Genomic DNA, 70,880 nt, shown 5'->3' on the forward strand with positions numbered 1-70,880 from the left:
AAAAGAATACAAATATATGTTTTATAGTCAGATACACCAGATAGGTGCAGTGAAATGTGTTGTTTTACAGGATCAGCCATAGTAGTACGTCGCCGGAGCAAATTAGGATTAAGTGCCTTGCTCAAGGGCACATCGACAGATTTTTCACCTTGTCGAATTGGGTATTCGAAACAGCAGCCTTTCGGTTACTGGCCCAATGCTCTAACCGCTAGGCTACCTGCTGCCCTTTTTATGTTCCAATGTGTGTGTGTGGGGATAATGAGCGCTTAACTGTCCAAGGACTAATATTATTTTAGTTGAGACGTTATGTAAATGAGTACTTCTGCATTAGTGTTTTTTTTGTTTTGTTTTTGTAATTATTAATTAATTAATTATAATTCACGTTTTCATAAACTGGGCCAAATAAAAAACACCAAATAAGGATGGGTCATTTGGCTTTAATCAGAGTGACTGGTTAGTTAGTGTAGCCTTCAATTGGGTATTAGTTGTACCTGCATTGTTTTTAGCAAGAAAAGTTGAAAACATTTGACAGTTCTCTCTCTCTTTCCAGGTTATTGAGGCTTTAGTTGGCTACCACACTTATCATGTTCCTCTGTCTATATTCTGACACCATGTTCGAACATGACATTTATTAAACATGTGTAGCTTAATAAATGAACCAAACTAACTACATTATGACCTACTCACTTAATTGAGACTTAATGGACTGCACTGATTTGTCACGCTACAGGGGTGTATTCATTAGTCAGAGTCCGTTGCAAAACGTTTCGTCTTTTGCAAAAAATGTTTTGCAACGGAAACCATTAACCATTTACTGTACGAAGCAAACGGTAACGAAATGGGGAGGGAAATTTGTCCAATAGAAATTTGTTTTCATTGCAATTGGAGTAAATGGTTGGAGTAAACGGTTTCTAATTGGAGTAAATGGTTGGAGTAAACGGTTTCTAATTGGAGTAAATGGTTGGAGTAAACGGTTTCTAATTGGAGTAAATGGTTGGAGTAAACGGTTTCTAATTGGAGTAAACGACTTCTGTTGCGAAACCGTTAATAATAAGGAACCAAACGGCGAAAACAGAATCAAACGGGGAGGGATCTACCTGAATTTATCAACTACAAACTCTAGTATATTCACTATGGAAGCTGTTTAGCGTTTAAGAACCAAACTGAAGCAAATAAATAATAATTCAGGTATGTTCCTCCCTGTTAAGTTCAGTTTGCTTCCTTTTAAGAAATGTTTTGTAACTTAATCGGCAGAATGAAGACACCCATTTAGTTTAGAATTGTTTTACATTATTGTTTTGTATTTTTTTGGGGGGGGGGGTTCGAGTACTCATCCTTTTTATACTTTATTATTATTATTATTAACAAATCAATACAAAAAGTACATTGGGGAACACAAGTCTATATAAAGAACATTTGGGCTAGGGTGTACAATATCACATTACACAAAGACCTTCTATGGGGTATACACACATTTTATAATTCAAACAGCTTTTTTTGTTGGTAGAGTATTTAAAATATAGATAATTTTTTTTGTAAGATAAAAAAAAAAAAAAATGTTTGTAAAGGTACATTTGTGTATATGAAATTTGACTGAAAGAATAATTATAAATGAATTACTTAAAATTGTTTCAACTTAAAAAAGAATCCAAGCAGTACATCTCTCCACAATAGTTTAAAATCTTCATAAATGTGTTCAGTTAGAAATCTACTGATATCTTGCCACAGATTCCTTACATGAATACAAAGCAAAAAAAGATGCAACACTGTTTCTCGGTGGTCATTACAAAAGGTACAATTTGAATGGATGTTTTTCTTAAATTTCTTCATATAGTAGTTGGCATGATAATATTTATGAATAATACATTTTTTAAAAACGTCCTAATTTTATTAATAAGTAGGTATGTGTGTGGTAACATCCAAACTTTTTCTCAAAGAAGATTTTATCAATAAAACCATTCCAACAAGGCTCGTAGAGCTCTACTGTTGTTGGATGGACTGATGAGTCAACAGATTTAATGAAAAATAAAGCAACACCAGATGGAATGGCATCTAAAACAATCTTTAGATGTTACAGGGATCTTGTAAAGTGATAAAAAATGCCTTATAATTAAGTAAAAGACCCTCTTCATTTACAAGTAGGCTCCCAGTAGTTTTGTATATTGAACACAAAATGCTGGACCATGACGTCATCAAATAGGGACATCGAGCCTTCTAGTCGAAGATTGTCATTTAGATTGACAAGATAGTCAAGTGACCGCTCTAAAAATGGAATTACATGTCCTCAAAGATGGAAGGCAGACGTGAGGAGGTGACATCAGGTGGGACCCTTCTAGCCAATGACAAGGCAGAACAACATGCCATAGAGATAGATAGAGGACTCATATTTGTAATTGTGCCATTATTAGCGTCTGTGGCAGCATGGGCAGCGCCATTGGGGCTATCTCAATTTTTTAAGTAGTGTTTTTTCTTCTTTTACATTGGCTGATTGCTCACAACTTATTGGAATCCCCTCCCAGTTGTCTACCTTAAAATGGCGGAATCCAACTATGGCAATGGCTATGCTATCTATGATGAGTCCTCTATCTATCTCTATGACAACAGGCACAACTGCAATATAAAGTCGTTTCCGAAATGCCACGTAGGTCTACTTATATCAGTGCATTCAACCTAACAATTTCGAAACTTCTATTCGATAAAATAAGCCTCAGGTAGTAAATTAGCAAATACATTTTTTTTTACATACAATTCCATACAAAAATTCCTCACTTCGTGGATTTATTTCGTGGAAAGATTTTAGGTGGAGTAAAATCTCTCGCTCCGCCTTTTCCTCTCTGTTCTAGCGCAGAGCTCGGTGCTTCTAGCAAGTGTAAACAAAAGGAAATTGACATCTTGCAGTCTTGCATATCTTGGAAAGGCAATCGGCGGATCAAGGTTTTTACTTGTTGAGTAAATCGCTAGCTATATTTACATACTAGTGTGTTATTTGAGTATTCAATTTTTGTGTATATCCTCGCGCATTTTAACTTGAGCTTCAGATTGAGCAGAAGAAGTGGAAGTCAAAACATGGTGGAGACACGCACAGGTGAATATTTTATTTATTTAACCTTTATTTAATTAGACAAGTCATCCAAGGACCCTAACGATATAACCCTCGAACATATGCAATGACTTATAGCTAGCAGTTGTATTCTTTTAACATGTTTTCTGGCAGTACGGTTAGAGTCCTTGGATGACAGCTCCGATGATGAACCCCTAATTGCATTAGTAAAGAAGAAGCCGCAGCACATTGAACACAATGGGACTCAGGGTGAAAAAGACCAGAACCGACAACCTGAACCTGAGTCAAAGAATAGCACTAGAAAAGATTCTGGTGAGCAAACACTACAGTGAAATTAAAACCTTTAAACACCTATTAAATATATTTATAATTATATATTTATGATTATATATTGTTTATCATCATATTCACTGTTTATGTGATTAGGGTTGGATGACACCTCAGATGATGAGCCCTTGACGAAGTTGCTGAATAAACTTTCCAGAGCTAAAAAAGCCACCGTACAAGCAAAGAGGCCAGGGACTACTGATATCAAAAGAGGAACAGGTAATGGCATCAAGAAGACAAACAACAAATTCACAGGTGGGAACCCCTCTCAAGCTCCTCAACATGTAGGCTATGCCCTGAATATTGTACAACACACACACAAACCCACACACTACTATTCTGAATGGAAGGAGGTATCAATTGATTTAGTCTTTGTCATAATTGTAGGTTCAACCCAGAATGAGGACTCCTATGATAGCTCAGACGATGAGCCCTTGATAAAGATGATTAGAAAGATCCCTAAACAGACATCATTGCCATTCAAAAAGAGACCTTTCAACACAGCCAGAGAGATGAACGATGTGAAGAAGCGCAGAAATAGCTCACAGAACACTAATAAAATAAGCACAGGTGAGACTAGTTCCTCAAATCTTGTAATTAGAATATAAATACAGAAATGAGCTAAATGGATTCAGCGGGACTAAACTTGCTTTCCTCTTCACATTTGTTCTTCTATGTAACTAGATTCATCATCAGGTGACAGCTCAGATGACGTGCCCCTGATTAACATGGTCGACAAACTCAAGACACAAATGCGAACGAAGACACCCACCACTACAGCCAGAAAAACACCTGGCATTAAAAAGCCCAGAAAAGTTTTTAAAAAACACAACAGGAGTATAGGTGAGAATACATATCGCCTCTTGGCTCCATGCTTTCACCGTGACATAACATTTTTGGAAACTTGTATCCTTGTTTCTAATTCAAATGTTTTGTTTTCTGATTGCATGATCAGAGACCTCAGATGACAGCTCTGATGATGAGCCATTAATAAATCTGACCAAGAAGTTTCCATCTAAAGGGACTGAAAGGACAATACTGAAGAGGTGTGTCACTAAGGAATCAAACAGCAACAACTGTAATAAAATTGAAGGGAAAATGAGCAGAGGTAACTAATTCTGCAAAGCACTTTTTCAATTGTATTGCACAATATCCTGGCAGATCAGGTTGGGTCGCTGAATTTGGGTCGTTGAATTTCTCTAATATTTTTTGCTTCATCCTGTTTTAATTGTCAGAGGAAGAGGTGAGTTCTGATTCTGATGATAAGCCCTTGATAAATCTCGTCAAGAAGCCTCTTAAAGTTGTAAAGAAGACCATGACACCATTAAAGAAGAGGAGCGTATCAGGAAAGACTGTGGTAGCCAGAAAGAAGACGAGACCAGACATTAGGAACAAAGCAGTCATCAGACGGAGCACCAAAGTTGTTCAAAGAACACGTGAAGGTGAGAATTCTCTTTCAGCACAATCCAAAATACACCCTAGAATAAAATAGGTTGTCTTGTTTTATGCAATAGTTGATCATTTCTATTGCTTTATCAGGGTCTTTGGATGACAGCTCAGACGATGAGCCCTTGAGTAAAAAGATGGTGAGAAATCCACAAATGAAGAGCCTAATGGTGATTCTGGAGAGATGTGACACAAAAGAAGTCTTGGAAGATAACTATAGAGCCAACGTGGGAAACACTGGTAAAAGAAGTGCAGGTAAGAATTCCTCTTATCGTATATTTCCGTTCTCATATGGAATACCTTTGACATAGTCTACAGCTGCACTGTTTGATAGATAACATTGAAATGGGCTATTCTCTACCTATTATGCAGAGCACCTATAGTTGTTTATTTATTTGCCAGGGGATAAGGAGAACTCCGATGATGAACTCTTGATAAAGATGGTCACGAATCCCCCTCATTCTTCACCAGAAACTATGGCAGAGAAGGAAAATAAGTCACAAACTGCCCTTACGATGAACCTTTGATAAAGATGGTTGGAAACCCAAAGTCATGTTCAAGGGATATTATAGATACTGGAATAGTGACTTTGTTTTGGGAAAACGTTGAGTAACAAATTTGCCGGGAAGATGGCACAATTGTTACTGACACAACAACCCCATTTTTTATTGCATGAGTTTACAGTGTTATGGTGAAAAGAAATATGTGAATTGTCTAAATATTTTGGTGATCTGGAATCACTATTTTCATGTTAGAATTTTTTAGTGTTTTAAATTTTGTAACTTTTTCTATAATTTTTTAAATATTTTTTTTACCACTTGGATGCTGGTGGTTTCATGTCTATAGCATATTTATAACCATGCAAAATTTGACTCACTCAATAGGTCAAATTTTTAATTGTTGCCAATACTGTCTCCAGCATAATGAATTATAGAGTACATTTGTGTGATCGAATGCAATACCTTCCTCCCCCCTATTCCTTTTGACTGGAATGGGCCAGCACTGGAAGCAGTACTATACATTGTAAATGTTCAGTCCAAGTATAAGGGCGCTGCCATTCAATTGTGAGATTACATTTTTTTTTTTGTATTATTATTCATGAATTGATTTGTTTTCAACAATTTTATTAAAAGAACAGAAGTTTCCCATTTTGTCTTGTTTCAATGGGCAGAAAGTATGCTTTAAAGACCACCGACAGACACAGCACCAAATGTATTTGTTTGTTGTTGTTGCAAACACTGAGTTCTTGAGTTTGACTGTCATCATTAAGGCATTTTTGAATTGCTAAACACGAGGTATTAACAGATTCAGTACAAAAATATACACTTTGTTACAAAAAAAAACTATGAATGTATCATACAATAATCTATTCAGACAGAATAGTTTTAGGTCCTGCTGGCCGGTTTTGTCTTTTTAGGAAAATGTGTGATGTCAGTCATTCCCAATGGAACACGCCTTCACTTCTATGGGAGATAATCGGCAAAGAAGTCCAGTCTTCATTGAGACAGCATCTGTAAAACGAGGGGCACATTGTGTGTCAGTTGAAACAATGTTAAAAGGAACTGGGGACTGGAAACCCTCCAGTGTCAATTTTAGCATGTCAATCTTGGTGGGGCGAACTCCAAACAAATTAGTGGGATGCCTGCCAGCAATGCCACAACACAACACTAAACAATACATTAATTGCACTATAACGGTGACAAACGGTGCCCACAATCTGTTAGGGCCTACATAAAGCTGTCTCAACAGCAGAGTCCCAACAGCAGTCCCAAAACCTTACCACTGCTACCCCAGGTTATCAGTGGAGCCTTGTCTGGCAGTGAAACAGTTCATTTAGCCTCATTTACTGCTTAAAAAAAACATGGGCGATATTGCTGACTTGCTTAAACAAATGTGGTTTCTACTGACAGTTGAAATGGCATAAGGGGAAGACGAGCGGATAAGAGGCAATCCGTCATTTCAAGACATTAATGAGCGAGCTAGGACATGGACCAAATTATTAGTGTGAGATACATGGGTTACTAACAGCTTACTACACAACATACACTTACTTTCTTAGCTACAGTATACAGTGCCTTTTGGAAAGTATTCAGACCCCTTGACCCTTTTCCACATTTTGTTACATTACAGCCTTATTCTAAAATGTATTAAATATATATTTTTTAATTCATCAATCTACACACAATATCCCACAATGACAAAGAAAAATAGGTTTTTAGAACATTTTGCTAATTTATAAAAAATCAAAACAATGGAAATACCTTATTCAGACCCTTTGCAATGAGAATCGAAATTGAGCTCAGGTGCATCCTGTTTCCATCGATCATCAAATCAAATCAAATGTATTTATATAACCCTTCTTACATCAGCTGATATCTCAAAGTGCTGTAAGGAAACCCAGCCTGAAACCCCAAACAGCAAGCAATGCAGGTGTAGAAGCACGGTGGCTAGGAAAAACTCCCTAGAAAGGTAGGGATGTTCAAATGTTCATAAATGACCAGCATGGTCAAATAATTATAATCACAGTAGTTGTCGAGGGTGCAACAGGTCAGCACCTCAGGAGTAAATGTCAGTTGGCTTTTCATAGCCGATCATTGAGAGTATCTCTACCGCTCCTCCTGTCTCTAGAGAGTTGAAAACAGCAGGTCTGGGACAGGTAGCATGTCCAGCGAACAGGTCAGGGTTCCATAGCCACAGGCAAAACAGTTGAAACTGGAGCAGCAGCACGGCCAGGTGGACTGGGGACAGCAAGGAGTCATCATGCCAGATGGTCCTAGGGCTCAGGTCCTCGGAGAGAGAGAGAGAGAGAGAGAGAGAGAGAGAGAGAGAGAGAGAAAGAAAGAGAGGATTAGAGAGAGCGTACTTAAATTCACACAGGACACCGGATAAGACAGGAGAAATAATCCAGATATAACAGACTGACCCTAGCCCCCCGGGACATAAACTACTGCAGCATAAATACTGGAGGCTGAGACAGGTCAGGAGACACTGTGGCCCCATCCGATGATTCCCCCAGACAGGGCCAAACAGGCAGGATATAACCCCACCCACCTTGCCAAAGCACAGCCCTCACACCACTATAGGGATATCTTCAACCACCAACTTACCATCCTGAGACGAGGCCGAGTATAGCCCACAAAGATCTCCGCCACGGCACAACCCAAGGGGAGGGCGCCAACCCAGACAGGAAGACCACGTCAGTGACTCAACCCACTCAAGTGACACACCGCTCCTAGGGATGGCATGGAAGAGCACCAGTAAGCCAGTAACTCAGCCCCTGTAATAGGGTTAGAGGCAGAGAATCCCCGTTGGGATTGGGAACCGGCCAGGCAGAGAGAGCAAGGGCGGTTTGTTGCTCCAGTGCCTTTCCGTTCACATTCACACTCCTGGGCCAGACTCAATCATAGGACCTACTGAAGAGATGAGTCTTCAATAAAGACTTAAAGTTTGAGACAGAGTCTGCGTCTCTCACATGGGTAGGCAGACCATTTCATAAAAATGGAGCTCTATAGGTAAAAGCCCTGCCTCCAGCTGTTTGTATAGAAATTCTAGGGACAATTAGGAGGCCTGCGTCTTGTGACCGTAGCATACGTGTAGGTATGTACGGCAGGACCAAATCGGAAAGATAGGAGCAAGCCCATGGAATGCTTTGTTGGTTAGCAGTAAAACCTTGAAATCAGCCCTTGCCTTAACAGGAAGCCAGTGTAGGGAGGCTAGCACGGGAGTAATATGATCAAATTTATTGGTTCTAGTCAGGATTATAGCAGCCGTGTTTAGCACTAACTGATGTTTATTTAGTACTTTATCCGGATAGCCGGAAAGTAGAGCATTGGAGTAGTCTAACCTAGAAGTGACAAAAGCATGGATACATTTTTCTGCATCATTTTTGGACAGAAAATGTCAGATTTTTGCAGTGTTATGTAGATGTAAAAAAACTGTCCTTGAAATAGTCTTGATATGTTCGTCAAAAGAGAGATCAGGGTCCAGAGTAACGCAGAGGTCCTTCACAGTTTTATTTGAGACGACTGAACAACCATCAAGATTAATTGTCAGATTCAACTGAAGATCTCTTTGTTTCTTGGGACCTAGAACAAGCATCTCTGTTTTGTCAGAGTTTAAAAGTAGAAACTTTGTAGCCATCCACTTCCTTATGTCTGAAACACAGGCTTCCAGCGAGGGCAATTTTGGGGCTTCACCATGTTTCATCTAAATGTACAGCTGTGTGTCATCTGCATAGCAGTGAAAGTTTACATTATGTTTTCGAATGACATCCCCAAGAGGTAAAATATATATTGAAAACAATAGTGGTCCTAAAACGGAACCTTGAGGAACACCAAAATGTACAGTTGATTTGTCAGAGGACAAACCATCTACAGAGACAAACTGATATCTTTCCGACAGATAAGATCTAAACCAGGCCAGAACTTGTCCGTGTAGACCAATTTGGGTTTCCAATCGCTGCTTAATGGGTAGAACCAGTTGAGCATTCCTACAGCATTTCCCTCCTTCCTACACTGAAATTACCCTTGCCTAACGATTGCAGCTGGGGTTGCAGCACAGCTATCCTCGCCGTAAGGCGATCGTTCTCCTGTATATTATGAGTACAGCGACTGCAATTAGAAGGCATCATGTTAATGTTACTACTTAGCTTCGGCTGGTGGAGGTCCTGACGAACCACGTCCAGATAAAGTGTCCTTGTGATGTTTCTTCAACTTGATTGTAGTCCACCTATGGTAAATTCAATTGATTGGGCATGATTTGGAAAGGCACACACCTGTCTGTATAAGGTCCTACAGTTGACAGTGCATGTCAGAGCAAAAACCGAGCCATGAGGTCTAAGGAATTGTCTGTAGAGCTCCGAGACAGGATTGTGTCGAGGCACAGATCTGGGGAAGGGTACCAAAAAAATTCTGCAGCATTGAATGTTCACTCTGACAGAGCTCTAGAGGTACTCTGTGGAGATGGGAGAATCTTCCAGAAGGACAACCATCTCTGCAGCACTCCACCAATCACGCCTTTATGGTAGAGTGGCCAAACAGAAGCCAATCCTCAGTTATAGGCACATGACAGCCCACTTGGCACCTAAAGACTCAGACCTTGAGAAACAAGATTCTCCGGTCTAATGAAACCAAGATTGAACTCTTTGTCCTGAATGCCAAGCATCATGTCTGGAGGAAACCTGGCACCATCCCTATTGTGAAGCATGGCAGTGGCAGCATCATGCTGTGGGGATATTTTTCAGCGGCAGGGACTGGAAGACCAGTCAGGATTGAGGCAAAGATGAACGGAGCAAAGTACAAAGAGATCCTTGATGAAAACCTGCTCCAGAGCGCTCAGGTATTCAGACTGGGGCGATGGTTCACCTTCCAACAGTACAACGACCCTAAGCACAAAGCCAAGACAATACAGGAGTGGCTTCAGGACAAGTATCTGAATATCCTTGAGTGGCCCATCCAGAGCCCGGACTTGAACCCGATCAAACATCTCTGGAGAGATGAAAATAGCTGTGCAGCAATGCTCCCCATCCAACCTGAAAGAGCTTGAGAGGATCTGCAGAGAAGAATGGGAGATACTCCTCAAATAGAGGTGTGCCAAGTGTGTAGCATCATACCCAAGAAGACTCAATGCTGTAAAAGCTGACACAGGTTGTTCAACAAAGTACTGAGTAAAGGGTCTGAATACTTATGCAAATGTGACATTTCTGGGTTTTTTGTTATTAAAGTTCTATTCATTTTTTCCTTTTTCCTACAAACAAACAAATATTTTTTTTGTTTAAATAAAACATTGTACAGCATAAAACATTGAGCTTGACATCCAGACATATTCTCCAACATATTGCACACATACAAGCTACAGTACAGCACTAAATGGGTTCACAAGCTACAGTACAGCACTAAATGGGTTCACAAGCTACAGTACAGCACTAAATGGGTTCACAAGCTACAGTACAGAACTAAATGGGTTCACAAGCTACAGTACAGAACTAAATGGGTTCACAAGCTACAGTACAGAACTAAATGGGTTCACAAGCTACAGTACAGCACTAAATGGGTTCACAAGCTACAGTACAGCACTAAATGGGTTCACAAGCTACAGTACAGAACTAAATGGGTTCACAAGCTACAGTACAGCACTAAATGGGTTCACAAGCTACAGTACAGAACTAAATGGGTTCACAAGCTACAGTACAGCACTAAATGGGTTCACAAGCTACAGTACAGCACTAAATGGGTTCACAAGCTACAGTACAGAACTAAATGGGTTCACAAGCTACAGTACAGCACTAAATGGGTTCACAAGCTACAGTACAGAACTAAATGGGTTCACAAGCTACAGTACAGAACTAAATGGGTTCACAAACCTAAGTCATCACCTCCCAGTCTTTAGAAACACCATGACAAATAAAACGCATCCAGCTTCTAGAAATGTCATTTATACCAGGGATTCTAGCAAGCATTTGTTCATAAGATGCTATCTCCAACATTGATTGTTGCACATTGAACATTGATTGACTGTTTCAGAGTAGGAGTGGCATGACCCTTCCAAATTCTAAGGATTATTCTAGCTGCTGTAACCATACCAACAGTGATCAGTGCAAATTCCTCATTTGTTACATTAGGTAACTGTTCTAACTTTTCCAATCTTTCCTCCAGATATTTCAAAACATCCTTCCAGAAAGGTAGCACTAATGTACATTCTCATATTGCGTGTAAAAATGTCCCAGTGTCTTTTTGGCATTTCCAACACAGAGAACTGTTGGTCAGCCACATCTGATGAAGCCTTGTTAGGCTTCAATAAAACCTATGTAGTATCTTATATTGAGTAAGTTTCCCTCTTGCTTCCCTTATGTTCCTCCCTGAGCTGGACAAGATCTTCAACCAGGTATCATCCTCAATTTCACACTTATTAAAGTCAATTTTGTCAAGGTCGTCCTCCTCTTCATCTGAAGAGGAGAGGCGAGAAGGATCGGAGGACCAAAATACGGCGTGGTATGTGTTCATGATGAATATTTAATAAAAGAAAGCACTGAACACTGAATACAAACTATACAAAAACAATAAACAAATAATGACCGTGAAGCTATAAATGAGACCTGTGCTGACACAAGCAACTAACATAGACAATCACCCACAAACAAACAGTGAAACCCAGGCTACCTAAGTATGATTCTCAATCAGAGACAACTAATGACACCTGCCTCTGATTGAGAACCATACTAGGCTGAAACATACAAATCCCCAAATCATAGAAAAACAAACATAGACTGCCCACCCCAACTCACGCCCTGACCATACTAAATAAATACAAAAACAAAGGAAATAAAGGTCAGAACGTGACAAATTTGCCATATTGTTCTGAGGTTTTTGCAGTCTTTACTCCTCTGCAGATGACTGAATATTGAGTACAAAATGGCTGCTTTATGTTTGGGTAATTACAAATACTCAGCTATTGGGTTCTTTCCTGGATGTTGTTGATAGCTGGTCAACAAACATTCTCTTAATTGTAAATATTTCCAGAAATGTCCCTTGTCTCCCACATCATATTTTTGTACCAAATCTGAGTATGACATTAAAACATCTCCATTATACAGATCACCTATAGTATTAATTCCATTCATTAGCCACTGTTTCCAGTACGCAGACTTATTTTCTATCCGTAGCCTAGGATTGTGCCACAATGATGAGTATCCTTTTTTTAGATGTGAAATTCCACATATCTTGTGTAATGTTCTTCACACCTCTTGAGTGTAACAAAATTGGGTTGGGAGATTCAACAGACCTCTCCCCTCTAAGACTACGTGACAGAGTATCAACAGACCTCTCCCCTCTAAGACTATGTGACAGAGTATCAACAGACCTCTCCCCTGTAAGACTGCGTAACAGAGTATCAACAGACCTCTCCCCTGTAAGACTATGTGACAGAGTATCAACAGACCTCTCCCCTCTAAGACTACGTGACAGAGTATCAACAGACCTCTCCCCTGTAAGACTACGTGACAGAGTATCAACAGACCTCTCCCCTCTAAGACTACGTGACAGAGTATCAACAGACCTCTCCCCTGTACGACTACGTGACAGAGTATCAACAGACCTCTCCCCTGTACGACTATGTGACAGAGTATCAACAGACCTCTCCCCTCTAAGACTACGTGACAGAGTATCAACAGACCTCTCCCCTGTATAACTATGTGACAGAGTATCAACAGACCTCTCCCCTGTACGACTATGTGACAGAGTATCAACAGACCTCTCCCCTGTACGACTGTGTGACAGAGTATCAACAGACCCATCCCCTGTACGACTACGTGACAGAGTATCAACAGACCTCTCCCCTGTACGACTATGTGACAGAGTATCAACAGACCTCTCCCCTGTACGACTACGTGACAGAGTATCAACAGACCTCTCCCCTCTAAGACTACGTGACAGAGTATCAACAGACCTCTCCCCTGTAAGACTGTAACAGAGTATCAACAGACCTCTCCCCTGTACGACTACGTAACAGAGTATCAACAGACCTCTCCCCTGTACGACTACGTAACAGAGTATCAACAGACCTCTCCCCTGTATGACTACGTAACAGAGTATCAACAGACCTCTCCCCTGTAAGACTACGTGACAGAGTATCAACAGACCTCTCCCCTGTAAGACTGTAACAGAGTATCAACAGACCTCTCCCCTACGACTACGTAACAGAGTATCAACAGACCTCTCCCCTGTAAGACTGTAACAGAGTATCAACAGACCTCTCCCCTGTACGACTACGTAACAGAGTATCAACAGACCTCTCCCCTGTAAGACTACGTAACAGAGTATCAACAGACCTCTCCCCTGTACGACTACGTAACAGAGTATCAACAGACCTCTCCCCTGTAAGACTACGTGACAGAGTATCAACAGACCTCTCCCCTGTAAGACTACGTAACAGAGTATCAACAGACCTCTCCCCTGTAAGACTACGTAACAGAGTATCAACAGACCTCTCCCCTGTAAGACTGTAACAGAGTATCAACAGACCTCTCCCCTGTACGACTACGTAACAGAGTATCAACAGACCTCTCCCCTGTAAGACTGTAACAGAGTATCAACAGACCTCTCCCCTGTAAGACTGTAACAGAGTATCAACAGACCTCTCCCCTGTAAGACTGTAACAGAGTATCAACAGACCTCTCCCCTGTACGACTACGTAACAGAGTATCAACAGACCTCTCCCCTGTAAGACTGTAACAGAGTATCAACAGACCTCTCCCTGTAAGACTGTAACAGAGTATCAACAGACCTCTCCCCTCTAAGACTACGTGACAGAGTATCAACAGACCTCTCCCCTCTAAGACTACGTAACAGAGTATCAACAGACCTCTCCCCTGTACGACTACGTAACAGAGTATCAACAGACCTCTCCCCTCTAAGACTACGTGACAGAGTATCAACAGACCTCTCCCCTGTAAGACTGTAACAGAGTATCAACAGACCTCTCCCCTGTACGACTACGTAACAGAGTATCAACAGACCTCTCCCCTGTAAGACTGTAACAGAGTATCAACAGACCTCTCCCCTGTACGACTACGTGACAGAGTATCAACAGACCTCTCCCCTCTAAGACTACGTGACAGAGTATCAACAGACCTCTCCCTGTAAGACTGTAACAGAGTATCAACAGACCTCTCCCCTGTACGACTACGTAACAGAGTATCAACAGACCTCTCCCCTGTAAGACTGTAACAGAGTATCAACAGACCTCTCCCTGTACGACTACGTAACAGAGTATCAACAGACCTCTCCCCTGTAAGACTGTAACAGAGTATCAACAGACCTCTCCCCTGTAAGACTGTAACAGAGTATCAACAGACCTCTCCCCTGTAAGACTACGTGACAGAGTATCAACAGACCTCTCCCCTCTAAGACTACGTAACAGAGTATCAACAGACCTCTCCCCTGTAAGACTACGTAACAGAGTATCAACAGACCTCTCCCCTGTAAGACTGTAACAGAGTATCAACAGACCTCTCCCCTGTACGACTACGTAACAGAGTATCAACAGGGGTGGAAGGATAACTTAGTTCCCGTTCTATTGTTATCCAATCCAAGCCAGCATCCATTTTGCCCCAATGCTTTCCCAATTCAGCCATTTCAAATGATAAATGTAACATCTGGTAAAGCCAAGCCTCCTACATCCTTTGGTGAGCACATATTCATATTAAATCCTGGATCTGTTCTTATCATTGTCGCAAGAGGCTCTAAATGGTAAACAGGATAGGGGAGAGGGAGCAACCCTGCCTTGTGCCTCTGGAACAGGGTTTCTTCCATTCCTCTCCTCGCCCCTACCTGGGCTTGAACCAGGGACCCTCTGCACACATCAACAACTGCCTCCCACTGCCTCCCACGAAGCATCGTTACCTATCACGCCACTGAAATGATTTGTCATGAGTCCTCAGTTCCTCAAAAGGTTCTACAGCTACACCATCGAGAGCACCTGACTGGTTGCATCACTGCCTGGTACGGCATCTGCTCGGCCTCCGACCACAAGGCACTACAGAGGGTAGTGAAAACAGCCCAGTACATCACTGGGGCCAAGCTTCCTGCCATCCAGGACCTCTATACCAGGCGGTGTCAGAGGAAGGCCGTGAAAATTGTCAAAGACTCCAGCCACCCTAGTCATAGACTGTTCTCTCTGCCATCACACGGCAAGTTGAACTGGAGCGCCAAGTCTAGATCCAAGAGGCTTCTAAACAGCTTCTACCCCCAAGTCATAAGACTTTTGAACATCTAGTCAAATGGCTACCCAGACTATTGCCCCCGCCCCTCTCCACACCACTGCCACTCTCTGTTGTCATCTATGCATAGTCACTTAAATTAACTCTAACAACATGTACATACTACCTCAACTAACCGGTGCCCCTGCACATTGACTCTGTACCGGCACCCCCCTGCATATATTGTGATTTTTTTTACTGCTCCTCTTTATTTACTTGTTACTTTTATCTCTTATTCTAATCTGTATTTTTTTGAAACTGCACTGTCGGTTAGGGGCTTGTAAGTAAGCATTTCACTGTAAGGTCTACACCTGTTGCATTGGGTGCATGTGACAAATAAAACAATTATTTGATTTAATAAACACTTTAGAATTCATCAATAAATACAAGGGAACCAGTTCCATTGGCAGCCATACATGCCCACCCCATCACACTACCTCCACCATGCTTCACAGATGAGGAGGTATGCTCTGATGATGAGCAGTACCTTCCCTTCTCCATCACACTACCTCCACCATGCTTCACAGATGAGGTGGAATGCTTCGGATCATAAGCAGTTCCTTCCCTTCTCCAGACACTTCTCTTCCCATCATTCTGGTTCAAGTTGGTCTGTCATAATATAATAGAGACAGTAGATGTAGCTGGTCTGTCAAAGAAAAATTGAGACAGTAGATCTAGGTGGTCTGACATAATATAATAGAGACAGGAGATGTAGCTGGTCTGTCATAATATAATTGAGACAGTAGCTCTAGCTGGTCTGTCATAATATCATTGAGACAGTAGATCTAGCTGGTCTGTCATAATAAAATTGAGGCAGTAGAAAAAGCTGGTCTGTCATAATTTAAAAGAGACAGTAGATCTAGCACGTCTATCATAATATATTTGAGACTGTAGATGTAGCTGGTCTATCATAAAATAATTGAGACAGTAGATCTAGTTGGTCTGTCATAATATAATAGAGACAGTAGTTCTAGCTGGTCTGTCATAATATAATTGAGACAGTAGATCTAGCTGGTCTTTCATAATATAATAGAGACAGTAGATCTAGTTGGTCTGTCATGATATAATAGAGACAGTAGTTCTAGCTGGTCTGTCATAATATAATTGAGACAGTAGATCTAGCTGGTCTGTCAAGACATAATTGAGACAGTAGATCTAGCTGGTCTGTCATAATATAATTGAGACAGTAGATCTAGCTGGTCTGTCGTAATATAATTGAGGCAGTAGATATAGCTCGTCTGTCATAATTTAAAAGAGACAGTAGATCTAGCAGGTCTGTCATAAGATATTTGAGACAGTAGATCTAGCTGGTCTATCATAAAATAATTGAGACAGGTAGATCTAGCTGGTCTGTAATAATATAATAGAGATAATAGATGTAGCTGGTCTGTCAAAAAAAATAGAGACAGCAGATTTAGGTGGTCTGATAAAATATAGTAGAGACAGTAGATCTAGCTGGTCTGTCATAATATAATAGAGACAATATATGTAGCTGTTCAGTCCCAAAAAAATTGAGGCAGTAGATCTAGCTGGTCTGTCATACTATAAAAGAGACAGTAGATCTAGGTGGTCTATCAAAAAAAAATTGAGACAGTAGATTTAGGTGGTCTGTCATAATATAATAGAGACAGTAGATCTAGCTGGTCTGTCATAATGTAAATGAGACAGTAGATCTAGCTGGTCTGTCATAATATATTTGAGACAGTAGATGTAGCTGGTCTGTCATAATATAATAGAGACAGTAGATCTAGCTGGTCTGTCATAATATAATAGAGACAGTAGATCTAGCTGGTCTTTCATAAAATAATTGAGACAGTAGATCTAGCTGGTCTGTCATAATATAAAAAAGACAGTGAACCTAGCTGCTCTGAAATAATATAATAAAGATAGTAGATCTAGCTGGTCTGTCATAATATAATAGAGACAATAGTTCTAGCTGTTCTGTCATAATATAATAGAGACAGTAGATGTAGCCCGTCTGTCATAATATGTTTGAGACAGCAGATCTATCTGGTCTGTCATAATATAATAGAGACAGTAGATCTAGCTGGTCTGTCATAATATAAATGAGACAGTAGATCTAGCTGGTCTGTCATAATATAATAGAGACAGTAGATGTAGCTGGTCTGTCATACTATAAAAGAGACAGTAGATCTAGGTGTTCTGTCAAAATATTATTGAGACAGTAGATCTAGCTGGTCTGTCATAATATAAAAAAGACAGTGAACCTAGCTGCTCTGAAATAATATAATAAAGATAGTAGATCTAGCTGGTCTGTCATAATATAATAGAGACAATAGTTCTAGCTGTTCTGTCATAATATAATAGAGACAGTAGATGTAGCCGGTCTGTCATAATATATTTGAGACAGCAGATCTATCTGGTCTGTCATAATATAATAGAGACAGTAGATCTAGCTGGTCTGTCATAATATAATTGAGACAGTAGATATTGCTGGTCTGTCATAATATAATTGAGGCAGTAGATATAGCTGGTCTGTCATATTTTAAATGAGACAGTAAATCTAGCAGGTCTATCATAATATATTTGAGACTGTGATGTAGCTGGTCTATTATAAAATAATGGAGACAGTAGATTGAGCTGGTCTGTCATAATACAATAGAGACAGTAGATCTAGCTGACCTGTCATACAAGTATTGAGACAGTAGATCTAGCTGGTCTGACATAATATAATAGAGACTGTAGATGTAGCTGGTCTGTCATAATAGAGTAGAGACATTAGATCTAGCTGGTCTGTCACAATATAATAGAGACTGTAGATCTAGCTGTTCTTTCATAATATAATTGAGACAGTAGATCTAGCTGGTCTGTCATAATATAATAGAGACAGTAGATCTAGCTGGTCTGTCATAAAATAATCGAGACAGTAGATGTAGCTGGTCTGTCATAAAATAATTGAGACAGTAGATCTAGTTGGTCTGTCAGAATAAAAATGAGACAGTAGATCTTGCAGTTCTTTCATAATATATTAGAGTCTGTAGATGTAGCTGGTGTATCATAATATAGCAGAGACAGTAAATCTAGCTGGTCTGTCAATACATACTGGAGACATTAAATCTAGCTGGTCTTTCGTAATTTAATTGAGACAGTAGATCTAGCTGGTAGTCGTAATATAATTGAGATAGTAGATTTAACTGGTCTCTCATAATATATTTGAGGCAGTAGATATAGCCCCTCTGTCATAATATAAATGAAACAGTAAATCTAGCAGTTCTATCATAATATATTAGAGTCTGTAGATGTAGCTGGTCTATCATAATATAGTAGAGACAGTAAATCTAGCTGGTCTGTCATAATATAATAGAGACAGTAGATCTAGCTGGTCTGTCATAAAATAATCGAGACAGTAGATGTAGCTGGTCTGCCATAAAATAATTGAGACAGTAGATGTAGCTGGTCTGTTATATTTTAATAGAGACAGTAGATCTAGCTGGTCTGTCATAATATAAATGAGACAGTAGATCTAGCAGGTCTGTCATAATATAGTTGAGACTGTAGATCTAGCTGGTCTGTCATAATATACTAGAGACAGTAAATCTAGCTGGTCTGTCATAATATAATATAGACAGCAGTTCTAGCTGGTCTGTCATTATATAATAGAGTCAATAGTTCTAGCTTCTCTGTCATAATATAAAAGAGGCAGTAGATCTAGCTGATCTGTCATAATATAATAGAGACAGTAGATCTAGCTGGTCTGATATAATATAATTGAGACAGTAGATCTAGCTGGTCTGTCATAATATAATAGAGACAGTAGATCTAGCTGGTCTGTCATAATATAATAGAGACAGTAGATCTAGCTGGTCTGTCATAATATAATAATAGAGACAGTAGATGTAGCTGGTCTGTCATAAAATAATTGAGACAGTAGATCTAGTTGGTCTGTCAGAATAAAAATGAGACAGTAGATCTTGCAGTTCTTTCATAATATATTAGAGTCTGTAGATGTAGCTGGTGTATCATAATATAGCAGAGACAGTAAATCTAGCTGGTCTGTCAATACATACTGGAGACATTAAATCTAGCTGGTCTTTCGTAATTTAATTGAGACAGTAGATCTAGCTGGTAGTCGTAATATAATTGAGATAGTAGATTTAACTGGTCTCTCATAATATATTTGAGGCAGTAGATATAGCCCCTCTGTAATAATATATTTGAAACAGTAGATCTAGCAGGTCTATCATAATATATTAGAGACTGTAGATCTAGCTGGTCTGTCATAATATACTAGAGATCGTAAATCTAGCTTGTCTTTGGTAATATAATAGAGACAGTAGATGTAGCTGGTCTGTCATAATATAAAAGAGGCAGTAGATCTAGCTGGTCTGTCATAATATAATAGAGACAGTAGATCTAGCTGATCTTTCGTATTTTAATTGAGGCAGTAGATATAGCTGTTCTGTCATAATATAATAGAGACAGTTGATCAAGCTGGTCTTTCGTATTTTAATTGAGGCAGTAGATTTAGCTGTTCTGTCATAATATAAATATCAATTTCTGCCCATTGGATGTTAATCCAGAACTATACAGGCGTTTTTAGATGTTTTTCGGCAAACTCCAATATGGTCTTCCTGTTTTTGAGGCTTCCCAATGTTTTACATCTTGTAAAAATATAAACTGTATGTATTTAGTTTGACACAGAGACACCTACCTCCTGGGGGGCATTCTTGATCTGGACAACTGTTGTAAATGGGTTTTTATTCACCAGGGAAAGAATGATTCTGTCATCCACCACAGTTGCTTTCCGTGGTCTTCCGGGCCTTTTGGTGTTCCTGAGCTCACCAGTGCGTTCTTTCTTTTTAAGAATGTACCAAATAGTTGATTTAGCCACACCTAATATTTTAGCTATCAGTCTGATGGGTTTGTTTTGATTTGTCAGCCTAATGACAGCTTGCTTCATTGGCAGTGACAGCTCTTTCTGACTTCATATTGAGGGTTAACAACAACAGATTCCAAATGCAAATGATACACTTGAAATTCATCTCTAGACCTTTTATCTGCTTACTTGTAAATGAACTAATGAGGGAATAACACACCTGACCATGGAACAGCTGAGCAGACAGTTGTCCAATTACTTTTGGTCCCTTAAAAAGGGGTGGGGGGGAGACATATAAAAAGTGCTGTAATTCCTACACCATCCACCCAATTTGGATGTAAGTACCCTCAAATTAAAGCTGAAAGTCTGCACCTTCAGTGCATCGTCATTGTTTAATTTCAACTGCAATATGCTGTGGGAGACAGCTAAAATAATACTAACTTGGTCAATGTCCAAATATTTATGGACCTGACTGTATATATAGACCTGAGGCATACAATGTATTAGCATAGCCTATGTGTATGTTATGTTTGTCTATGACATGCTGTGGATGTGGTTTTTGAGTGTCTTATTGCCACATATTTCATTATAGTGATTGTGTTCCCCATACTCTATATAATATACATGTTTATAGATGTGTGCTGTTATGATAAATGAGTGCGGAGGTGTGGAGTCAGGCGCAGAGAGCAAAAGATGTGGGAAAAAACACGCTTTAATGTCCCGGAAACATAACATGAACCAAAAGAAGAAAAACAAATGATCAGAAATATAAACGGACAGCGTGAAACCCAAATACAAACAAAATACACTCAAACAACAAAACAGACTAACAAGCACGCACGAAACAGAAGCGGGCTGAACAAACTATATATAACCCTACCCTAACAACCAAACAAGAAACAGGTGATACCAATCAGACAAAACCAAAGGAACACAGAACAACGGATCGGCGATAGCTAGTAGACCGGTGACGACGACCGCCGAGCGCCACCCGAACAAGAAGGGGAGTCACCTTCGGTAATATTCGTGACATGTGCTGTGTTTTTATGTACAGTATTTCATGCATCAGTAAAAGTATTGATGCAGGGCTCACCCCCTTGCGAAAATAAATGTTAAATAAAATAAGTAATAGTAAACTTAACTTCTAACTGATTTAAAAAAAATCCCCAATAGTGGTAGAGACTTTGACTCAGATGACCTCTGGGAGCCAACAACAAAGAGACCACATTCAAGTCCTCCATCCCCTTACTCATTCAAAGGTAGGAACTGGTTCCTCCAGTCTGACCGCAGCTGCTGTCTCTGACTCCACACCCACCCCCGCCCAGCCATCGAGGTGTGAAGAGGCCAGCCCAGAAGTGGAGGAGGGCCAGTGCACCAGCGACATCTACCACTGAGGGAGAGGACCGTTGGCACACTGTGCTTGAGGATGTGGAGCCACTTCCACCAACATTTAGACCTAAAAGGCAGTCAGGACCTCAGCTGGACATGACTTGAAATTAAAGCCCCCTTCATCTTTGTGTGTAAACTTAAATTGTTTATTACCATAGCATGTTTGTATGTTCTCTCTAGCTATGTACTTGAAAATGTTGCAATTGACCAATTCGGCCACTTGAAGGCCACTTGGGTACATTTGGGCAAACTCGTGAGGGACACCTGGTAGACTTCATACCAAATATTATGTAGCTCTCTCATTCTTAAATGTATCCGTCTGAAACTATGCACACACACAATTGCCCTGTTGTGGACAACATCTAAATTATCTGCACCTTCCTGTTTCAATGTATGGTTTTTCTGTTGCATTTCAAAGATGATGCAACAAAAATACAAATAGAAAACGCATGTTTTTCCTGTTGGTTTTATCTTTTACCAGATCTGATGTGTTATATTCTCCTACATTCATTTCACATCTTCACAAACATCAAAGTGTTTCCTTTCAAATAGTATCAGGAAAATGCATATCCTTGCTTCAGGTCCTGAGCTACAGGCAGTTAGATTTAGGTATGACATTTTAGGCAGAAATTGAGATGAAGGATCCTATCCAGAAGTTTCTTCAGTCTTTCAGGAGCTCATCCATTGTTGGTTTCCTGGTCTTAAGAGGTGGCTCTTTATCTGAACTGTCATCAGCGATTCCATCATCAACTCCGGATCTGTAAACATTAAAACCAATAGACAACGAAAGTACTATAGGCCTATACGAATTCCATCATTGCTATGAAACAAATATACTCCAAGAGATATGTAATCTGGTGTCATTATCTTCATCATAATAATCCTGCATCATACCACCCTACCTTCCTCTTCTTCTTCTATGGCATATTGACTTGATTCGAACTCAGCATCCACTTCCGCCATCTTTTTCCTCTTGGGTGTCTATTTTGTCAGGAGGCTGCCATTTTCTCTCCTCATTGTTTCAAGATTAAACATTTCGGGACCGTTTCTATCCTCTCCAGCAAATAATACAACACTGACACCTACTGGTGAAATGACTAAACAAACACATCCATACACTGCTATATCAAGATGTAAAAAAAAAAAAAAACGGAACCTTTATTTAACTAGGCAAGTCAGTTAAGAACAAATTACTATTTACAATGACGGCCTACTATTCCCTCTACTAGAATGCAGCCCTAGGACAAGTGGACTGGAACTGGAACAAAGTCTTGTTGTTGTCTGGCAAATATTGTTTTTCTAATGAGGTGAATATCATACAAACTCATTCATAGAATCTACCCTGTAAAAATCTTTATTATACACAGAATCAAAATAGCTATTGATAACAAATGTGTATTTTGTGGTTGTGACCCAAAGACTCTTGACCACTTATTTTGGGACTGTTCTTATGTCAGAAGATCTTAAAAGTGTTTGTGAGAAGATTTTATTTTAAAAGAAATGACTATGAATGTTAATCTAAGAGACTCTGATATTGTGTTTTATTTTGATCCAAATGATATGGACCCTGATTTAACTTTCATTGTTAATCTTTTTAAAAGTTTTCATGGCAGATTCTTTAAGCATAAAGTGGGCAGAGAAAATCCCCTCTTCGCATTGTTTAAGAATTGAAATATTATTTTGAAATGAGCAGGAAGTGTAAAAACAAAAAAAGCAATATGTACCATAAAACATTTTGCCAAATTGAAAATGTATCTCGATATGTAATACCCGTCTGTTAGGTTTATGTACTCTTGTTTGTATATTTCTGGTCTTGTATTTGTTTTAATAACAAGAAAAATATGAATAAAATAAAATGTAAATAAACTGATATACAGTGTCAGTCTGGTACTTTATTTTGCGTAACCCATAAACATGCAGATTTGAGATATAAGATGGAAAAAGGCAGTACATGATAGGATTCTATTGGTCATGCAAATACCATTTTAGATTCAATAAGTGCTTTACACAGTTTACCATATTGTTCAGCTAAAGAATGGTGAAGTTCAGACTGCCCTATACACATTTTGGAATTCAACAACAGTGATTTTCTGTCCTAATTTAAATTTTTCCCCCTTCCTCATTTGACCTATTACACATCATTAATAAATATCAGTTTGAAGCATAATCCCAGATACATCATAGATTGCTAGACTGTGTTTCCAACAACGTGGCCTCTGCTCTCCTGTGTTTCTGTAGTGTGACCTGCAGCTGCCAGTATCTGAGCTATCGTTCTTGCGCTTGTCCATGTTCAGGGACTGTGCACAATGGAGGTCATTTTTAAAGATGTTTTTAAAGCCGGCCTCCATGTCCAGCTGGGCGAGAGCCTGTTCCCTGCCAGCACGTCCATCTCCATTTCCAGCCTCTTCTCCCAGGACACCAGGATGCTGTAGAAAGCCTCCTGCCTCTTCACCAGATCCTCCTTCACCTCCCTCAGAGCAGCCACAGCCCCTCGGTGCCACTCTCTCTCCCTCTCCAGAGCCATGTGGAAGAGGGCCCTAGCGCCGGCTCTTCTCCCCAGTTAGGGATTCCTGCTCCTGGCTAAGCCTACTGCATTCCTCCATCAGCTGCTGGCTCTGGGAGGCTATGGCCTGGCGGTAGCCCTGCACGCGGTTCTTCTTCTTCTCCAGGTGGACGCCTTCCATCGGTTCTCTCTCAGTGTCTCCTTGTACTTCAGCTCAATGTCATCAAGGATAGCCTGAAAGCACTTGTCGGACCTCCCTCTGTGACTCCCTGGAACAGATCAACTCTGAAAGATGGACACATTTAGCTTGTTGTCTGTTACCCATGCCTTACAAGTTATGGAATGTTGCCACTTGTTCAGACCTTATCTTACCAAATGAGAGTAAGGAACATTTGTCATCTGACATGCCAATCTTGGATTGCAGGAAGTGCATTGAGATAGTTAATGCATTTAATAAGACATCAACAGCACAGTACATATTCATTGGCCTAAAATGGATGTCTGTAAACTGAGCACAGTGGCCTTCTCATAGCAAAGTAAGGTTGAGTCAGCAACGGTACACGTAATTAACTTATATCTAGTCAACAGACAAGCTGCTCTGTGCTCCCGCAGAGGTCCTTGAGCATGCAGCTTGTGTATATGTAATACAGTACGGAAGGCAGGTAGGTCAATCATGGGCATTAGTAGGGCGTAATTCCACTTGTTCCCATTGCCGCTACTCCGGCCTGAGACTTCCTTAATATTCGAGATCGCACACCAGCTGTTACTGACAAATAGACCCAGACCACCGCCCCTTGTCTTACCTGGGGTAGCTGTTGTGTCTGGGAAAACCCAGCCGACTGTATATTATCCATGTCGTCGTTCAGGCACAACTCTGTGATATTACAGTTTTTAATGTCCCGTTATTAGGATAGTCTTGAACGGAGCTCTTCCAGTTTATTCTCCAGTGATTGCACGTCGTCCTATTGGACGGATGGTACAGGGGGATAACACAGTCACCGACAAATTCTCACAAGGCATCCGGATCTGCAGCCTCTGAGTCTGTCTCCTCTTCATGCGAATGACAGGGATTTGGGCCTCGTCCGGGAGCAGCAGTATTTCCTTAGCGTCAGGTTGTTCGTCTGGCCTGCAGAGGTAGCATACAGAAAATTCAATGAGCGTTATCATCTCCGACTAATGTGAATGGGCAGCTCACCATAATAGAGTTAACTGCTCTGGTAACGTTATAAGAACACAATCATGAAACAATTTATTAACGTACAAATGGGGTAATTTCTGCAAAATGACCACATCATTCAGAATTGAGGGGGCATATCTTTACTGAAGATACACTACACAGTTGACAGATGTGGTTGACTGCCAAGCTATAACTGTCATAGCAAGGATATCGATCACACAAACACAATTTTGCAAAGGAAGGTTTTGCCTCATTATCTTGACAACTAGCTTTGTTTTGGAAATGCTAATCTGTCTCAATATATTATGCATTCAATTCCATTCAAAGCAATTTAGTAAAACATATTTACCAAAAGGATAGCATGGATTAAATAACCTTGCAGATAGATACCTTTATGTTCAAGAATGTCTCTTCAATCGAACCTCAATCGTCTCTCTTATGAAAATAAACATTCCGTAATTTCCCACCTAGAATCCGCAGAGGGGAGTTAAAATGTTGTTAATTTAGATATCGTCAATATAATGACGGAAATCGAATTATTTTTGTTGTAAAATATGAAATCCTTTACATATAAATTACTTGACTATATAATGAATTCTGTATTTCATCAATGAGGATTATTTATTTTTCCCTTGACGAAATGAAACCCTCTCTTCAGATGGTATACTCCGGCACCGGCATAAACTGGGACCCAAGACGTGTCAGAGGGGTTTGGTAACGTTGATTTTATCAGACGAAACGAGTAACCATCATGGCTGCGGTGTGTACTGCCTCCCGTGTCCTCGCCAAAAAGGTGCTGTCAGCCAAGGCGGTAAGTATTTGGAAACAAACTTTTGCTGTAGAATATCACTATGACCTACTTTATATGTTGACTTCGTGAATGTGTTCATATGAGCTGGTATTCGCAGCATCAGCCGGTAATGATGGTTCACCATTGCTGTGGTTTCGTAACGTAGCTAACGTTAGCTACTGTAGCTATTATTTTCTATACGATACGCAGAGGGAGCTAGCTTCGTTTCTGTCGCAGTTTCAATGTTGTCATTCTACGTTTCCATAGCAAATCGATTCTGACGAATAACTTGATTTAATATACTTTTCATTTTGCTTAATTATTGCGGTTGGGTTGATTCTTACGGTAGCCATAAACATCAGTGCATTGAAGGTCAAGCAAGGCAAGTTACTTAAGAATCTGTGGCTAGTTCCCAGTGGGCGAATTCGTTTTGCATGGCCCGGTGCCACTAGTAGGCGGTGTTTTGATATTTGCGACAATTCCATTGGCCCTAGGGAGAAATCTCCACTCACCGGGGCACCGGGCCATGCAAAACGAACTGTTGGCTGAGTTTGTGTTGTCAGTCAGTCACTGATTTATTTATTTTAATCACAAATAATGTCTCGACTGTTTTGAATGCATGCTGTGTTTTTAAGACGGGATTTGAGATTGGTTGCGGAAGAAAAAGCAAATAAGTGTTTTGTTTAGGTGGGAGGAAGTGAGGGTAATCTACGATACCAGAGACGTTTACCTAAATTAGCTATATGATTTTGAAATCTATATTTGTCACGACGTAATGTAAATGAATCTGAACTCTCCTACACATTCGTCTGTGTTTACACATATACAAATATGTATCTCTCCTCTCAGAAATATTGGTTGGAATGCTTTTATGAAGAACTATTATGCATGTTGTGTAGTGATTAAAAAAATATATTTTTAAACACTCAACTAGACAACTTTGTTGCTGCATTGTTCTCACCTTATGTCACAATCAGCTGGATGGGTTTCTGCTGCATTTGAAAACAGTGAGCAAACTAGACTAACTTTAGAGACCCATAGTAAAGGTTTACATTAACTTGAAGAAAAAAAGCCATTGCCATTGTGTGGATTAGCCTAGTGTTTTTAAGCAAGTACTTAAGTACTTACTTAACCGAGTACTTGCATCAATAGCAAAAGCATAACCTATGATTTAGGCCTATATTGACCTACCCTCCCCTCCCCTCCCCTCCCCATTTAGATTCCGGCAGTATCCCAGAGCTCCAGGAAGCTCCACTTCTCAGTCTATGGGAAGAACAACTCTAAAGTATCAGATGGCGTAAGTCTGCAAACTCCCATGTTCATCATTGACAGTACTATATGAAATTATTCAATATATTATTTTTTTTGCACAAACTATATTGACTTTTTAAATTTGTATTTGTCTCAGTGCTTGTAGAGGCAATTTGTATACATTTGTATGAACAAAACTCTTAACTAGAGAGAATACTGAAAAACACTGAAATGCAGCTCTGTTTTGTTTTGTTGGCTGTTGTTTGCAGATGTCCACACAGTACCCTGTGGTAGACCATGAGTTTGATGCAGTGGTAGTGGGTGCCGGCGGAGCAGGGCTTCGTGCTGCTTTCGGTCTGTCTGAGGCTGGCTTCAACACAGCTTGTGTCACAAAGCTGTTCCCCACCAGGTCACACACGGTGGCTGCACAGGTAGGTCAAGTTATATCTACAAGAATCAATAGAATGTGACCATGTCACAGGAGGGGATATGACAGATTGTCCCCTTTTTAACCTCTCTAGGGTATGTGGGTACGCTAGCGTCCCACCTGGCCAACATCCAGTGAGATTGCAGAGCGCCAAATTCAAATACAGAAATACTCATTATAAAAATTCAGAACCTATACAACTATTTTACAAAGGTTTAAAGATGAACTTCTTGTGAATCCAACCACGGTATCAGATTTTAAAAATGCTTTACGGCGAAAGCCGTTTAGGATTATTTGAGAACATAGCCCAGCAGACAAATCATTACAAACAGTAACCAGCCAAGTAGAAGAGTTACGCAAGTCAGAAAGAGATAAAAATGAATCACTTACCTTTGATGATCTTCATATAGTTGCACTCAGAAGACATTCATTTATTCAATAAATGTTCCTTTTGTTTGATAGTCTCTCTTTATATCCGAAAACCTCTGTTTTGTTCGCGTTTTCTTCAGTAATCCACAGGCTCAAACGCAGTCACAACAGACAGACAAAAAAATCCAAATTGTATCCGTGAAGTTCCTAGAAACATGTCAAACAATGTTTATATTCAATCCTCAGGTTGTTTTTAGCCTAAATAATCGATAATATTTCAACCAGACAATAACGCAGTCAATATAAAAGGTAAACAAGAAAGGCACTCTCTCGGTCGCGCACATGAAAAAGCTCTGTGACATGGCAGGGACCTGTCATTGAGACTGCTCTTACTCCCTCATTTTTCAGAATACAAGCCTGAAACCATTTCTAAAGACTGTTGACATCTAGTGGAAGGCATAGGAACTGCAATTTGAGTCGTAAGTCAATGGATGCTGTAATGGCATTGAATAGAAAACTACAACAAACAAAAAAAATCCTACTTCCTGAATGGATTTTTCTCAGGTTTTCGCCTGCCAAATCAGTTCTGTTATACTCAGACATTATTCTAACAGTTTTGGAAACTTTAGTGTTTTCTATCCAAATCTACTAATTATATGCATATCATTTCTTCCGGTGCCTGAGTAAAAGGCAGTTTAATTTGGGCACGCTTTTCATCCAAAATTCCAAATGCTGCCCCCTACCCTAGAGAAGTTAAGTGTAGTGTTGCATTTTTAACTGTTCATTAAAATGAGGCCACTTTCGCTCTGTCCATGGAAGGCAGCAATGCCATTTTAAAGTCCCAATGAATGAATCATATCCCACTGCAGTGGCGTTATCAGCCACCTTAATGTGTTACACTTGTATTAAGCCTAACTCCATGCAGTCTCGATATAAAGCCGTCCAAAGTTCATGCTGATCATGCACTTTGAAACTGCCGTTGACGCACTCTCTGCACTGACAAAATGCCCATTATTCCTTTAAGATTATTTATCTTTCTCCCAGTGGTCCTAAACAGTTGTTTTTGCATTTAGGGTGGGATCAACGCAGCCCTTGGAAACATGGAGGGAGATGATTGGAGGTGGCACTTCTATGACACGGTGAAGGGATCTGATTGGCTGGGAGACCAGGACGCCATCCACTACATGACAGAGCAGGCTCCACATGCTGTGGTGGAGGTGACACACACATACACACACACACACACACACCACACACACACAGAATAACTTAAATTAAACTATGCCTCTGACAGTTCTTCTATAGCAAATATTGCCCTGTATGGAAACCTAACCAACAGCCTCTTGAAAGGGGAGGTGGAAGAAGGGTCCATCGGGGGAATGTGGCCTGCTAACAGGGGAGGTGGAATAAGGGTCCATTGGGGGAATGTGGCCTGCTAACAGGGGAGGTGGAAGAAGGGTCCATTGGGGGAATGTGGCCTGCTAACAGGGGAGGTGGCCTGCTAACAGGGGAGGTGGAATAAGGGTCCATTGGGGGAATGTGGCCTGCTAACAGGGGAGGTGGAATAAGGGTCCATTGGGGGAACGTGACCTGCTAACAGGGGAGGTGGCCTGCTAACAGGGGAGGTGAAAGAAGGGTCCATTGGGGGAATGTGGCCTGCTAACAGGGGAGGTGGCCTGCTAACAGGGGAGGTGGAAGAAGGGTCCATCAGGGGAATGTGGCCTGCTAACAGGGGAGGTGGAAGAAGGGTCCATTGGGGGAATGTGGCCTGCTAACAGGGGAGGTGGCCTGCTAACAGGGGAGGTGGAAGAAGGGTCCGTCAGGGGGAATGTGGCCTGCTAACAGGGGAATGTGGCCTGCTAACAGGGGGAATGTGGCCTGCTAACAGGGGAATGTGGCCTGCTAACAGGGGAATGTGGCCTGCTAACAGGGGAATGTGGCCTGCTAACAGGGGAGGTGGAAGAAGGGTCCGTCAGGGGAATGTGGCCTGCTAACAGGGAGGTGGAAGAAGGGTCCGTCAGGGGGAATGTGGCCTGCTAACAGGGGAATGTGGCCTGCTAACAGGGGAGGTGGAAGAAGGGTCCGTCAGGGGAATGTGGCCTGCTAACAGGGGAATGTGGCCTGCTAACAGGGGAGGTGGAAGAAGGGTCCGTCAGGGGAATGTGGCCTGCTAACAGGGGAATGTGGCCTGCTAACAGGGGAGGTGGAAGAAGGGTCCATTCTAAAAGACCTGCAGTAGAACTCAAGGGCCCCTCATACTTGGACTCTTCATGGGATGTCCTTTTTCATACCTTCTGATGTATCCAAACAAGTGGAAGTGGCCTTTCAATGCCCTTAATCTGTTCTGCAATGTTGCATAGCTGCCTTTTTGTAGACTTAAACAATTTGATTTAATACATTTTGTGTAATTCAATATTGAGCTAAAATGCAAGTGTAATTATGTAGCCTCTACTTTTGGGGGGGATTCAGTTGAAATCCCCTTAATCACAAAGGATTGGCACAACATCACCACAAACACTGATAGGCTGATCAAATTAAAACATTCATGTATTATTTCTTAGCTAACTTAATTTGTCTAGCTTCCTGTTATGAAAATAACTGTTGTGAAGCAGCGAGTTGACGTTTTTTTTTGTGTCCCCAGCTGGAGAACTTTGGCATGCCCTTCAGCCGTACCGAGGATGGTAAAATCTACCAGAGGGCTTTTGGAGGCCAGAGTCTGAAGTTTGGCAAGGGAGGCCAGGCCCACCGGTGTTGCTGCGTAGCTGACAGAACTGGCCACTCCCTCCTGCACACACTCTACGGACGAGTACGTCACACTCTCTGGACTCTAAATCTCATAATTCACCACTTGCAATCCTCTGAATCCCCTTTTGCTGACACACTGCTTTTAGAATCTCAAATTCTGGCCTGTTTTTGCCAGTCGGTCATCTATCATTCTTCTTCTATGCTTCTCACTATTTTAGTCTCTGAGGTACGACACCAGCTACTTTGTGGAGTACTTTGCCCTGGACCTGCTGATGGAGGATGGAGAATGCAAGGGAGTAATTGCTCTGTGTATGGAGGACGGATCGATCCACCGCTTCAGATCCAAGAACACGGTCATCGCCACAGGGTATGTATTCAGATCCAAGAACGGTCATCTCCACAGGGTATGTATTCAGGTCCAAGAACAGTCATCACCACAGGGTATGTATTCAGGTCCAAGAACGGTCATCTCCACAGGGTATGTATTCAGGTCCAAGAACAGTCATCACCACAGGGTATGTATTCAGGTCCAAGAACGGTCATCTCCACAGGGTATGTATTCAGGTCCAAGAACAGTCATCACCACAGGGTATGTATTCAGGTCCAAGAACGGTCATCGCCACAGGGTATGTATCTGTCTCTGTGTCGGGTGTTTCTGTTGTGAATAAGTATAGTTAGAAGACTTTTAAATTTATTTTACCTTTATTTAACTAGGCAAGTCAGTTAAGAACAAATTCTTATTTTCAATGACGGCCTAGGAACAGTGGGTTAACTGCCTGTTCAGGGGCAGAACGACAGATTTGTACCTTGTCAGCTCGGGGATTTGAACTTGCAACCTTCCGGTTACTAGTCCAATGCTCTAACCACTAGGCTACCTAATTAATTTGGGTGTGTGAGCTTTGTTTTACCAGTTATACCCAGTTTAGAACGTTAACTTTTTAACAATTCGCACCTGAACAGAAGGTGCCTCCTTGATGACAATTTAAAGTGCTCCTATTGTGCCCTGATTCTTACTCCTGCCTCTCTGCTCGATCTAGTGGTTATGGCCGTACCTACTTCAGCTGCACCTCAGCCCACACCAGCACAGGAGACGGTAATGCCATGGTGACCCGTGCAGGCCTTCCCTGCCAAGACCTGGAGTTTGTCCAGTTCCACCCTACAGGTCAGTCCCATATCGGATTGGCAATACAGGCCTGTCTGCTAGGGAATGGACTTATGAGATGAAAATAACATTTTAAATAAAACATTTATTGGAGAAGACTGGATTAGCGCTCAGAATAGGCCTATCAGAGGTGTCGTCTTGAAAATGTTTCTGTGTAACTGTAACTGCTGAATAATCCTGTGTGTTTCATAACATAGTATTGTTGATGTCGGATAAGTCAATCACATGGTGATGTAAGTCAGAGGGCTGGCAGACTAACCCTTTACATACTGTGGCTACATAATCATACTATAAATGTCATTGGGTGTGAAGTGCCCTCCCTCAGTGCTGATTTCATATAACGTTATCCCTCTAGGCATCTATGGAGCCGGCTGTCTGATCACAGAGGGTTGCCGTGGTGAGGGAGGAATCCTCATCAACAGTGAGGGTGAGCGCTTTATGGAACGGTACGCTCCTAACGCCAAGGACCTGGCCTCCAGAGACGTGGTGTCCCGCTCCATTACCATCGAGATTCGAGAGGGCAGGTAAGATCACCGCCAAGGCCCACCGTCTTCCCTGAGCAACCCACAGAATCATTGCACTGGATAACTGATACATACAGTTATCCAATATAACTGATACATACATTTAGGCTTGCCCTGACATACTTTGTTAGGGCAAGCCTAAATAAGTTCAGGGGTAAAAATTTGCTGAACAAGTCTCATAATAAGTTGCATTGACTCACTGTGTCTAATCATATTTGAGTTACTACCTCATGTCTGTAACCCACACATACAATTATCTATGAGGTCCCTTAGTTGAGCAGTGAATTTCAAACACAGATTAAATCTCAAAGACCGGGGAGATTTTCCAATGCCTTGCAAAGAAGGGCACCTATTGGTAGATGGGTAAAACAAAAAGCAGATATTTAATTTCTCTTTGAACATGGTGAAGTTATTAATTGCACTTTGGATGGTGTATCAATACACCCAGTCACTACAAAGATACAGGCGTCCTTCCTAACTCATTTGCCGGAGAGGAAGGAAACTGCTCAGGGATTTCAACATGAGGACAAGGGTGACTTTAAAACAGTTTGAGTTTAATTGCTGTGATAAGACCAAATCTGAGGATAGATCAACACCATTGTAGTTACTCCACAATACTAACCTAAATGACAGAGTGAAAAGAAGGAAGCCTGTACAGAATACAACTGTTCCAAAGCATGCATCATGGTGGCAATAAGGCACTAAAGTAAAACTGCACAAAAATGTGGCAAAGAAATTAGCTTTATGTCCTAAATACAAAGCGGTATGTTTAGGGCAAACACAACACTGAATACCACTCTTCATATTTCTAAGCATAGTAGTGGCTGCATCATGTTATGGGTATGCTTGTCAATCGGCAAGGACTAGGGAGTTTTTTTTACGACAAAAAGAGAGAATAGAGCTAAGCACAGGTAAAAACCTGGTTGTCTGCTTTCACACATACTGGTAGACAAATTAACCTTTCAGCAGGACAATAACCTAAAACACAAGGCCAAATAGACACTGGAGTTGCTTACCAAGATGACATTGAACGTTCCTGAGTGGCATAGTTACAGTTTAGACTTAAATCGGCTTGAAAATCTATGGCAAGACTTGAAAATGGTTGTCTAGCAATGATCAACAACCAAATTGACAGAGCTTGAAGAATTATTTAGAAGAATAATATGCAAATATTATACAATCCAGGTGTGGAAAGCCTTACACAGAAAGACTCACAGCTGTAATCACTGGCAAAGATGATTCTAACGTATTGGGTGTTAACACTTACATTAGACATCTGTATTTCATTTTGAATAAATTAGCAATTTCGCTTTGTTCGCTTTGTCATTATGGGGTATTGTGTGTAGATGGGTGATGTTTTTAAAATATTTTTAGCAATTTTGAATTCAGGCTGTAACACAACAAAATGTGGAATAAGTCAAGGGGTGTGAATACTTTCTGAAGGCACTGTATGTGGGACGCTGCATGCTCCGTGGCTGTCAGACCAGTGATTTGATATCGGCATACACTGTTTTAAAATAACCAGTCAAATGGCTTCAAATGGTCAATCTAGATCCATTTAAAATGCTTTGGTAAACTAAAATCGAGCTGCAAGAAATGCACTTGAATTTGGAAACAGGAAATTGAATTAATTTGTAATCTACCCCATAACTTCCAAATTCCAATGGGGATGATCCCACCTTGCTATGAGTTTCAGTTGTGAAAGACTACTGTCATGCCAACAGCCCTGTATCTGAGTGACCCAGAGAAACCCCACGTGAACCTGTCATGCCAACAGCCTTGTATCTGAGTGACCCAGAGAAACCCCACGTGAACCTGTCATGCCAACAGCCCTGTATCTGAGTGACCCAGAGAAACCCCACGTGAACCTGTCATGCCAACAGCCCTGTATCTGAGTGACCCAGAGAAACCCCACGTGAACCTGTCATGCCAACAGCCCTGTATCTGAGTGACCCAGAGAAACCCCACGTGAATCTGTCATGCCAACAGCCCTGTATCTGAGTGACCCAGAGAAACCCCACGTGAACCTGTCATGCCAACAGCCCTGTATCTGAGTGACCCAGAGAAACCCCACGTGAATCTGTCATGCCAACAGCCCTGTATCTGAGTGACCCAGAGAAACCCCACGTGAACCTGTCATGCTAACAGCCCTGTATATGTGTCCCTAGGGGATGTGGCCCAGAGAAGGACCATGCATACCTGCAGCTGCACCATCTCCCCCCACAGCAGCTGGCCACTCGTCTACCCGGCATCTCTGAGACCGCCATGATCTTCGCCGGTGTGGACGTCACCAAAGAGCCCATCCCCGTCCTGCCCACTGTACACTACAACATGGGAGGAATCCCCACCAACTACAGGGGACAGGTAACTAGCAGTACCCATAACCAAATAAATGCACTAGATCTGCATATTTTTCTTTTTAAAAGTCCTGTTGAATAACTCTAAAATAAGTAGACGGATACAATGAGAGCTCTGTGTAGAGTCTTAACTGGGTCTCCCCTAGTTTGATTACATTAAACCTTTTTATTATATAGTTATTTACTGTCCTGTTCTCCCACAGGTCATCACCCACACAACCGAGGAGGGTGATAAGGTGGTGCCAGGGCTGTTTGCCTGTGGCGAGGCCGCCTGTGCCAGTGTCCACGGTGCCAACCGTCTGGGAGCCAACTCCCTGCTGGATCTGGTGGTGTTTGGACGCGCTTGCGCTCACACAATCGCTGACATCTGCACTCCAGGTAACAACTTCATACTCTTTTTTTTTTTTTTTTTTCAAACCTTTGCCCTCAAGACAAAAATCACATGCATTAATGGATTGTCCCACCGCCTTTTCAATGTGAATGCTAAGACTCCCTTGAAAGATTAAACTGGATGAGTAACAGATTTCTAAATAGTTCAATACTTGTTTACAATCCTGGCAATGTGATGGTTCTGAAGGAGAGAAGCTCTCCCCCCTGAAGCCCAACGCAGGAGAGGAGTCTGTGGCCAACCTGGACAAGCTGAGGTTTGCTGATGGCAACATGAGGACCTCTGAGATCAGAGTGAACATGCAGAAGGTATGGATCCTAAAAACTGGATTGGGGATGTCTTAACATCCATAATAGGGAATTGACCTTGGATGTTTGTCCAAAGTACAGGTAATGGGCTTTAATGAGGACTTGTACAGTACCGTCTTCTCTAAGCATGTGTCCCCCTCTCCGCTGTCAGACCATGCAGAACCACGCTGCTGTGTTCCGTACCGGCAAGGTCCTGAAGGAGGGATGTGACAAGATGGACGCCGTCTACCAAACCCTGGACGACATCAAGACCTTCGACAGAGGTCAGCATGTCTGCTGATGTGATAAGAATAGACTTTCAATTGCTCCTTTTAACAGAGGCCGATCTTGTTGGGCTTGGTTGTAAAAACGTCAAACATGATGTATGACGTAAAGATGTTCTGTAGCACTCTGTCCCCCTCAGGTATACACTCTGTCCCCCTCAGGTATACACTCTGTCCCCCTCAGGTATACACTCTGTCCCCCTCAGGTATACACTCTGTCCCCCTCAGGTATACACTCTGTCCCCCTCAGGTATACACTCTGTCCCCCTCAGGTATACACTCTGTCCCCTCAGGTATACACTCTGTCCCCTCAGGTATACACTCTGTCCCCCTCAGGTATACACTCTGTCCCCTCAGGTATACACTCTGTCCCCCTCAGGTATACACTCTGTCCCCCTCAGGTATACACTCTGTCCCCCTCAGGTATACACTCTGTCTCCCTCAGGTATACACTCTCCCCTGTATACACTCTGTCTCCCTCAGGTATACACTCTGTCTCCCTCAGGTATACACTCTGTCCCCTCAGGTATACACTCTGTCTCCCTCAGGTATACACTCTGTCTCCCCTCAGGTATACACTCTGTCCCCCTCAGGTATACACTCCCTCAGGTCTCCCTCAGGTATACACTCTGTCTCCCTCAGGTATACACTCTGTCCCCTCAGGTATACACTCTGTCCCCCTCAGGTATACACTCTGTCCCCCTCAGGTATACACTCTGTCCCCCTCAGGTATACACTCTGTCCCCCTCAGGTATACACTCTGTCCCCCTCAGGTATACACTCTGTCCCCCTCAGGTATACACTCTGTCCCCTCAGGTATACACTCTGTCCCCCTCAGGTATACACTCTGTCTCCCCTGTATACACTCTGTCTCCCTCAGGTATACACTCTGTCCCCCTGTCTCCCTCAGGTATACACTCCCTGTCTCCCTCAGGTATACACTCTGTCTCCCTCAGGTATACACTCTGTCCCCTCAGGTATACACTCTGTCCCCTCAGGTATACACTCTGTCCCCTCAGGTATACACTCTGTCTCCCCTCAGGTATACACTCCCTGTCTCCCTCAGGTATACACTCTGTCTCCCTCAGGTATACACTCTGTCTCCCTCAGGTATACACTCTGTCTCCCTCAGGTATACACTCTGTCTCCCTCAGGTATACACTCTGTCTCCCTCAGGTATACACTCCCTCAGGTATACACTCTGTCCCCCTCAGGTATACACTCTGTCTCCCTCCCCTCAGGTATACACTCCCTCAGGTATACACTCTGTCCCCTCAGGTATACACTCTGTCCCCTCAGGTATACACTCTGTCCCCCTCAGGTATACACTCTGTCTCCCTCAGGTATACACTCTGTCCCCTCAGGTATACACTCTGTCCCCTCAGGTATACACTCTGTCCCCCTCAGGTATACACTCTGTCTCCCTCAGGTATACACTCTGTCTCCCTCCCCCTCAGGTATACACTCTGTCCCCCTCAGGTATACACTCTGTCCCCCTCAGGTATACACTCTGTCCCCCTCAGGTATACACTCTGTCCCCCTCCCCTCTGTATACACTCTGTCCCCCTCAGGTATACACTCTGTCCCCTCAGGTATACACTCTGTCTCCCTCAGGTATACACTCTGTCTCCCTCAGGTATACACTCTGTCTCCCTCAGGTATACACTCTGTCTCCCTCAGGTATACACTCCCTGTCTCCCTCAGGTATACACTCTGTCTCCCTCAGGTATACACTCTGTCTCCCTCAGGTATACACTCTGTCTCCCTCAGGTATACACTCTGTCTCCCCTCAGGTATACACTCTGTCTCCCTCAGGTATACACTCTGGTATACACTCTGTCCCCTCAGGTATACACTCTGTCCCCCTCAGGTATACACTCTGTCCCTCAGGTATACACTCTGTCCCCTCAGGTATACACTCTGTCTGTCTCCCCTCAGGTATACACTCTGTCTCCCTCAGGTATACACTCTGTCTCCCTCAGGTATACACTCTGTCTCCCTCCCTCAGGTATACACTCTGTCTGTCTCCCCTCAGGTATACACTCTGTCTCCCTCAGGTATACACTCTGTATCTCTGTCTCCCCTCAGGTATACACTCTGTCTCCCTCAGGTATACACTCTGTCCCCCTCAGGTATACACTCTGTCTCCTCCTCCTCCTCCCCTCAGGTATACACTCTGTCCCCTCAGGTATACACTCTGTCTCCCTCAGGTATACACTCCCTGTCTCCCTCAGGTATACACTCTGTCTCCCTCAGGTATACACTCTGTCTCCCTCAGGTATACACTCTGTCTCCCTCAGGTATACACTCTGTCTCCCTCAGGTATACACTCTGTCTCCCTCAGGTATACACTCTGTCTCCCTCAGGTATACACTCTGTCTCCCTCAGGTATACACTCTGTCTCCCTCAGGTATACACTCTGTCTCCCTCAGGTATACACTCTGTCTCCCTCAGGTATACACTCTGTCTCCCTCAGGTATACACTCTGTCTCCCTCAGGTATACACTCTGTCTCCCTCAGGTATACACTCTGGCTCCCTCAGGTATACACTCTGGCTCCCTCAGGTATACACTCTGTCTCCCTCAGGTATACACTCTGGCTCCCTCAGGTATACACTCTGGCTCCCTCAGGTATACACTCTGGCTCCCTCAGGTATACACTCTACACTCTGTCTCCCTCCCTCAGGTATACACTCTGTCTCCCTCAGGTATACACTCTGTCTCCCTCAGGTATACACTCTGTCTCCCTCAGGTATACACTCTGTCTCCCTCAGGTATTCACTCTGTCTCCCTCCCCCTCAGGTATTGTGTGGAACACTGACCTGGTGGAGACCCTGGAGCTGCAGAACCTTATGCTGAATGCTGTGCAGACCATCAACTCTGCCGAGCAGCGCCAGGAGAGCAGGGGAGCCCACTCCAGAGAGGACTTCAAGGTAAGAACTGAAGACACAAACCACTCCTATACTAGCCTGGTCTGCAGTGACAATTTACTGAAGAAACAAACTACTCCTATACAAGCCCGGTCCGCAATGAACATGTTGTGTCTGGTAAAGTGAGATTTACTTCTATGCATCCAATGGTTGCATTTTTCTTCACAGTAGGGGTCTCGATATGCTTTTGTGTAGACATCTACCATAAAACAACTATAGGCGCAGTCTCTCCAGCAGTAGTTGTAACAGTATGTAGACTGGTGTCATTCTGAAAGAGGCCTATTTAACATTGCAGGACCGTATGGATGAGCTGGACTATGCCAAGCCTCTGGCAGGACAGGTCAGGAAGCCCATTGAAGAGCACTGGAGGAAACACACCCTGTCTACTGTGGATCCGAAGACCGGGAAGGTAAACCCAAATTGATGCCTAATTTATATGTATTTATTTTATCTTTTACCAGGCAAGTCAGTTAAGAACTTATTTTCAATGATGGCCTAGGAACAGTGGGTTAACGGGGCAGAACGACAGATTTGTACCTTGTCAGCTCGGGGTTTGAACTTGCAACCTTCCGGTTACTAGTCCAACGCTCTAACCACTAGGCTACCCTGCTTTAACTTCATTTTTCTAAATATAAATGACAGGATTAATTGTAACTAGGGTTGGGTGGTATAACTGGGGAAGCCAAGCCAGTGGGGAAAAAAAGCCATATTACAACCTATGTGTTGTGATAATTGTGTTGCTCTATAACCTGTTACTTCATATGCCTTGACACTGTGATATAAAGTCAACCATTTGTTTCATCACAAAAGTAGAGAGCAGCATCTGTCCGGTGAAGTCGAGAAAACACATTGCATGTAACAAACAGTTAAAGGACCTACAGCATGGTCAATCAAGTTAATGTTGCTGACATTTTCACAACTATTGATTTAGAACCACAGATTTAGAACCACAGATTTAGAACCACAGATTTAGAACCACAGTTGCCGCAAGTCCAAATAGAAAAGAGGAGCTGCCTCCACTACTTGAGAACCATTTCAACTTCAACATCATCAAATCACCTCTGTTTTAGTCTAATAGTGACAACTAAAATATTACAAAAACAATGTAGTCCAATCAACGTAAGTGAAATGTGGCTATCCATGGCGCTGATTTCTGTGTGTGTGTAAGTAGAAAAACATGTTGATTCACCCTACTTGTAGAGAAATGACAATGCCATTCTCTTTCATGTTAGCGATGTGGTCTATGACTCTACACTTTTTTTTTGTCCTAGGCTACCTGGCTAAAATACTTGCTTTGCTAGTAGCCCAACTTGATTTCATGGGTAACGATTACCGAGCTAGTTTTAACATTAGCCTACTACATCTAGCTACATATTGAACTTGCATCCTTTCAGGCCAGAGACACAATGTATGAATTTAGGGTTAGATCAGAATCGCCGTTCTAATCATTGGCCAGTACAGATAATTAAGTAAAACCACATGTCCCTATCGCCATCCATGGCTAATTTAGGAAAGGGACAATTTTAGCCCACCGGAGGACAACCACACAACGAGATGCAACAATTCAAGTTTTCTGTCAATGACGTTTGGCTTGGTGTGATTGGTCTGAAGCCAGATCCAAACTGTCTTCCCTTGACACTGGGCCAGGACCATTTATAGCTGAGCTCACTCAGTTTAAGTCAACGCTGATTTGGTTATTGTATAAAACATTTTCAGCAAGGGAGGTCAAATGCTTGCTGGCTTCCCTTGCATTCAATGCTACGGGTGGCAACAATTACATTTTTTTGTTGATCAGACAGCATCGGATAAATGGTCTACACATACAGAGACCGGGTCAGTGAGATGATACATTCAGCCCTTTGCTAATTGAAGGAAAAATTATGAAATGCAGATGAAAAATTTATTTGTATATTTATTATAATATAATATTATTATAATTTTTTTTGGGGGGGGAAGCCTGGCCTCCCTTGGCATCTATGTCCTTATGTACATGCCACTGTAGTTAGATTCAACTTTATAGTTAGTCATAACAACTTTATAGTTAGTTCTAAGCAGTGGCGTAGCACCTCCTCCGGTCCCCAATCAAAAGCATACGTTTGTATACGCTATATCCCTCAAGCCTAATTGTAACATACGTTCATGCTTAACAGCAAAATCATTGCGGAGTCTAGGTACATGCCAATGTACATTGGCCATCACTCACTCATTTCTCCCTTCTGTGATTTTGTTACAGGTAACTCTGAAATACAGACCTGTTATTGATAACTCACTGGATGCAGAGGACTGTGCTGCTATCCCTCCCGCCATCCGTTCCTATTAAGCACCATATACCGATCCAATGCAGACTATTTTATTCATGATCAGAATGGATGCTTTTGCAGTTATCATTTATATGAAGTTTCAACTGGATTTTCCCTTTGCTCATAAATACTATATGTGGAAAATTTCATATGTTCAATAATAAACTGAAACTTATTGTAACCTTCAGAGAATTGTGCAAAATGGAGTGTTTTGTGTGTACTTTCAACTTTCACCACATTTGCTATAGTTCTTACAGGCAAATAAATACATATTTAATATTTAAATATTGAATGATTCTAGAAATCTGTGTAAAAAGAAAAGCATAATCACGATGAGGAGGAGGGGGGTGAACCATGTTTAAGATATCCACACACAATGCCAATACAATACTCAATTTGTTCATTCTGTCCTTTGCTCAACTGTATGTAAAGTTCTGTTCATCTTGCATGCTTAATGTGTTGATTTTATCTCAATAAAGATGCTCAAATAACTAAATTCCTCCTGTCTTAGTGATTGTAGGGCATCTCCACAATGCCATGTTCCATCTGAAATACAATAATTGTATTTGAAGATGAAAGGAATAGAGAGAATGACGTGTATTTATTTTAAACCATTTTCACTTATGTAAATGACCTGTGTTGCATTTATACCAGTTAACATCCACTCTCTGACAACACCCCTACAAAGAATAACAAAACAACCCCTTTCTATTATAAATTGTATTCTAATAATTGTAAAACGTTTATTCATGAATTCCGAGAATCCTGTGAACGTTATGTGCATGTTTCATATCACCCATGTACCCCCATATACATATGCCCTTCGGTTTCACATAGAGATAAATGGGCGGAACCGGAACTTCATGTAGTTCATTTCCGCTATCTGGTCCGTCCAGCAAAACGTTCCTCAAAACAGATTAACAATGGCTGAACGAGGATATAGTTTCTCCCTCACTACCTTCAGGTAAAGTAAAATAAAAATAGATTTCTGCATTGCAAAACGTAGTCAATTAACATCTTACTGCGAGGCCATATTCTGCTATAATTGTGATCTTGATCTTGCTCAATGGCCATTAAAAACACTTGAGGCAACTCTGCAAGAGATGCAGTGTCACGCCGATGCTAACTAGCTAGCTTCTTACCGGTAGCTGTTGAAGAGTTCAAGCGGGCTAGCTAGCGTAAGCCAATTGATAGAGCTGTAATTTAGGCTAATGTATGATTATTTGTAGCTCCTGCAGTGGCTAGCTAAATGACTAGCCCCCCCTGTTATGTTAGCTGGCTACATAGCCGAAACTAGTTTAGTTTTGGCTACTGGCTACTCAGTTAGCTAGCGAGATATGTAACGTTAGCTAGCTAAGTAAATGGATGTAACTGATTTAACTTAAAACATTTCTATGAACAGGTGTAGATTAGTGCTATAACTAACGTTTACCTAGTTACATATCTTCCTTGTTCCTTACAGCCCCTCTGGGAAGCTGGTCCAAATTGAATATGCCCTGGCAGCAGTGGCCGCAGGTGCACCCGCTGTAGGAATCAAAGGTGAGTAGTTAGATTAAAACATTTTGATGCAGGTAGTTTATATCCACCTTATTTATTTATTGTTTTTGATTTAATAAGTACACATCCAATTAAACACCTCAACAGACTTAGACCCAACTAAACATTCACTTTTATTATCACCTCAAGTTATGAGAGTTGATTCCAAGCATTGTAATGTCATGTAATTGTTCTTCCCTAACTACAGCCTCAAATGGAGTTGTCTTGGCAACAGAGAAGAAACAGAAGTCCATCCTGTACGACGAGACCAGTGTTCACAAAGTTGAGCCTATAACCAAACACATTGGTATGGTGTACAGTGGCATGGGACCTGACTACAGGTAATGAGGGAATGGGGAACTCATTCTTACTGGAAATCAACTTCAGCATGTAGTACTATACATATGCCAACTACCTATGTACTCTAGTATATTATATATAGAAACATATGTAGTTGTTTTATAGAATATTGCTAAGATCTTATTTCTTAGCATACATGCTAAACCAAGTAAACTAAAGGTACAGTCCTTGACTGTAATGAGACGACTGGGCTCGGGAGAGATACTCTTTGTTGTGTTGACAGGGTGCTGCTCCGGAGAGCCAGGAAGTTGGCCCAGCAGTACTTCCTGGTGTACCAGGAGCCCATCCCCACAGCTCAGCTCGTTCAGAGGGTGGCCTCCGTCATGCAGGAGTACACACAATCAGGGTATGGAGTACGATACTGTAGCTACTTATTGAGGATGAATGTTTTGCAAACCATGACTGATTGCAGTTCTCTCAGCGTAAATGACCAGATAAAGGTGGAGTAGTCCAAAAGTCAACTGTTTATTCATCATTTATTCAGTGCACTAGGAGAGTATTCAGACCCCTCCCCCTTTCCCACATGTTGTTGCATTACAGCCTTATTGTAAAATGGACAAAGAAAATCCAATCTACACACCATACCCCATAATGACGTTGCGAAAACAGGTTTTTGCAAATGTATTAAAGCATCTCTTTATTCTCTGTTACATGTCGACTTAGCCTTAGAAAAAGCTGTTTGGCATAGACCCAATCGTTCATACTGGAAATCTAGTAGCCTCACTAGAAGTAGTTCATCCTGAAAGGCCTAATTCATGACTTTTTGGAAACTCATGTGTCTCTCCATCTCTCTCTCGCTCACACACCCCTCACACACATACAGTGCCCTTGGAAAGTATTCAGACCCCTTGACATTTCCCACATTTTGTTACAGCCTTAATCAAAAATAGATTTAAAAAAAAAACTCAATCTACACACAATACCCTATAAAGACAAGGTGAAAACAGGTTAAGACATTTTTGTGAATGTATAAAAAAATGTATTTACATAAGTATTCAGACCCTTTGCTATGAGACTCGAAATTGAGCTCAGGTGCGTCCTCTTTCCATTGATCATCCTTGAGATGTTTCTACAACTTGATTGGAGTCTACCTGTGGTAAATTCAGTTGATTGGACATGATTTGGAAAGGCACACACCTGTCTGTATAAGGTCCCACAGTTGACAAGGCGTGTCGGAGCAAAAACCAAGCCATGAGGTCGAATGAATTGTCCGTAGAGCTCTGAGACAGGATTGTGTCGAAGCACAGAACTGGGGAAGGGCACCAAAAAATGTCTGCCGCATTGAAGATCCGCAAGAACAATGGCCTCCATCATTCTTAAATAGAAGAAGTTTGGAACCACCAAGACCCTTCCTAGAGCTGGTCGCCCAGCCAAACTGAGCAATCAGGGGAGAAGGGCCTTGGCCAGGGAGGTGACCCGATGGTCACTCTTAACAGAGCTCCAGAGTTCCTCTGTGGCGATGGGAGAACCTTCCAGAAGGACAACCATCTCTGCAGCACCACATCAATCGAGCCTTTATGGTAGAGAAGCCAAACGGAAGCCTCTCCTCAGAAAAAGGTACATGACAGCTTGCTTGGAGTTTGACAAAAGGCACCTAAAGGACTCTGACCATGAGAAACAAGATTATATAGTCTGAGGAAACCAGGCACCATCCCTACAGTGGAGCATGGTGATGGCAGCATCATGCTGTTGGCATGTTTTTCAATGGCAGGGACTGGGAAACTAGTCAAGATCAAGGGAAAGATGAACGGAGAAAAGTATAGAGAGAGCCTTGACGAAAACATGGCCCAGAGTGCTCAGACTGGAGTGAAGATTCACCTACCAACAGGACAACGACTCTAAGCACACAACCAAGGCAACGCAGGAGTAACTTCAGGACAAGTCTCTGAATGTGGTTCAGCCAGAGCCCAGACTTGAACCCGATTAAACATCTCTGGAGAGATCTGAAAATAGCTCTGCAACAACGTTCCCATCTAACCTGACAGAGCTTGAGGGGCTGCAGGGAAGAATGTGATAAACTCCCTGAATACAGGTGTGCCAAGCTTGTAGCGTCATACCCAAGAAGACTCGAGGCTGTAATCACAGCAAAATGTGCTAAAACAAAGTATTGTGTAAATGGTCTGAAATACATATGTAAATGTAATAGCAGTTTTTAAAAATATATTTCTAAAACTTGTTTTTGTTTTGTCATTATGGGGTATTGTGTGTAGATTGAGGGGGAGTAAACTATTTAACCCATTTTAGAATAAGGCTGTAACATAATAAAATGTGTGAAGTCAAGGGGTCTGAATACTTTCTGAATGCACTGTAAGCAGATGTCACAAGTGCTAATACAGATACTCAGCTTAAAACCACAAAGCGCAAGCAATGCAGATGTAGAACACAGTGGACAGGGAAAAGTCTAGAAAGACAGGAATCTAGAGGAACAAGGCTCCGAGGGGGTAGCCAATCCTCTTCTGGCTGTGCCGGGTGGAGATTCTAAAAGTACTTCAATGTTCCTTTTCAGACTATCAAGTAAGAATCATAGGATGTAACAAAATTACTCTGGGGGGGTGTATTCTAATGTAGTTCATTTAAATTGATCAATGAATGCATTCATGATGGAGTCCATTTGCTTCATGTAGGCTTAAATGCTTTAATGTGGCGTCTTACGTTGCAGGGGTGTCCGTCCTTTCGGAGTGTCCTTGCTGATCGCAGGTTGGGATGAGGACCGACCATACCTTTTCCAGTCTGATCCGTCTGTAAGGGCTGGTTACCACCATTTGCTATCTGAGCATATTTGTCTGTTTGTTGTGAGATCGTGATGCATTGATAACCATGTCTGTATTTCTCTACCCAGGGAGCATATTTTGCCTGGAAGGCAACTGCTATGGGGAAGAACTACGTCAATGGGAAAACATTCCTTGAGAAAAGGTATTTCAATTTACCCCCCTACACCGTACAATGACGGCCTACCTTGGCCAAACCCTCCCATAACCCCAACAACGCTAGGCCAATTGTGTGCCGCCATATGGGACTCTCGATCACGGCAGGTTGTGATACGGCCCGGCATCGAACCAGGGTCTGTAGTGACGCCTCTAGTAACCCTTTAATAAATGTGGGGGTGATGTGTGTCTCCTCACTCAGATACAACGAGGACCTGGAGCTGGAAGATGCCATCCACACAGCTATCTTGACATTGAAGGTGAGTGACTGCGTTGTAAACGTATCCTCATCTCTGCCCCTTTTCTATGCTCTCCTGTCATGACATATGTCTTAAGAGACCACGGGACTGTCTTGTGATCTTTCAGTTATTAGCAGAATCCTGAATGCTATATTTTATTCACAGGAAAGCTTTGAGGGTCAGATGACCGAAGACAATATTGAAGTGGGGATCTGCAATGAAGCCGGCTTCAGGCGACTCTCACCTGTAGAAGTGAAAGACTACTTGGCGGCCATTGCTTAAAGAAAAAGTGACTCGTTGGTGTGATTTGTATTTGGTTATTACTGAAATAATTTAGACTCTACTGTATTTTCAACATAACAGCATTTATTTTCTTTGTATTCCCAGTTCCTCCTTCCCCTCTGACAAGTTCAGTACCTATCAATAAATGCCACAAACTAAAGCTCCCTTGTTTTTATTTACATCTTGTAACTTGTGCTTCTCACACAATATAAAACATTTCCAAAGACAAATGCATTAGTTAAATGCATTGCATAGGAAGCAAACTGTATCTTAACGTCATTTAACTATACAATGTGTAAATGTAGTTTTTGTGGCATCTGTATTCCTGGCAATTCCTATGGCTTCCTTCTGCCACCAGGATAAGGAACCTAGCATTGAGAATGGTTATTTCCTGGATTGTGACCCTGTAGTAGTCTTGAGCTGAGAAAGGCAGAAAATATCCAGCAGGTAACCACCAATCTGTATGAAGTATATTCATTTCAAACCAGCAATCATCATTTTTCTGCAAAGTGTTTGACAAATTCAGAGAGACTATATACATGTCCACATCCCACTTTGGAGTCCATACTGATGAAGTCATCCAGGTTCATTTTAGAGTCTAGAACGTAAAAAAAACATTCCGTTAAGACAACCCTCACACAGACGAATGTGATTTCCATTCAAATATTGAGTTGTACAAGAAGAAATATGTAATAGGACCGAGCTGTACCTGTTGTTTCAATACAAGGATACAGCGGTGGAGGCATGCGCCATGTCCCATCGGCATTTTTCATATGTGACCGGTCCGAGGCAAAGTACTTCAGGTAGGCATCTGCAGGAATAACTCGCAACTTCCTGGAAAGTGTTGAATAGACAAGCGTTCAAAAGTGTTTATCATTGAAGAGAACCGGTTACCGTGATACACATACTTGCTTAGAGTATTTAAAATAACAATATGAATACTTGCTTACCTCCAGAAAGCTGGTTTCAGACCATGATCTGTATGGAAGGCTTCTGTAGTGTAAACATGGGAAGGACAGGAGAAAGGCAGGACTGTATCCAGGTCATAAATAAAACTCTGTCCCTGCTGATTCTGATGAAGTAGGACAACGTGATAATCCTACAAACAGAATGTTATATTGTGACTGTTGTAATAGTTTACAGTGCAGGCTACAATATTTTTCCTATAATGTTAAAGACAAGGGTGTGGCTTCATATTTCCTCCATCCTCTGTCTGAAAATGAAAGCCAAGGGACAGTGCCTACCCAAACAACAGGTTCATCTCCACGACTGGACCTCTGTTTCCATATAGGGATCTGAGAGGAATGGAAATTCATCAATCATTATAACAGAATAAAGGGTTAACAATGACATTTTAACGACCTACAACTTACCATTTTTCTTTCATTTGATATAAATACAGCATACACTTCGTCCAAATGTATTTGCGTTTGAGTCTTGATGTGTTCACATAGTTTCCAGACATTTTCCTCACTGAAAAAGCAAGATTTTAAAATGTAATTCATGCACCCATTATATTAGCGGACTACTTCACTCCATGGTGAATTAAATTCATATGAACTTCACCATGGAGTGGAGTTTATTCCGCTACCATTGTGTATTGAGCTTAGCCACCTAGCTTCATCCTGAGCGTGCATTGCGGACAATTACCAGTAACAGCTTGTGTACACGCATTCATCCCTGGATGGAGTGATGTTGACATACTTTGAGGAAACGTGTTCTTTATGCATGTCTTCCCTGAAAATGGAACAGACTGACCCTAATCAGCAGTTGATTTTGCAGCAGTCTGCATATTTTGGTGTTACATTTTTAAGTGTCCGCCGGAGGACGAGAGTCGTCTTCTTCTGTAGTATAATGGCGGTCCGCTATTAAGGTGCATGCTGCCACCTAATGTGCCGGAGTGTGCGATCAATCATGGTTTGGCTAATTATGTACTACTTATAAAATAAAATCCTTACTAACTTCTAACTATCTGTATCATACTGAGACAATCCATCCTTGAGATTATTCATCATAAAAAAAGATGTAGACAGTAACTTGTTACCCCTAATAACTCTGTTGCCATATCCACAAAATCTTCAACCTGACATTTCTGCTTTCCACAATCCGATTCGTGAATTTACGACCAAAATGTCCTTTGACACAGCACATTTATGGGAGCAAGCTTTCTGAAAAGGCCTTGAGACCATGTCAGGACTAGTAGAAGCACCAGTTCCTTCACATTTTCTTTAATATCATCTATGGAGATAGTGGGACCAAATAAATGACTCCACTCAATTTAGCATAAGCTCCAGGGACATGTTTTTTGATCTTCTTCCTATTGAGAGTGTCCATTTGAAGAATCTTCCCTAGCTGAGCATGGCTACCACAGGATAATAGCAGTCTACCATTTCCAATGAACCGGGCTAAGTTGACTTCACCAATCTCTTTCTTTACGTCATTGCTTAATGGGATAGGGTGTAGATGCAACCCTGTGGTCACATCAAACACACCACCACAACATTCCAGCTATTGAATCTCCAATCTCCTCCCCATATCCTCCATCGCTCCTCTGAAAAACCACTTCGTAACCACACTAATAAAGGTAATCTAGCAGTAAAGGGTGTTTTGCCAGTAACCGAAAGGTCTCTGTTTCGGAATCCCAGAGCCGACTAGTTGAAGGATCTGTCGATGTGTCCCTGGGCAAGGAACTTAACTCTAGTCGCTCTGGATAAGAGTGTCTACTAAAATATAAATGTTTCTTGATATTCCCCTTTCTATCACTGGCTTGGATGTCGCTACAACTCACATGCTACGCAGGAGTTTGTCGGTAGGGGGTGACATCACATTGCAGAATGTGAACTTGTTCCTTGTTTTCCCTTACATAATTTGCTTTAACACTTTCATGTGAGTCCACAGGCAAAATGTCCATTTTTAGGGTAGTGGAACTGTCCCCAGAATTTGTTTAATTTCCATTGCAATATTTAGCAAGACTCTCTCTCCCTCTCTCCCCCTGTCCCGGAGACACAGAGAGAGTACCGTATAAACTTAAGCCCTCCTTATTTGCAGAATGGACATCTCTGGTCTGCTATCATACACTGAGTACGATGAAACAGCATCCATTCTTCAGATGTTCACCTCTTCTGCTGCCCTGGGTGCCATGGATGTGGAGCTCATTGTTAGGGTCGACTTGTTTAGGTCTCAACTCACTCAAAAAGGCGGTAAGAATGTGAAAAAGCGGGCTTCTCACAGTTTCTGCTCCAAGCTGCTATTGTTAGTATCATTGATTTTCTCATTGATTTCTGGTGTTTTCACTCTCAAACAAGGATTTTGCTTTGTGTTTGCCTCTGTAAGTGAGGTTAAAGATTGTATTTCCCATAGTTGTCTCAGATTCTTCCCACCTCAAGATTGACACACTGTAGCTGTTTGTTTATCACAGTTCGTAAGCCTAGTAGGATCAGCCTTTTCCATCAGAGGGTAAAACAACATACCCAGGATTGGTCTTTGCTCTGTAGAATACATATCAGCCCACGAAGCCATTACACTTCCTCCAGGTTTTTAACCATATGGGGAACCTTGTTAATGATAAAATATACTGTTTCACCTGAATGAGGTTTTGTGGGAAGTGCCTTTTGTTTTTTGCATTACAAAAGATTTGTACATGTATAAATTAAATCACATTCAAAACAATCATGAGACCAAGCAAGAATGTCAAACCACTGACTTTTTCTCTATAGTAGATCATATGAAGAGAAGTAATTGTTGGAGAGGAGAGCAGAGAGACAATCTCTCCCCCTTCCTCTCTCTTTGTCCCCCCTTCCTCTCTTTCTGTCTCCCCCTCCCTCTCTCTCAGTCTCCCCCTTCCTCTCTCTCTGTCTCCCCCTTCCTCTCTCTCTGTCTCCCCCTTACTCTCTCTCTGTCTCCCCCTTCCTCTCTCTTTGTCCCCCCTTCCTCTCTTTCTGTCTCCCCCTCCCTCTCTCTCAGTCTCCCCCTTCCTCTCTCTCAGTCTCCCCCTTCCTCTCTCTCTGTCTCCCCCTTACTCTCTCTGTCTGTCTCCCCCTTCCTCTCTCTCTGTCTCCCCCTTCCTCTCTCTCTGTCTCCCCCTCCTCTCTCTCTGTCTCCCCCTTCCTCTCTCTCTGTCTCCCCCCTTCCTCTCTCTCTGTCTCCCCCTTCCTCTCTCTCTCTCTATCTCCCCCTTCCTCTCTCTCTGTCTCCCCCTTCCCCTCTCTCTGTCTCCCCCTTACTCTCTCTCTGTCTCCCCCTTCCTCTCTCTCTGTCTCCCCCTTACTCTCTCTCTGTCTCCCCCTTCCTCTCTCTCTGTCTCCCCCTTCCTCTCTCTCTGTCTCCCCCTTCCTCTCTCTCTATCTCCCCCTTCCTCTCTCTCTGTCTCCCCCTTCCCCTCTCTCTGTCTCCCCCTTACTCTCTCTCTGTCTCCCCCTTCCTCTCTCTCTGTCTCCCCCTTCTCTCTCTCTGTCTCCCCCTTTCCTCTCTCTCTGTCTCCCCCTTCCTCTCTCTCTATCTCCCCCTTCCTCTCTCTCTGTCTCCCCCTTCCCCTCTCTCTGTCTCCCCCTTACTCTCTCTCTGTCTCCCCCTTCCTCTCTCTATTTCCCCCTCCCTCTCTCTCAGTCTCCCCCTTCCCCTCTCTCTGTCTCCCCCTTACTCTCTCTGTATCCCCCTTACTCTCTCTGTCTCCCCCTTCCTCTCTCTCTGTCTCCCCCTTCCTCTCTCTCTGTCTCCCCCTTCCTCTCACTCTGTCTCCCCCTTTCCTCTCTCTCTATCTCCCCCTTCCTCTCTCTCTGTCTCCCCCTTCCTCTCTCTCTGTCTCCCCCTTCCTCTCTCTCTGTCTCCCCTTCCCCTCTCTCTGTCTCCCCCTTCCTCTCTCTCTGTCTCCCCTTCCCCTCTCTCTGTCTCCCCCTTCCTATCTCTCTATCTCCCCTTCCTCTCTCTCTGTCTCCCCCTTACTCTCTCTCTGTCTCCCCCTTCCTCTCTCTCTGTCTCCCCCTTCCCCTCTCTCTGTCTCCCCCTTCCTCTCTCTCTGTCTCCCCCTTACTCTCTCTCCGTCTCCCCCTTCCTCTCTCTCTATTTCCCCCTTCCTCTCTCTCTGTCTCCCCCTTCCCCTCTCTCTGTCTCCCCCTTCCTCTCTCTGTCTCCCCCTTCCCCTCTCTCTGTCTCCCCCTTCCTCTCTCTCTATCTCCCCCTTCCTCTCTCTCTGTCTCCCCCTTCCTCTCTCTCTGTCTCCCCCTTCCTCTCTCTCTGTCTCCCCCTTCCCCTCTCTCTGTCTCCCCCTTCCTCTCTCTCTGTCTCCCCCTTCCCCTCTCTCTGTCTCCCCCTTCCTATCTCTCTATCTCCCCTTCCTCTCTCTCTGTCTCCCCCTTACTCTCTCTCTGTCTCCCCCTTCCTCTCTCTCTGTCTCCCCCTTCCCCTCTCTCTGTCTCCCCCTTCCTCTCTCTCTGTCTCCCCCTTACTCTCTCTCTGTCTCCCCCTTCCTCTCTCTCTATTTCCCCCTTCCTCTCTCTCTGTCTCCCCCTTCCCCTCTCTCTGTCTCCCCCTTCCTCTCTCTGTCTCCCCCTTCCCTCTCTCTGTCTCCCCCTTCCTCTCTCTCTATCTCCCCTTCCTCTCTCTCTGTCTCCCCCTTACTCTCTCTCTGTCTCCCCCTTCCTCTCTCTCTGTCTCTCCCCTTACTCTCTCTCTTTCTCCCCCTTCCTCTCTCTCTGTCTCCCCCTTCCTCTCTCTCTGTCTCCCCCTTCCTCTCTCTCTGTCTCCCCCTTCCTCTCTCTCTCTCTCTGTCTCCCCCTTCCTCTCTCTCTGTCTCCCCCTTCCTCTCTCTCTGTCTCCCCCTTCCCCTCTCTCTGTCTCCCCCTTCCTCTCTCTCTGTCTCCCCCTTACTCTCTCTCTGTCTCCCCCTTACTCTCTCTCTGTCTCCCCCTTCCTCTCTCTCTGTCTCCCCCTTCCCCTCTCTCTGTCTCCCCCTTCTCTCTTTCTGTCTCCCCCTTCCTCTCTCTCTGTCTCCCCCTTACTCTCTCTCTGTCTCCCCCTTCCCTCTCTCTGTCTCCCCCTTCCTCTCTCTCTGTCTCCCCCTTCCCCTCTCTCTGTCTCCCCCTTCCTCTCTCTCTATCTCCCCTTCCTCTCTCTCTGTCTCCCCCTTACTCTCTCTCTGTCTCCCCCTTCCTCTCTCTCTGTCTCCCCCTTCCCCTCTCTCTGTCTCCCCCTTCCTCTCTCTCTGTCTCTCCCCTTACTCTCTCTCTGTCTCCCCCTTACTCTCTCTCTGTCTCCCCCTTACTCTCTCTCTGTCTCCCCCTTCCTCTCTCTTTGTCCCCCCTTCCTCTCTTTCAGTCTCCCCCTCCCTCTCTCTCAGTCTCCCACTTCCTCTCTCTCAGTCTCCCCCTTCCTCTCTCTCTGTCTGCCCCCTTCCTCTCTCTCTGTCTCCCCCTTCCTCTCTCTCTATCTCCCCCTTCCTCTCTCTCTGTCTCCCCCTTCCTCTCTCTCTGTCTCCCCCTTACTCTCTCTCTGTCTCCCCCTTCCTCTCTCTCTATTTCCCCCTCCCTCTCTCTCAGTCTCCCCCTTCCCCTCTCTCTGTCTCCCCTTTACTCTCTCTGTCTCCCCCTTACTCTCTCTGTCTCCCCCTTCCTCTCTCTCTGTCTCCCCCTTCCTCTCTCTCTGTCTCCCCCTTCCTCTCTCTCTGTCTCCCCCTTTTGTCTCTCTCTATCTCCCCCTTCCTCTCTCTCTGTCTCCCCCTTCCTCTCTCTCTGTCTCCCCCTTCCTCTCTCTCTGTCTCCCCCTTCCTCTCTCTGTCTCCCCCTTCCCCTCTCTCTGTCTCCCCCTTCCTCTCTCTCTATCTCCCCTTCCTCTCTCTCTGTCTCCCCCTTACTCTCTCTCTGTCTCCCCCTTCCTCTCTCTCTGTCTCCCCCTTCCCCTCTCTCTGTCTCCCCCTTCCTCTCTCTCTGTCTCTCCCCTTACTCTCTCTCTTTCTCCCCCTTCCTCTCTCTCTGTCTCCCCCTTCCTCTCTCTCTGTCTCCCCTTCCTCTCTCTCTGTCTCCCCCTTCCTCTCTCTCTCTCTCTGTCTCCCCCTTCCTCTCTCTCTGTCTCCCCCTTCCTCTCTCTCTGTCTCCCCCTTCCCCTCTCTCTGTCTCCCCCTTCCTCTCTCTCTGTCTCTCCCTTACTCTCTCTCTGTCTCCCCCTTACTCTCTCTCTGTCTCCCCCTTACTCTCTCTCTGTCTCCCCCCTTCCTCTCTCTCTGTCTCCCCCTTCCTCTCTTTCTGTCTCCCCCTTCCTCTCTCTCTGTCTCCCCCTTACTCTCTCTCTGTCGCCCCCCTTCCTCTCTCTCTGTCTCCCCCTTCCTCTCTCTCTGTCTCCCTCCCCCTTACTCTCTCTCTGTCTCCCCCTTCCTCTCTCTCTGTCTCCCCCTTACTCTCTCTCTGTCTCCCCCTTCCTCTCTCTCTGTCTCCCCCTTCCTCTCTTTCTGTCTCCCCCTTCCTCTCTCTCTGTCTCCCCCTTACTCTCTCTCTGTCGCCCCCTTCCTCTCTCTCTGTCTCCCCCTTCCTCTCTCTCTGTCTCCCTCCCCCTTACTCTCTCTCTGTCTCCCCCTTCCTCTCTCTCTGTCTCCCCCTTACTCTCTCTCTGTCTCCCCCTTCCTCTCTCTCTGTCTCCCCCCTTCCTCTCTTTCTGTCTATCCCCGCCTTCTTCTATTTCTGGCTTTTCCTTCTCCTCTCAAAAAGCTGCAGATCATAAATCAACCATTTTATTCCAGATGCCACAGAGTCACAACAGGCTGTTCAAAGAACAACAGAGAGGCAGAACAGGCTGTTCAGAGAAACACAGACAGAGTCAGAACAGGCTGTTCAGAGAACCACAGACAGAGTCAGAACAGGCTGTTCAGAGAAACACAGACAGAGTCAGAACAGGTTGTTCAGAAGAACCACAGGCAGGCACGACATAACAATGAAGCCTCAGCATAAATTATCTCTCCCTCTCTCTCTCTTACTCTCTCTCTCTTGTCTGTCTCTCTTTCTCTCACTCTCTCTCGTTCTCTCTCTCACTCTCTCACTGTCTCTCTCTCTCTTGTCTCTCTCTCTTTCTCTCACTCTCTCTCGCTCTCTCTCTCGTTCTCTCTCTCACTATCTCACTGTCTCTCTCTCTCGTCTCTCTCGTTGCTGAATCATCCCACTTCACACTACCACAACTAATCCCCTTCAGCAATGTTCCCTTTAATTTTTTGGGGCACTGAGCGGAAACCTGAAGGTTGTGAGAATTTTGTGCAATTTCCAAGGTGCGTTTACAGTAAACACTGAGGCTGTACCCTAACAGATTTAGACAGCAGCCAATAGTCCTATATGTGGTGTTCAATGCAGGCCTACTTTGCATGAGACTATTAAAAACGTTTTTATATGATTTTTGACTTGGTTTGTAACACCATGGACTAAAAAGGTGACTGTAAATTGCATTGTTTTATTACTAAATGAAAGGAATTATTATTACCATACAGAGAAGTATACAATGTAGCCTGTCGCACTGAAAAGCACATTGACTCGCAGATGATTGAAAGACTGCTCGTGGGCCAAGGTCCCCCTGCAAATTAAATGATACTCTATTGTGCTCTGGCTCTGCCTACAACAACATCACAGACTCAATCTTGCAAAGTTAGATTTGTTTTGTTTTGTTGCATTGAAAAGGGGTCTGATATAATGTTGTTTCGATCACAGAAAAAAAACCGTGAATCTATATAGTGCAAACTAATGGGGCGAACTCAGTGAATTCAATCTCTGGAGTCTCTGTGCAGCCTGGCATTTCATCTGCGCGGCAGTCCTGGAGGAGGTGCACGGTGCATGTCTTTATATTCTGTGCCACAGTGGTTGTATGATACCGAGATTCATCTACAAGCAAGTGATGCTCATGCCGGTGAACTTAAAGTGGTTGGAAAATCCAGCTCAACACTCAAGTCTTGATCACTGCAGCAGCGACGATATAAAGACTTTGGCTCATTGTCTCAAGTGGCTGAGCCAGTTCCCTCAGGACTGTGGTGTGGGCACAGGACCAGCTCTCTAACCAGTTCTCTCTTTCATTCATTACCAGAGAAATATGAGCGAGAGGGAGAACACAGGTCTGTCATCTGTGGACGGTGCTGTGCTGCGTGCCAGGGTCACCCAAGTTGCCTCCAAATCAAATCAAATCAAATCAAACTTATTTATATAGCCCTTCGTACATTAGCTGATATCTCAAAGTGCTGTACAGAAACCCAGCCTTAAACCCCAAACAGCAAGCAATGCAGGTGTAGGTGGCTAGGAAAAACTCCCTAGAAAGGCCAAAATCTAGGAAGAAACCTAGAGAGGAACCAGGCTATGTGGGGTGGCCAGTCCTCTTCTGGCTGTGCCGGGTGGAGATTATAACAGAACATGGCCAAGATGTTCAAATGTTCATAAATGACCAGCATGGTCGAATAATAATAAGGCAGAACCTCCACTGTTAGAGCTGCTTTTATTCCCTCCTTGCACGCGTGTGTGTGTGTGTGTGTGTGTGTGTATGTGTGTGTGTGTGTGTGTGTGTGTGTGTGTGTGTATGTGTGTGTGTGTGTGTGTGTGTGTGTGTGTGTGTGTGTGTGTGTGTGTGTGTGTGTGTGTGTGTGTGTGTGTGTGTGTGTGTGTGTGTGTGTGTGTGTGTGTGTGTGTGTGTGTGTGTGTGTGTGTGTGTGTGTGTGTGTGTGTGTGTGTGTGTGTGCCCGCAGGTGTGTTTCTGCTCTGTGGCCATCTATCCTCCGGCAGTCACTCCACTAATTGGCTGCCGCTCTGAAGTGTCAGTGCTGTTATCTTTCAATATCACAGAACATTTCATTAGAGAGATGTGAGGTCTCGGCAAGGATGGACCATCCACATATGTCTTAGATTAGATTTAAACGTATCGCTGGACTTGTTCTGGTGTAGTTCTGTATTAGGGTCTGATATAGTGTGTGTTGGTATAGTATACAGTGTTATAGTCATAGCATTAAATATAAGAAGGAATATGGTTATAGGGTTGTCCTTTATTAGGGTCTGGTATAGTGTAGGCCTGTTTGCGCAAAGACATCAACTGTCCCATGTGGCTCACTTGGTAGCATGGTGCTTGTAACGCCAGCGTTGTGGGTCCGAGTCCCACGGGTAACCCGTATGAAAATGTACACACACACTGCTTTAAGGAGCATCAACGTAAATGATGTTGAGCTCATAATGTACTTAGAAAGTATACCTCATATTTTATTATTGGATACGAGCTGAGTTCTTATCCTTCGTTGCTTTGTGTGTGTGGAAAATGAAAGCACTGGGAGACGAGGGTCATTCAGTGTAGCTAGAATCTTACGATTGTGTCCTAAATGGCACCCTATTCCCTATATAGTGCACTACTTTTGACCAGAGCCTTATGGAACCCTATTCCCTATATAGTGCACTACTTTTGACCATTGCTGCAGGCCTTTAAGTTAGACACGGTTGTTTCCCTTTATCCCTCAATAGTAGAAAAAAAAACAATGTTTCATCTTAAATTTCCAAGTTCAATTTCCTCATCCATTGTTGTTGCTGTTTTCACCGCGGCGGCACAGTGAAACATTTGTGTCTGTTTAATGAATACATACATACATACATACATACATACATAAATACACATATAAAACAGGTGCACGGTGGGTTGAGAGTGCCTGGCGGCATTGGGAAAATAAGCTGCTTAAACAGAGAGCTTTCACTATAAGTCCTGGCATTGTAGGGTATAATGTGCGTTACAAGTCAATCCTCACCCTCCCTTTTTTGCCTCTTCGTGCTTTTTTTTCTCTCTGCAATGTGAAGTTTCTAACTTTTCTACCTCGGTGGAAGAGACCCAATGCTTCCCAATGCATTTCACACATTATGGTGAATTTTACAGTATGAAAGCAACTTGATGAAGGTTTCTGTAAAGCTGGATTCTGTTTTTAATGTTTTGTTGCTCAGATATTTTTGTTGACAGTTAAGGTACATGTCACATCGGACAAGCACTTGTTTCACAGAATATTTATTTTCTGTTAGAGAGGTAACAGACGAGGCTTGAATGCACGCACTCTTGCGTTCCCATCCTTCAGACTTAAAACTCTTAGCAACATCTTTCCTTAGAGTATACGTTGAATTAAATCACAGCCAATTAAACGAGCCACAGAACTGAACTCTGCTTGGTGCAACAACAAAATAGTATACCAGTCAATCTGGGAATGGTTTTCCCTTTTCTCAGTCATAGTTACCAAGAATAAAAGGTTTAGAGAAGATAGTACATCACTGCAATAGGTTGCCATATAACTCGGTCCCTGTAGTGCTTTGTGTTGACCAAAAGGGGGCAGAAGTAATCCACTGTAAAGGATATCTAAGAGTACAAGTGTTGGGGTTCTAGTTTAAACAAAGCCATGTACTTCAAGTGGAAGTCTGGAGGGCTGTAGAGGGGAAGGAGGAACATGTACAGAGAGGTTCCAAGGGTTGGTTAACTTCATGCCATTATCTCTTTCATCAGGGTCCAAGGGTTGGTTAACTTCATGCCATTATCTCTTTCATCAGGGTCCAAGGGTTGGTTAACTTCATGCCATTATCTCTTTCATCAGGGTCCAAGGGTTGGTTAACTTCATGCCATTATCTCTTTCATCAGGGTCCAAAGGTTGGTCAACTTAATGCCATTATCTCATTCATCAGGGTCCAAGGGTTGGTCAACTTAATGCCATTATCTCATTCATCAGGGTCCAAGGGTTGGTTAACTTCATGCCATTATCTCTTTCATCAGTGTCCAAGGGTTGGTTAACTTCATGCCATTATCTCTTTCATCAGTGTCCAAGGGTTGGTTAACTTAATGCCATTATCTCTTTCATCAGTGTCCAAGGGTTGGTCAACTTAATGCCATTATCTCATTCATCAGGGTCCAAGGGTTGGTCAACTTCATGCCATTATCTCTTTCATCAGTGTCCAAGGGTTGGTTAACTTCATGCCATTATCTCTTTCATCAGGGTCCAAAGGTTGGTCAACTTAATGCCATTATCTCATTCATCAGGGTCCAAGGGTTGGTCAACTTAATGCCATTATCTCATTCATCAGGGTCCAAGGGTTGGTTAACTTCATGCCATTATCTCTTTCATCAGGGTCCAAGGGTTGGTTAACTTAATGCCATTATCTCATTCATCAGGGTCCAAGGGTTGGTTAACTTCATGCCATTATCTCTTTCATCAGGGTCCAAGGGTTGGTTAACTTCATGCCATTATCTCTTTCATCAGGGTCCAAGGGTTGGTTAACTTGGTGTAGGTGCCCTCCAGGACACCTACACCACCCGATGCTACAGGAAGGCCATAAAGATCATCAAGGACATCAACCACCCGAGCCACTGCCTGTTCACCCCGCTGCCATCCAGAAGGCGAGGTCAGTACAGGTGCATCAAAGCTGGGACCGAGAGACTGAAAAACAGCTTCTATCTCAAGGCCATCAGACTGTTAGACAGCCACCAATAACATTGAGTGGCTACTGCCAACACACTGTCAATGACACTGACTCTACTCCAGCCACTTTAATCATGGGAATTGATGGGAAATGATGTAAATATATCACTAGCCACTTTAAACAATGCTACCTTATATAATGTTACTTACCCTACATTGTTCATCTCATATGCATACGTTGATACTGTACTCTATATCATCGACTGCATCCTTATGTAATACATGTATCACTAGCCACTTTAACTATGCCACTTGGTTTACATACTCATCCCATATGTATATACTGTACTCAATATCATCTACTGTATCTTGCCTATGCTGCTCTGTACCATCACTCATTCATATATCATTATGTACATATTCTTTATCCCCTTACACTGTGTATAAGACAGTAGTTTTGGAATTGTTAGTTAGATTACTTGTTCGTTATTACTGCATTGTCGGAACTAGAAGCACAAGCATTTCGCTACACTCGCATTAACATCTGCTAACCATGTGTATGTGACAAATAAAATTTGATTTGATTTGATTTGATTTTATCTCATTCATCAGGGTCCAAGGGTTGGTCAACTTAATGCCATTATCTCATTCATCATGGTCAATAACAATTAGGTATTTGATTTTGAATTGTAGGACCCCTTCAGTTATAAAAAGTTTAGAAGTTTCTGACCTATATCGGAGAAATATAAAAATATCAGGAAATTATAATATATATATTTTACCCATTTTTTTTACGCTCTCAACTACTTCCATACACACTGAGTGTATAAAACATTTTATATTCTGGATGGTTTGAGCCGTGAATGCTGATTGGTTGACAGCCGTGGTATATCAGACCATATACGTGGCTTCTTTGCTGCCTTTCTTGACACCAGGCCATCCTCCAAAAGTCTTCGCCTCACTGTGCATGCAGATGCACTCACACCTGCCTGCTGCCATTCCTGACTAAGCTCTGTACTGGTGGAACCCCGATCCCGCAGCTGAATCAACTTTAGGAGATGGTCCTGGCGCTTTCTGGACTTTCTTGGTGCCCTGAAGCCTTCTACACAACAATTGAACCGCTCTCCTTGAAGTTCTTGATGATCCGATAAATTATTGATTTAGGTGCAATCTTACTGGCAGCAATATCCTTGCCTGTGAAGCGCTTTTTGTGCAAAGCAATGATGACGGCATGTATTTCCTTGCAGGTAACCTTGGTTGACAGAGGAAGAACAATGATTCCAAGCACCACCCTCCTTTTGAAGCTTCCAGTCTGTTATTCGAACTCGATCAGCATGACAGAGTGATCTCCAGCCTTGTCCTCACTCACACCTGTGTTAACGAGAGAATCACTGACATGATGTCAGCTGGTCCTTTTGTGGCAGGGCTGAAATGCAGTGGAAATGTTTTTTTGGGATTCAGTTAATTCGCATGGCAAAGAGGGACTTTGCAATTAATTGCAATTCATCTGATCACTCTTCATAAAATTCTGGAGGATATGCAAATTGCCATCATACAAACTGAGGCATCAGACTGTGAAAATTAATATTTGTGTCATTCTCAGAAATGTTGGCCACGACTGGATACTGCTAATGCAACACTTGTGTGGTTTAAGGGGAAACATTTAAATGTCTTGGAATGGCCTAGTCAAAACCCAGACCTCAATCCAATTGAGAATCTGTTGTACACCAGTGCTGTACACCAGTGAAACCCATGCAACTTGAAGAAGCTGGAACAGTTTCGCCTTGAGAATGGGCAAAAATCCCAGGGGCTAGATGTGCCATGCTCATAGAGACATACCCCAAGAGAGTTGCAGCTGTAATTGCTGCAAAAGGTGGATCTACAAAGTATTGACTTTGGAGGGTGAATAGTTATGCACTCTCTGTCACGTTCTGACCTTTATTTCCTTTGTTTTGTCATTATTTAGTATGGTCAGGGCGTGAGTTGGGTGGGCAGTCTATGTTTGTTTTTCTATGATTTGGGGATTTGTATGTTTCGGCCTAGTATGGTTCTCAATCAGAGGCAGGTGTCATTAGTTGTCTCTGATTGAGAATCATACTTAGGTAGCCTGGATTGCACTGTTTGTTTGTGGGTGATTGTCTATGTTGATTGCTTGTGTCATCACAGTTCTCATTTAGCTTCACGGTCGTTTATTGTTTTTGTATTTAGTGTTCAGTACTTTCTTTAATTAAATATCAAGATGAACACAAACCACGGCGCGTTTTGGTCGGCCTTTCCTTCAACAGAGGTAAACCGTGACACTCTCAAGTTTTCTGTTTTTTTCTCTTATTTCTTGTTCGTTTCACAATAAAAAATACTTTGCGTCTTCAAAGTGGCATGTTGTGTAAATCAAATGATACAAATCCTCAAAAAAATCACAATTGAATTCCAGGTTGTAAGGCAACAAAATAGGAAAAATGCCAAGGGTCTAGGGTGAATGCTTTCACAAGCCAATGTACCACACCCCTTCGTGTCTTGTTGCTCAATATAACACCTGCCAGGTGAATCAAATCAACTCAAATCAAATGTTATTTGTCACATTCGCCGAATACAAAAAGTATTGTTGTGCCCTCTTTACAGCTGTCTTGGTGTGTTTGGACCATGATAGTCTGTTGGTGATGTGGACACCAAGGAACTTGAAACTCTCAACCCGTTCCACTACAGCCCTGTCGATGTTAATGGGAGCCTGTTCGGCCCTCCTTTTCCTGTAGTCCAGTATCAGCTCCTTTGTCTTGCTCACATTGAGGGAGAGGTTGTTATCCGGGCACCACACTGTCAGGTCTCTGACCTCCTCCCTATAGGGATGACTGCCTCATCGTTGTCGGTGACAAGGCTTACCACTGTTGTGTCGTCAGCAAACTTAATGATGGTGTTGGAGTCGTGCTTGGCCACGCAGTCTTGGGTGAACAGGGAGTACAGGAAGGAACTAAGCATGCACCCATGAGGGGCTCCAGTGTTGAGGATCAGCGTGGCAGATGTGATGCTACCTACCCTCACTACCTGGGGGTGGCCCTACAGGAAGTCCAGGATCCTAGTTGCAGAGGGAGGTGTGTAGTTCCAGGGTCATTATCTTAGTGATGAGCTTGTGGGCACTATGGTGTTGACCGTTGAGCTAAACAGCATTCTCACATAGGTGTTTCTTTTGTCCAGATGGGAAATGGCAGTGTGGAGTGCAATTGAGATGGCGTCATCTGTGGATCTGTTGGGGCGGAATGCAAATTGGAGTGGGTCCAGGGTTTCTGGGATATTGGTGTTGATGTGAGCCATAACCAGCCTTTCAAAGCACTTCATGGCTACCGATGTGAGTGCTACAGTCCGGTAGACATTTCGGCAGGTAAAATCAAATCCAAATCAAATCAAATCAAATTGTATTTGTCACATGCGCCGAATACTTACAAGCCCTTTACCAACAATGCAGTTTTAAGAAAAAAAGTGATAAAGTATGTACAAAAAAAAAAAATGATGGAGCAACAATAAATAACAGTAGCAAGGCTATATACAGGGGGTACAATGTGAGGGGGCACTGGTTAGTTAAGGTAATTGAGGTAATTTGTACATGTAGGTAGAGGTGAAAAAAAAGTGACTATACATGGATAATAAACAGAGAGTAGCAGCAGCGTAAAAATGGGGTTGGGGGGTACAATGCAAATAGTCCGGGTAGCCATTTAATGAGCTGTTCAGGGGTCTTATGGCTTGAGGGTAGAAGCTGTTAAGAAGCCTTTTGGACCTGGACTTGGCGTTCTGGTACCGCTTGCCGTGCGGTAGCAGAGAGAACATGACCACCTTCGCTTTCTTGGGCACAGGGACTATGGAGGTCTGCTTGAAACATGTACAGTTGAAGTTGGAAGTTTACGTACACTTAGATTGGAGTCATTAAAACTAATTTTTCAACCACTCCACAAATTTCTTGTTAACCAACTATAGTTCTGGCAAGTCGGTTAGGACATCTACTTTGTGCATGACACAAGTAATTATTCCAACAATTGTTTACAGACAGATTATTTCACTTATAATTCACTGTATCACAATTCCAGTGGGTCAGAAGTTTACATACACTAAGTTGACTGTGCCTTTAAACAGCTTGGAAAATTCCAGAAAATTATGTCCTGGCTTTAGAAGCTTCTGATAAGCTAATTGACATCATTTGAGTCAATTGGAGGTGTATCTGTGGATATATTTCAAGGCCTACCTTCAAACTCAGGGCCTCTTTGCTTGACATCATGGGAAAATCAAAAGAAATCAGCCAAGACCTCAGAAAAAAAACTGTTGACCTCCACAAGTCTGTTTCATCCTTGGGAGCAATTTCCAAACGCCTGAATGTACCACGTTCATCTGTACAAACAATAGTACGCAAGTATAAACACCATGGGACCACGCAGCCGTCATACCGCTCAGGAAGGAGATGCGTTTTGTCTCCTAGAGATGAATGTACTTTGGTGCAAAAAGTGCAAATCAATCCTAGAACAACAGCAAAGGACATTGTGAATATGCTGTAGGAAACAGGTAAATCGACAGTAAAACGAGTCCTATATCGACATAACCTGAAAGGTCACTCAGCAAGGAAGAAGCCACTGCTCCAAAACCACCATATAAAAGCCAGACTATGTTTTGCAACTGCACATGGGGACAAATATCGTACTTTTTGGCGATTTGTCCTCTGGTCTGATGAAACAAAAATAGAATTGTTTGTCCATAATGACCATCATTATGTTTGGAGGAAAAAGGGGGAGGCTTGCAAGCCTTAGAACACCATCCCAACCGTGAAGCATGGAGGTGGCAGCATCATGTTGTGGGGGTGCTTTACTGCAGGAGGGACTGGTGCACTTCACAAAATAGATGGCATCATGAGGGAGGGAAATTATGTGGATATATTGAAGCAGCATCTCAAGACATCAGTCAGTAACTTGAACCTTGGTCGCAAATGGGTCTTCCAAATGGACAATGACCCCAAGCATACTTCCAAAGTTGTGGCAAAATGGCTTAAGGACAACAAAGTCATCGTATTAGAGTAGCCATCACAAAGCTCTGACCTCAATCTTATAGAAAATGTGTGGGCAGAATTGAAAAAGCGTGTGCGAGCAAGGAGGCCTGCAAACCTGACTCAGTTACATCAGCTCTGTCAGGAGTGGGCCAACTTATTTTGGGAAGCTTGTGGAAGGCTACCCGAAACGTGCGACCCAAGTTGAACTATTTAAAGGCAATGCTACCAAATACTAATTGAGTGTATGTAAACTTCTGACTCACTGGGAATGTGATGAAAGAAATAAAAGCTGAAATAAATCATTCTCTCTACTATTATTCTGACATTTCACAGTCTTAAAATAAAGTGGTGATCCTAACTGACTTAAGACAGGGAATTTTTACTAGGATTAAATGTCAGGAATGTGAAAAACTGAGTTTAAATGCATTTGGCTAAGGTGTATGTAAACTTCCGACTTCAACTGTAGGTATTACAGACTCAGTCAGGGAGAGGTTGAAAATGTCAGTGAAGATAAGACATTTAATCCAGGTGAAAGCTATGATCCCTTACTGATGTCACTGGCTAAGTCCACTTAAATCAGTGTAGATGAAGGGGAGGAGACAGGTTAAAGAAGGATTTTTAAGCCTTGAGACATGGATTGTGTATGTATGCCATTCAGAGGGTGAATGGGCAAGACAAAATGATTAACTGCCTTTGAACAGGGTATGGTAGTAGGTGCAAGGCACCAGTTTATGTCAAGAGCTGCAACACTGCTGGATTTTTCACACTCAACAGTTTCCCGTGTGTATCAAGAATGGCCCACCACCCAACCGACATCCAGCCAACTTCACACAACCGTGGGAAGCATTGGAGTCAACATCCCTGTAGAACGCCCATGCCCGACGAGTTGAGGCAGTTTATGTTTTACTGGTACCAGACTACCTTCAGACGAGTCTTGTGAGGGTTCATAATTGTTTGTAGGCCACATTGTTCGGACGCTACAGATGTTTTCGTGAGAAGAGCGATTTTCGGGACGTCTCCTGGTCTTACAAACAGAAGGGCGACATTGGATGGATGCAGTGGATTGAGAGGCAGCCCATGCAAAAAAAACAGCATGCTAATTAGGTTTACGAAGGGGGGCGCGGACATTTGACTCTCGGGGGTTTTAACTTCATGCCGTTATCTCATTCATCAGGTTACAAGGGTTGGTTAATTTAATGCCGTTATCTCATTCATCAGGTTACAAGGGTTGGTTAATTTAATGCCGTTATCTCATTCATCAGGTTACAAGGGTTGGTTAATTTAATGCCGTTATCTCATTCATCAGGTTACAAGGGTTGGTTAATTTAATGCCGTTATCTCATTCATCAGGTTACAAGGGTTGGTTAATTTAATGCCGTTATCTCATTCATCAGGTTACAAGGGTTGGTTAACTTAATGCCGTTATCTCATTCATCAGGTTACAAGGGTTGGTTAATTTAATGCCATTGAGTAATGCACTGGTTCAGGCAAAAAAATATATCATTAAAGCCGAGCGGATTCTCTGGAGTTCTCCAATTGACTTTTACCCTCAATTATTTTTCATTTGAGGCTGATGTAGTAGCTGATGTTTGGTCTGCTGCTTGGTCGCTCCTTGAGTATGTGCTACTCATGCATCTCCATATCTTTTTTTACTACTACGGATCTGCCTAAATATACAGTACTCCTTGAGAGATGGGGAGCGACAGAGAGATAGAGAGAGATTCAAGCAGATTAACATACTGATTATCCGTTCAAACTAAATATCCGTGCCAAGCCGGCGGAGGTCAGGGGCAGTCCCTCTCAACCCTATTAGGCAGCCAGCTGTTGGTGTTTATCCTCATCCCCTGAGACTGGAAGTTTACCACCATGGCCCTACTGAGGGGACAGAGTGACAGAGTGCCAGGTGCAGGCGCAGGGGGGGAGAGGGGTGGTCTCCTCAGTGTCATTAGGATGCAAAAAAAAAAATTTTTGTATTCACAGCTCGATTGGCAATATCGGGCTAGACTCTGACCACTGATTAAGCGGTGCCATTTTTGGTGGGGATTGTTGTTGTTGTAATTGGTCGACGGAGCGCCATGCCAACTGAGAGGCCAATCGATCAGGGTATTAAAATAAGCATCTGCTCTCTTTTGAAAGTGGCAGTTTGTTAATTACTTCTCTGATCAGCAGAAGCTGGTGGGTGAGGGAGTTGAGGAGAGCAGATCTGTGCCCTTGGCACAAACTTAGAGGACCAGGCCCTGAGATCTATTGCCCCGGAGAGGACCTGATGTATGGGAGGTGGTTCAGAACCACGCTCGCATGACAAGTAACCTTGTCTGAGGCCTGAAGACTTGTTTAGCCCTTTGGGCTAATGCCTAGGCGTCAGCTCGGTGGGCTAACACAGTCTTCTGGTACTCAGGAGACCTGGGTTGGAACTCTGGGAGGTCACACTACCTGTAAGAGAGGTAGCCTAACGTATCACAGTTTAGGATGGATGACGTGGGAGCCCCTGTTCTATCATTCCCATTTCCCTGGTGTTATTACAGCTTAGTCTTGAGACTACCACCAGAAAGCCAAAGTCTAGCAACCCGAAGGTTACATGTTGAAATCTCATCACAGGCAACTTCAGCATTTTAGCTGAAGTTAAAAATGAATTAAAACCTAACATGAGCAACAACAACTTGGAATTTTAAACACATAATACGTTTTGCAAATTCGTAACATATCATAAAATTGTAATTCGTAACATACCGTAAATTTGTAGTTCATAACATGGGGCGGCAGCGTAGCCTAGTGGTTAGAACGTTGGACTAGTAAGCGGAAGGTTGCAAGTTCAAACCCCTGAGCTGACAAGGTACAAATCTGTCATTCTAGGCCGTCATTGAACATAAGAATTTGTTCTTAACTGACTTGCCTAGTAAAATAAAGGTTAAAAAAAATGTTGTAAATTTGTCATTTGTAACATATCATAATGGACATCCACAAATTAATACATAAGAAACATATCATACTATGTGGAGTGTCTCAGATATATATATGTACAGAATAATATGAAATCCTCTGAGACCAGGTTGGGTAAAACAACAAATTTCACTACATCTATCCAGTGTATGTGACAATAAAACATGATTATTATTATATATATTTCATTGTGTGTGCGCCATGCAGTTGTCCTGAGGGTCGGGGTAAAAAGCTGGAGAGGTGAAGGACAATACCTTGGCTATAAAGCCCTGCACACACCTGAAACCTGTGTAAAATGGGGCAGTTTGAGTTTTGTTTATTTCCACGTCTCCCTGCTATCACCGGCCAGGCAGCCTCTCCTCTCCTCAGAATCCTCTCTGAGCAACACAACCATCAATCTATGTGTTGAATGGGCATCACCGCATTCTGTAGTGTCTGGTGGGCTTCAGTTTTTGGTGTGTGTCATTGTCTGTGTGTGCATGCATGCGTGTGTATGAGCGTGCCTGCTGTTTGTGTGTTCGTGTGTATGCATGTCTGTATATACAGCTGTTCGCGGGCATGCAGGTACACTCATATATATATATGAGCTAAACAACCCAGAACACGCTGCCTAGAGTCATAGGTTATTGAGAGGTTGGTATAACTAGTGCTTATCAGTCTAAGTAGGGAATGTCTTACAACAGCAGGTATTGATCCACTGCTGTCCTACAGTGTTAGCCCTTCTGTCTCTCAGTATTCACCTTGTTTTCCTGGGTGTATGGAGCTGGTTGACACACAGACAGCCTGGTTGACACACAGACACAGGGGAGCAGCACTCAGTGCTCTCTGGAACCCTGAAGACCTTGTACAAGACTCTGCATGTGTGTGTGTGTGTGTGTGTGTGTGTGAGCGAGAGAGAAGTGACCTGCTTTTCCTCTTTCACCTTGCAACAGCACAGTGATTTGAACCTCCCCTGGTCCTGTCTCTCCCTGAGGGAAGGAAGGCTCCCCCTGACAGACCAGGACTATAGCACCAGGGCTGAGGGAAGGAGGGCTCCCCCTGACAGACCAGGACTATAGCAACAGGGCTGAGGGAAGGAAGGCTCCCCCTGACAGACCAGGACTATAGCACCAGGGCTGAGGGAAGGAGGGCTCCCCTGACAGACCAGGACTATAGCACCAGGGCTGAGGGAAGGAAGGCTCACCCTGACAGACCAGGACTATAGCACCAGGGCTGAGGGAAGGAAGGCTCCCCTGACAGACCAGGACTATAGCACCAGGGCTGAGGGAAGGAAGGCTCAGGGCCCCTGACAGACCAGGACTATAGCACCAGGGCTGAGGGAAGGAAGGCTCCCCTGACAGACCAGGACTATAGCACCAGGGCTGAGGGAAGGAAGGCTCACCCAGACAGACCAGGACTATAGCACCAGGGCTGAGGGAAGGAAGGCTCCCCCAGACAGACCAGGACTATAGCACCAGGGCTGAGGGAAGGAAGGCTCCCCCAGACAGACCAGGACTATAGCACCAGGGCTGAGGGAAGGAAAGCTCACCCTGACAGGCCAGGACTATAGCACCAGGGCTGAGGGAAGGAAGGCTCCCCCAGACAGACCAGGACTATAGCACCAGGGCTGAGGGAAGGAAGGCTCACCCCCACACAGACCAGGACTATAGCACCAGGGCTGAGGGAAGGAAGGCTCACCCTGACAGACCAGGACTATAGCACCAGGGCTGAGGGAAGGAAGGCTCACCCAGAAAGACCAGGACTATAGCACCAGGGCTGAGGGAAGGAAGGCTCACCCTGACAGACCAGGACTGTAGCACCAGGGCTGAGGGAAGGAAGGCTCCCCTGACAGACCAGGACTGTAGCACCAGGGCTGAGGGAAGGAAGGCTCACCCCCTGACAGACCAGGACTATAGACCCAGGGCTGAGGGAAGGAAGGCTCACCCTGACAGACCAGGACTGTAGCACCAGGGCTGAGGGAAGGAAGGCTCACCCTGACAGACCAGGACTGTAGCACCAGGGCTGAGGGAAGGAAGGCTCACCCTGACAGACCAGGACTATAGCACCAGGGCTGAGGGAAGGAAGGCTCACCCTGACAGACCAGGACTGTAGCACCAGGGCTGAGGGAAGGAAGGCTCACCCTGACAGGCCAGGACTATAGCACCAGGGCTGAGGGAAGGAAGGCTCACCCTGACAGACCAGGACTATAGCACCAGGGCTGAGGGAAGGAAGGCTCACCCTGACAGACCAGGACTGTAGCACCAGGGCTGAAGGAAGGAAGCCTCACCCTGACAGACCAGGACTATAGCACCAGGGCTGAGGGAAGGAAGGCTCACCCTGACAGACCAGGACTGTAGCACCAGGGCTGAGGGAAGGAAGGCTCACCCTGACAGGCCAGGACTGTAGCACCAGGGCTGAGGGAAGGAAGGCTCACCCTGACAGACCAGGACTATAGCACCAGGGCTGAGGGAAGGAAGGCTCCCCAGACAGACCAGGACTATAGCACCAGGGCTGAGGGAAGGAAGGACAGACCAGGCTAGCACCCCTGACAGACCAGGACTATAGCACCAGGGCTGAGGGAAGGAAGGCTCCCCCTGACAGACCAGGACTATAGCACCAGGGCTGAGGAAGGGACAGACCAGGCTAGCCCCAGGGCTGAGGGAAGGAAGGCTCACCCCAGACAGACCAGGACTATAGCACCAGGGCTGAGGGAAGGAAGGCTCACCCAGACAGACCAGGACTATAGCACCAGGGCTGAGGGAAGGAAGGCTCCCCCTGACAGACCAGGACTATAGCACCAGGGCTGAGGGAAGGAAGGCTCACCCTGACAGACCAGGACTATAGCACCAGGGCTGAGGGAAGGAAGGCTCACCCTGACAGACCAGGACTGTAGCACCAGGGCTGAGGGAAGGAAGGCTCACCCTGACAGGCCAGGACTATAGCACCAGGGCTGAGGGAAGGAAGGCTCACCCTGACAGACCAGGACTATAGCACCAGGGCTGAGGGAAGGAAGGCTCACCCTGACAGACCAGGACTGTAGCACCAGGGCTGAGGGAAGGAAGGCTCACCCTGACAGACCAGGACTATAGCACCAGGGCTGAGGGAAGGAAGGCTCACCCTGACAGACCAGGACTGTAGCACCAGGGCTGAGGGAAGGAAGGCTCACCCTGACAGGCCAGGACTATAGCACCAGGGCTGAGGGAAGGAAGACTGACCCTGACAGACCAGGACTGTAGCACCAGGGCTGAGGGAAGGAAGGCTCACCAGGGCAGAACAGACCAGGACTATAGACCAGGGCTGAGGGAAGGAAGGCTCACCCCAGACAGACCAGGACTATAGACCCAGGGCTGAGGGAAGGAAGGCTCACCCTGACAGGCCAGGACTATAGCACCAGGGCTGAGGGAACGAAGACTGACCCTGACAGACCAGGACTGTAGCACCAGGGCTGAGGGAAGGAAGGCTCACCCTCAGAACAGACCAGGACTATAGACCCAGGGCTGAGGGAAGGAAGGCTCACCCCCAGACAGACCAGGATTATAGACCCAGGGCTGAGGGAAGGAAGGCTCACCCTCAGACAGACCAGGACTATAGCACCAGGGCTGAGGGAAGGAAGGCTCACCCCAGACAGACCAGGATTATAGCACCAGGGCTGAGGGAGGAAGGCTCACCCCCTGACAGACCAGGACTATAGCACCAGGGCTGAGGGAAGGAAGGCTCACCCTGACAGACCAGGACTATAGCACCAGGGCTGAGGGAAGGAAGGCTCACCCTGACAGGCCAGGACTATAGCACCAGGCCTGAGGGGAACAGGAGCCCCCAGGGGATCTTATACTTTCTAAGGCTCTTGATGTGTACTCCTTGCATACTATAAAAAAATCTCCATAATTCCATAATTCCATAATTCCATAGGCTATA

General features: G+C 43.6%; 5 protein-coding genes and 1 pseudogene across 8 annotated transcripts in view; 4 read left to right on the forward strand and 2 right to left on the reverse strand.

Annotated features, from left to right (window-relative positions):
* Positions 1-41, forward strand: part of LOC112235987 (lysine-specific histone demethylase 1B) — a 15,712-nt gene extending 15,671 nt beyond the window's left edge. Inside the window, exon 21 of the mRNA XM_042295160.1 lies at positions 1-41. This exon is cut by the window's left edge and continues 449 nt beyond it. The gene's annotated coding sequence lies outside the window, so the exon portion shown is untranslated.
* Positions 42-2,612: 2,571 nt separating this feature from the next.
* On the forward strand, positions 2,613-5,979 carry LOC112235988 (nucleolin 2). 4 transcript variants are annotated; one of them, XM_042295164.1, is made up of 9 exons: positions 2,619-3,085; positions 3,215-3,373; positions 3,488-3,607; positions 3,776-3,958; positions 4,073-4,231; positions 4,344-4,496; positions 4,624-4,830; positions 4,928-5,089; positions 5,237-5,979. In XM_042295164.1, exons 1-9 carry the CDS (start codon positions 3,067-3,069, stop codon positions 5,359-5,361), a joined length of 1,287 nt encoding a protein of 428 aa, XP_042151098.1. In that variant the 5' UTR covers positions 2,619-3,066; the 3' UTR covers positions 5,362-5,979. The 4 variants fall into 4 exon arrangements, with proteins under 4 accessions (XP_042151096.1, XP_042151095.1, XP_042151098.1 ...); XM_042295163.1 differs by having other exon boundaries at positions 2,620-3,085; positions 3,488-3,643; XM_042295162.1 differs by having other exon boundaries at positions 2,613-3,085; positions 3,488-3,958; positions 5,207-5,300.
* A 17,706-nt stretch (positions 5,980-23,685) lies between these two features.
* On the reverse strand, positions 23,686-24,595 carry LOC112240004 (annotated as a pseudogene).
* Positions 24,596-26,152: 1,557 nt separating this feature from the next.
* Positions 26,153-41,797, forward strand: LOC112240005 (succinate dehydrogenase [ubiquinone] flavoprotein subunit, mitochondrial-like). The gene is made up of 15 exons (XM_042295165.1): positions 26,153-26,304; positions 27,503-27,580; positions 27,804-27,965; positions 29,404-29,547; positions 30,972-31,136; positions 31,294-31,442; positions 32,113-32,237; positions 32,593-32,761; positions 34,930-35,125; positions 35,322-35,496; positions 35,696-35,814; positions 35,966-36,077; positions 38,879-39,009; positions 39,302-39,415; positions 41,240-41,797. Exons 1-15 carry the CDS (start codon positions 26,245-26,247, stop codon positions 41,324-41,326), a joined length of 1,986 nt encoding a protein of 661 aa, XP_042151099.1. The 5' UTR covers positions 26,153-26,244; the 3' UTR covers positions 41,327-41,797.
* A 344-nt stretch (positions 41,798-42,141) lies between these two features.
* On the forward strand, positions 42,142-46,807 carry LOC112240000 (proteasome subunit alpha type-2). Its single transcript, XM_024408384.2, has 8 exons — positions 42,142-42,270; positions 42,769-42,845; positions 43,051-43,183; positions 43,426-43,548; positions 45,862-45,943; positions 46,042-46,115; positions 46,329-46,386; positions 46,531-46,807. The coding sequence occupies exons 1-8, from the start codon at positions 42,230-42,232 to the stop codon at positions 46,645-46,647; spliced, it is 705 nt and encodes a 234-aa protein (XP_024264152.1). The 5' UTR covers positions 42,142-42,229; the 3' UTR covers positions 46,648-46,807.
* Positions 46,675-48,481, reverse strand: wdyhv1 (WDYHV motif containing 1). The gene is made up of 6 exons (XM_024408385.2): positions 48,298-48,481; positions 48,021-48,120; positions 47,892-47,942; positions 47,598-47,746; positions 47,357-47,481; positions 46,675-47,245 (listed from the first exon to the last, which is right to left on the reverse strand). The coding sequence occupies exons 1-6, from the start codon at positions 48,375-48,377 to the stop codon at positions 47,142-47,144; spliced, it is 609 nt and encodes a 202-aa protein (XP_024264153.1). The 5' UTR covers positions 48,378-48,481; the 3' UTR covers positions 46,675-47,141.
* Positions 48,482-70,880: the final 22,399 nt, after the last annotated feature.

The sequence above is a fragment of the Oncorhynchus tshawytscha genome, linkage group LG13 (genome assembly GCF_018296145.1).
Source record: "Oncorhynchus tshawytscha isolate Ot180627B linkage group LG13, Otsh_v2.0, whole genome shotgun sequence".
In the NCBI taxonomy this organism is placed as follows: Eukaryota; Metazoa; Chordata; class Actinopteri; order Salmoniformes; family Salmonidae; genus Oncorhynchus; species Oncorhynchus tshawytscha.

Coding starts and splice junctions, on each gene's coding strand:
- LOC112240000 (XM_024408384.2), top strand. CDS start 42,230: ATGGCTGAACGAGGATATAGTTTCTCCCTCACTACCTTCAG. Junction 42,846..43,050: donor ACCCGCTGTAGGAATCAAAG/GTGAGTAGTTAG, acceptor CCCTAACTACAG/CCTCAAATGGAGTTGTCTTG. Junction 46,387..46,530: donor CAGCTATCTTGACATTGAAG/GTGAGTGACTGC, acceptor TTTTATTCACAG/GAAAGCTTTGAGGGTCAGAT.
- wdyhv1 (XM_024408385.2), bottom strand. CDS start 48,377: ATGCATAAAGAACACGTTTCCTCAAAGTATGTCAACATCACTCCATCC. Junction 48,121..48,297: donor GTGTACACAAGCTGTTACTG/GTAATTGTCCGC, acceptor TTGCTTTTTCAG/TGAGGAAAATGTCTGGAAAC. Junction 47,943..48,020: donor TATCAAATGAAAGAAAAATG/GTAAGTTGTAGG, acceptor CATTCCTCTCAG/ATCCCTATATGGAAACAGAG.
- LOC112235988 (XM_042295161.1), top strand. Junction 3,959..4,072: donor CACTAATAAAATAAGCACAG/GTGAGACTAGTT, acceptor CTATGTAACTAG/ATTCATCATCAGGTGACAGC. Junction 4,831..4,927: donor TGTTCAAAGAACACGTGAAG/GTGAGAATTCTC, acceptor TTGCTTTATCAG/GGTCTTTGGATGACAGCTCA.
- LOC112240005 (XM_042295165.1), top strand. CDS start 26,245: ATGGCTGCGGTGTGTACTGCCTCCCGTGTCCTCGCCAAAAAGGTGCTG. Junction 31,443..32,112: donor AACACGGTCATCGCCACAGG/GTATGTATTCAG, acceptor TGCTCGATCTAG/TGGTTATGGCCGTACCTACT. Junction 32,238..32,592: donor TGTCCAGTTCCACCCTACAG/GTCAGTCCCATA, acceptor TTATCCCTCTAG/GCATCTATGGAGCCGGCTGT.